This window comes from Physella acuta, unplaced genomic scaffold (assembly GCF_028476545.2).
Source record: "Physella acuta isolate Inbredline_101_S28 unplaced genomic scaffold, ASM2847654v3 ptg000150l, whole genome shotgun sequence".
In the NCBI taxonomy this organism is placed as follows: Eukaryota; Metazoa; Mollusca; class Gastropoda; family Physidae; genus Physella; species Physella acuta.
This window is the reverse complement of record NW_026731669.1, coordinates 1,632,583-1,704,671: the sequence shown is the minus strand read 5'-3', so window position 1 is coordinate 1,704,671 and position 72,089 is coordinate 1,632,583. Positions and strand designations below refer to the sequence as shown.

The 72,089-nt window shown below is 33.3% G+C and overlaps 4 protein-coding genes and 1 long non-coding RNA gene across 6 annotated transcripts; 4 read left to right on the top strand and 1 right to left on the bottom strand.

The window, feature by feature from the left end:
- The first annotated feature begins 2,149 nt into the window (after positions 1 to 2,149).
- On the top strand, positions 2,150 to 5,562 carry LOC131935589 (gastrula zinc finger protein XlCGF17.1). Of its 2 annotated transcripts, XM_059292074.1 has the most exons (4): positions 2,150 to 2,210; positions 2,334 to 2,393; positions 3,860 to 3,932; positions 4,438 to 5,562. In XM_059292074.1, the coding sequence occupies exons 3-4, from the start codon at positions 3,860 to 3,862 to the stop codon at positions 5,469 to 5,471; spliced, it is 1,107 nt and encodes a 368-aa protein (XP_059148057.1). In that variant the 5' UTR covers positions 2,150 to 2,210; positions 2,334 to 2,393; the 3' UTR covers positions 5,472 to 5,562. The 2 variants fall into 2 exon arrangements, with proteins under 2 accessions (XP_059148057.1, XP_059148058.1); XM_059292075.1 differs by lacking the exon at positions 2,334 to 2,393.
- Positions 5,563 to 10,898: 5,336 nt separating this feature from the next.
- On the top strand, positions 10,899 to 14,935 carry LOC131935613 (uncharacterized). The gene is made up of 5 exons (XR_009385961.1): positions 10,899 to 11,025; positions 11,117 to 11,196; positions 11,812 to 11,892; positions 13,402 to 13,436; positions 14,895 to 14,935. It is a non-coding gene; the product is annotated as an uncharacterized LOC131935613 (long non-coding RNA).
- Positions 14,936 to 35,545: 20,610 nt separating this feature from the next.
- LOC131935632 (fucolectin-like) lies at positions 35,546 to 36,774 on the top strand. The gene is made up of 3 exons (XM_059292135.1): positions 35,546 to 35,828; positions 36,158 to 36,352; positions 36,462 to 36,774. Exons 1-3 carry the CDS (start codon positions 35,548 to 35,550, stop codon positions 36,772 to 36,774), a joined length of 789 nt encoding a protein of 262 aa, XP_059148118.1. The 5' UTR covers positions 35,546 to 35,547.
- Positions 36,775 to 48,869: 12,095 nt separating this feature from the next.
- On the top strand, positions 48,870 to 50,944 carry LOC131935639 (uncharacterized). The gene is made up of 4 exons (XM_059292146.1): positions 48,870 to 48,947; positions 49,311 to 49,393; positions 49,633 to 49,695; positions 49,973 to 50,944. Exons 3-4 carry the CDS (start codon positions 49,644 to 49,646, stop codon positions 50,881 to 50,883), a joined length of 963 nt encoding a protein of 320 aa, XP_059148129.1. The 5' UTR covers positions 48,870 to 48,947; positions 49,311 to 49,393; positions 49,633 to 49,643; the 3' UTR covers positions 50,884 to 50,944.
- Positions 50,945 to 52,951: 2,007 nt separating this feature from the next.
- Positions 52,952 to 59,738, bottom strand: LOC131935631 (sodium-coupled neutral amino acid transporter 7-like). The gene is made up of 8 exons (XM_059292134.1): positions 59,720 to 59,738; positions 58,209 to 58,330; positions 56,411 to 56,597; positions 55,280 to 55,409; positions 55,060 to 55,117; positions 54,287 to 54,411; positions 53,236 to 53,435; positions 52,952 to 53,148 (listed from the first exon to the last, which is right to left on the bottom strand). Exons 1-8 carry the CDS (start codon positions 59,736 to 59,738, stop codon positions 52,952 to 52,954), a joined length of 1,038 nt encoding a protein of 345 aa, XP_059148117.1.
- Positions 59,739 to 72,089: the final 12,351 nt, after the last annotated feature.

Sequence of the window (72,089 nt, the reverse complement as noted above, 5' to 3'; positions counted from 1 at the left end):
AACGTTTTAATGATCAAAGGGAAATAACAATGAAAATAATTCGCTTACAAACAATGTCATTGTTGTCTTTCTTTTTAGTACATTCAGAGCCGTACATTTTGTTGCAAACGTTATAGAATACTTGAATAAAAACAATTCCAAAAGAGATGCTACCGTATCAGCACCATTGTACGCGTCAAACCTTACAGAAAGAGTTTTTAAGTTGCTTTTAATACAATAGTGCCAAGCTGGGTAACAATGTCTTTTCTTAAAAAATTACGTTCAGCTACTAAAAACTAATAAATCGGGAGTGATCTCCCCTAAAGTTTCTCGAATATTCTTTTATAAAAAAAACAGGGGATGGGAACTCGGGATATAGACATGAATTTTAATCCATTTTAAATACTTAAGCTTAAAATAGAATAAAATCTCGTAGAAAAAAGAATTGCACACCTGTGAACGCCAAATAAAATGTGCATCATAGTGCGGATTATTATTAGTAGCCTACTTTATAAATTCACATGCGTTTTTCTTTTTTTTTTGTAAAATCTGGAACAGCGTAAATTACTACTTCCGGTCAACGGAAATTACTTAAAATTTGACAGAAGGCAGAGAATTTTATCGTTTACTTACATGCGGAATTTATTTATTTATCTGAAATAGTTCTCAAGTTATAATCATTTGAAAAATTGAAAGTTGAAAAAGTTCCACTTCTGGTTATCGAAAATCGCTCAAAAGTTGATACGGATCTACGATTTTGATACAATACTTATATATGAAATTTCATCAACCTAGCTGTAACGGTACTCAAGCAGAGTTTCTTCATGGCATCTCTTCGAAAAAAAATTAACCACCCGCCCCCCCCCCCCCCCCCCCCGAACGAAATTAAATTTATATAATTTATATAGAAATATATACTTTGGGGTATAATAGAACTGCGATATGATATATATATCAAACAACATATATCATCATCTTGCTTTTAGTAACGATTGGGGAGAGGGATTTCATCTGGAAAAGTATGACATCATTTATGGCCGATCCATTTAAGCCTAGTTGTTCATTTTGTCTGGGGTTTTTTGTGTGTGCTTTGTTTGCTTCCTACATAGCATTCATTTCAATTGAAATTAAAGATAAGAAGACGGCCATCTGTCCTAATTATATTAAACAAGACAGCTATGTGTATTAAGGGAATATGCGCGGAAAAAAATCACAAAATTTCTTGTTTTTAGTCATGATCGGTTTCTTACACTTTTGGATACTTTGTCCATTTTTGTATAAAGAAAATAATAAATTTAAAGAGAAAAAAATATTTTATGTGTTTGAATTACGATTTTTATGACCCTATTAATTAAAAAATAATTAATTTTTCCCAATCTTAAAAGCTCTCTATGAAAAGTTTTATATCCGTCATTAAATTGTATTTGACATCATTGGAAAGCTGGATTTCTTAAGTATCTAATAAAATTAATTTCCTACATCTCGGAAACACCCAAAACTTACAATAGGCTTTGCAGTTTACACAGATATGGTACTTTCCTGACCTAGTTTTCGTTACTTTTGGCTGTTTTTCTCAGTTCGCATGTTTTTAACACTAAAAAGCCGACTACTTTTTTATTTATTAAACAATGCCAACCATATTTTCAGTAATTGTTCTTCATGCAAAAATACAACTTTTGTCACGAGGGAATTGTGATTGCTTTAATAGAAAAAAAGTATTTGGTAATTAATATGCAAATTTTGAAACTTTTGAATACTAAAAAGGGTACAATATTTTAGACCTTGAAAATTTCTTACTAGATCTAGTAATTATTTCAAAAAGTTGTCGTGACAAAAGTTTTAATATATACTGAAATATAAGCAGTTTAAATTTGATTGCTATAGGTGCATAAATAAAAAAGCCTTAGTATTTTTAAGAGTACCGAAACATTCAAAATGGCGGAGGTTTTTTGGGTTTCCATGACAACCAAAATTGTTTTTGACCCTTTTTTTTGCTGTTTAATACTTACTTTTATATGCCAAATATGATAAAAGTACTCAAAAGGCTTTAGATCTTAAACTGTAGAAAATAGAAAAATACATAGCATATCCCCTTAAACGACAAAGTCAGCACAATATAGATCTAAGAATAGACATTTTTATCAAGGGAAACTACTCCAAATTTTAATTAGCAAGATGGCCGCTGTTTGGATCTACTAACATTTATCTCAAACTCAAACACCTTGTTTTAAGTTAGTTTATGATATTTTAAATTGTTTTGGTCACTGATTGTTATTTTAAATCGATTATCTGTTATATTTTGTACAATTTAACTTAAATATACAGCTACTTATTTAAACAAATATATTCATCAGTTACCTCTCCCGTGCATTTTTTCTGCAGCCGAATGGACACCAGCGAGAAAAGTCTCAAAGGTAGATTCTATTTGATTTGAGAGGTCCATAAATTAATTTTAAAATCATGCACGGCGTAGTTACAATTAATATGGTTATAAAATCCTGCCTGGATTTTATAACCATAAAAAAAAAGCAAAAACAATTTGGTTTTCTTCATGTGTTATGGCAACATACATAAACATTAAACAATGGCATCCTGTTATTCGGCCGCCATAAATTTTATTCTACACATTGTAGGCTAAAAATAGAAAAACTAGGTCATGGTGTTTAAATTTGCATTGTTATTTAAAAACTTGATCTGCAAAGTTTTGTAAACAAAAAAACTATAAAGTGGGGCTGTCGGAAATCGATCACTGAGTTCCTGTACAGCCAATCAATGTTTGTCTTACGAAAGTAAAACATCGGGTTATAACTTAAGCTTGATGAAAATAAATAGAAATGTAGCCTCAAACTCAACAAATTATTTTCAAGTTCTCTGGATCTGCAACTTGTATATAGCATTGATTCTAAAAATATTAAATTTCTGAATTAATTTTAGGCTTATGTTTTTAATAAAATTTTATCTTTTATTATTTTTACGGTCCTAAATCTAAAAAAGCACATTTTTATTCCATGTCAACAACATTACGGAAGGATCTTTGTCAACTCACTGGTGTCCATTGATTACTTAAAATTTAAAATCTAGACTCTAGATCTAGATTCTAGAAATCTAGACTAGATCTAGACTAATAATATCTTAGCAGTAAACTGCTTGAGTCTATTTATATATCATATATATATATATATATTATTTATTTTATATATAATATGACCTAGGGCCTACATGACTGCACTATTATCAAAATCTTGCCTTAAAGTTGTATTTTTTTTAAGTCAAAATTCTACCTGTAGACAACACAGTCCAGACTAGTAAAGTACTTGACCAATGGTTACTTATATAATGACTACCATTATGACTGATTATGAACTTAAATTCTCACAGATGCCCCTGTGTTCATCCAGTTTCAAAGTTTTGCAATTACATGCATTAACAGATAAAGACAGCTGAGTGTCTATAATTCTGCAAGTGTCATGGCTCATTGTTTAATTGATTATAACTTATTAGAGGACACTTTTACATGCTTATATAACCAATAGGATTCAGCATCTGTTTTTGCTTTAAGCTGTTTATGAGTCCTGAGTTGCCATCCCTCTTAATTTTATATTAGAATATTCGAGAAAGTTTAGGGGAGATCACTCCTGGTTTATTCTTCCTGTTTTGCCACTTATAAGCATTCAAGTGTTTATGACACAATGTGGTATATTATGTTTCCAGAGGTTTATTAGCTTTTAGACTTGTGTCTATAGTTGCAATTTAAAAAAATTGACCATTCATGTATAATAAAATACAGTGATTTGGTTAGCAGTGCCACACCACACCATCTGTTATAATGAATGTTTTTGTTACAGTTAACTAGTATAGTTTAGTATTCTGAAATTTTCAGATGTACCATGGTGACAACTATAACAGAGACCTGGGTATTCAGGTACAGAGGATTGGTGTTGTGAATGACTGCGGTAAATAAATTTTACTCATTTATTTTTATTGACTTTTTTTTCAGTACATACATGTCTGATATCTAACAATACTAATATCTTTAAAAATCTATTCTACCTCATGACAATAACTTTAACAATTCATGCTAGACTTATTCAGTCAATACAAAATAATAGTGAAGCAAATGTCTAATAAATATCATTCTCTGCCTGTATACTGTTAATTAGCTCTGCTTGATACAGTTTTTAAACATTAAATTTAAAAAGTAAACCTTTTTGAGCTGGCGATCCATGGGGCAGATGAAGTTGAGTTTACCTGTTTGTGCAAAAAAAAATAAAGTGGTCAGTGGTCAGCAATATGCCCATTCACTTTTACTTTCCTTACTGTCAGTTAGGTACCCATCCGAGCTGGACATCCTACCGACCCCACTTTACACTTTGGTTAGCAGTCATACACTCTATAATTTGGCCACACCATGTCTATTCCCCTAAAATTTGTCATATATAATTATGAAAATATTTTCAGATATCTATCAATGTCAGCACTGCAAATTGGATTTTTCAACACTCTTTCATTATAATTTGCATTTGAAATACAAACATGAAGGGGAAAACCTTGACAATAAGAATCTAGATTTCACAGTTGACACTAGTGAACATTCTAATCAGTTATCTAATTTTCATCAGCACCATGGAATTCATAAATGGAAAAAGCATTGTAAGTGTGACAATTGTGGTAAATATTTTACAAGTCTCCAATATTTAGAAGTACACCTTTTAATTCATATAGGAGAAAAGCCTTACAAATGTGGCATATGTTGGAAATGTTTTAGAACTCGTACTCAAATGTATAGGCACTTAAAAATTCATACAGGAGAAAAGCTTTACAAGTGTGACCAATGTGGTAAATGTTTTCGAAATCTTTATCAAATACAAATGCACATTATAATTCATACAGAAGAGAAGCCTTACACATGTAGCATATGTTGTAAAGGTTTTACCCGTTTGAGTAACTTAAAGATTCACCAAAGAGTTGACTCAGGAGAGAAGCCGCACAAGTGTGACCTATGTGGTAAATGTTTTAACCATTTGTGTAGCTTAAAGCAACACCATTCAATTCATACAGGAGAGAAGCAGTATAAGTGTGACCAATGTGGTAAATGTTTTGCCCATCCGTATGGCTTAAAGCAACACCATTTAATTCATACAGGAGAGAAGCCGTACCAGTGCGACCAATGTAGTAAATGTTTTACTCATTTGTGTACCTTAAAGCAACACCATTTAATTCATACAGGAGAGAAGCCGTACCAGTGTGACCAATGTGGTAAATGTTTTACCCAATCCCGTAGCTTAAAGCGACACCATATAATTCATACACGAGAGAAGCCGTACAAGTGTGACCAATGTGGCAAATGTTTTACCTATGCGTTTAGCTTAAAGCAACACCATTTAATTCATACAGGAGAGAAGCTGTATAAGTGTGACCAATGTGGTAAATGTTTTACATATTTTGGTAATGTGAATACACATCTTAGAATTCATCAGGGAGAGAAGCCTTAAAATTTTTATGTTATGCAGTAAATGTATTACAGATTCCTCACATTTCATTGAACATAATTTAAAAACCTCTACTGAAATAAATCCAGAATGACCAGACACTTATCTTTTTACTTTCTTGTTTACAGAGTTTAGAGCAGTGGTGGGTGTGGTGTGTTTGGGTCTGTGGTGTGGTGGGTGGTGTGGTGTGTGTGGTGTGTTTCAGTAAACACAATAACTTGAGTACCATTTCATTTATGTTGACAAAACTTCATAATGTTTGCAGTTTTCTGTCAACATTTGAGAGACATCAGGTAAGTGGTATGTACTGTACTTCTGGTCTCTTTAAAGCCTATAACTTAAGTACAATTTTTAAAAAGTTAGGTAGATTAATTTTTTCACATACAAGTTTTAGATTGTATGCGCAGGTTTTAGCCAACTTTTAAACAATTTCTGGTTATTGGAAGTGTTATTTTGTTTCTGTGGAAATACAATTACTTGAGAACGGTTCAGTTATGTAAACGGAATTTCATGTTTTAGACCATATATGTATCATAAAAAAGTTCAGGAGATCACTTCAGGATGTACGCGTCAAGAGTGGAGCTGATGTTGCTTCAGACCATTACCTACTTGTAGCTAAAGTAAAACTCAAACTGAAGAAAAACATGTTGGAAAACAAGGAAATACAGATACAATACAGGCCTGCTAAAGGACCCCTCTAAACTCAATGAATTTAAACTTCATATGTCCAATAGGTTTCAGGTACTACAAGAACTAATAGAAGAAGAGACGATAGAGGAAACATGGAAAAAACTAAAAGCATATAAAGGCACTGCACCATGGTAATATTAGGGACGTGTACAATACAATTAAGAAGATATCTGGTAAGTACAGTAAGCCAGAGACGCCAGTGAAAACCAAAGATGGAAAGACAATACCTGATGCGGAAGGACAGATGAAGAGATGGGTAGAACATTTTGAAGATTACTAAATAGACCAACACCATAGTGCACTGAAAGTGATCTCCTTATAGACTGCAACCCACCTTCAAAAGAAGAGATACATAAAGCTATAAAGCAGCAGAAAAATTGGAAGGCTCCTGGAATAGATGGTATACTGGCAGAAGCACTGACAGCAGATATAGAAACTAGCACCACACACTCTTCAAGAAAATCTGGGAAGATGAACAAATACCAGAGGAGTGGAAGTAGGCGATCTTTGTGCATGCTCTAACTATAGAGGGATAACACTTTTGTCCAACCAGGCAAAGTCTTCAACAGAATATTATTAAACAGAATGAGGGAAGCGATAGATCCCCAGCTCGTGATCAACAGGCGGGCTTTTGGAAGGAAAGGTCATGCATAGACCAAATTGCTACCCTGCGCATCATCATTGAACAGACCCAAGAGTGGAACTCATCTCTCTATATTAATTTCATAGACTATGAGAAAGGCCTTTGATAGCCTGGATAGGCAGTCAATGTGGAAATTGTTGAAACACTACGGGGTGCCACAGTTGGAGAGACTAGCCCTGGACGGGTCCGAAGAGCCTGGTACGTCGGACTCCCAAGTCCCCCACATTATAGCGTGGGGGAGGAGAGGTGCAAGACTAGGCTCAAAAAATGGACGAACGCCCCCCACGATCAAGCTGGGTACCAGGCGGTAGGACGACGTCCCGCGTCTGGTGGGTGGGGAAGGAAAGCCCGGTGAGAGCCAACGGAAGTAGCGACCAAGGTGTGGGAAACTCTTTAAAGGTCGGAGTTTGCTACACTGAGGCCTGCCTGGCTAATGGAAGTAAACCTTCTGAGCCGGTTTCCGTATAAGGAAGGAAGCCCTGGACAGAGACGTCTGGAAAGCTCTTGTCAGCGGACTATGTCCCCGTAGGGACGACAGGCAAACATGTCATGAACATGACATGATCTCCTCTAAACTTTCTCGAATATTCTTTTATGAAACAACAGGGGATGGCAACTCGGGATATAGACATGATTTTTAATCCATTTTAAATACTTACAATTTTTAAAATAGAATAAAATGTCGTAGAAAAAAGAATTGCACACCATCTGAACGCCAAATAAAATGTGCAAATTAGTGCGGTATATTTTTAGTACTTTATAAATTCACATGCGTTTTTCGAGAAATCAGGAATCGCAAAAATTACTACTTCTGGTCAACAGAAATTTCTCAAAATTTGATAGACGGCAGACAATTATTTCTTTTACTTACGTGTGAAATTTCATTTGTCTATTCTGAAATAGTACTCAAGTTATAGGCTTTTGAAAAATTGAAAGTAGAAAAAGTTCCACTTCTGGTTATCGCAAATCGCTCAAAAGTTGATACGGATCTACGATTTTAATATAATACTTATAATATGTTATATATGAAATTTCATCAATTTAGCTGTAACGGTACTTAAGTTATCATGTTTACACACACAGACACACACACAGACATACGGACAAGATTGCAAAACTATGTTTTTCTGACTCAGGGAGCCAGTGTTTCTTCCAGACTTTTTTCTCCGGGGGGGCACTTGAAATTTTCGGGGGGGGCGGTAGACTTTCTTCGGGGGGGGGGGGGCGGACACTGTTAAAAGTATATATTTTCTATATAAATTATATAAATTTCGTTGGGGGGGGGGGGCGGTAAAAAATTTTCGGGGGTCTTCGCCCCCCCCCCCCCCCCCCCCTGAAGAGATGCCTGGAAAAACTCTGCAGGGAGCTGTAAAACATCGAGATTTGAACAAAATCTAGAATTTTTTTTTTGCACGATTTCAAGACTTTCTCTGTACTTCGTATATAGGAGAAAGTACAAATATAATCATCGTCGTGGTTTGACACATTCGGAGACATGTGTGACGGAAGGTGAAAGGGAAGGGGGGTGTTAATTACATTATGAATGTTGAGTAAGGCTAACGAAATAATAAGCCTGCAGGGATGTGACTTTACACAATAATTTATAGCGTAATTCGAATTTTCATTCCGAACTTTTCCGCTGATATTTTACACTGTAATTTACTGTGACAATTTTTTTTATTTGGAAAAGACGTATCTGAAAGAGTTTCAGCTCTTCAAACGAAATGTACGTCTCCTGAATCCAATTTTTTTTAAAAATTAATATTAAATACATAGTAGTCTAGGTATAATTTACATACCGGTATTTTTAATTCACCAACCCCTCATAGCCCGTTTTTAAAACTACCCCACTACCATTGCGGCCTTCTTTTAATTTAATTTGGAAAACTCAAATAAATTGTGAAATCTTTGCTAAACGTCTTTTATTTTTAAGGACTAGATTAATCCGCCACTCCTTGTAGCAACGAACGCTGATTTTTGAGGTCAGCTTAACCCCATAATTGGTTTTTAGTAATTAGACTACTAAAGTAAGTCTATGTAATATAGGTTGATGACGAAATCATAAGAAAAGCCAATTTATGCTAGCAAGTAGTGTATACATTCATTATAAAAAAAAATTAAGTCTTGAAATTTCACGAAAAAAAAAACTTGTTCTTTTACGGAGTATAACAAAAACTAACAAAGGTATTCAAATAAAACTTAGCACCATTTTTTTAATCGCTTAATAATATAATACACTAAAAAATTTAAGTTGGCATATCAAACTTTATTTATTTATTTATTTTTTTACATTTTTGATAACAGGGCTTAAAATTAATAAATGTTGGGTCGAAGAAAAAATTGTTGTAATAAAATCTATAATAGATACAGCTATTACTTTAGCATACTTTGTTCTACGAACATACAGTAAAGTTTGTGCGGAATTTAGTATAAGTATATTGAAAATTGTAGGAGTAATGTACTCATGAATTATTTTTCAATGTCGTTTTCTCCAAAATTAATGACTAACTTTTTTAAATTGAAGTACACAATATGTAAAAGCAAAACGTGTGTTTCCTGTAAAATTTTACCACCCTACTTGATTTAAAATAAGTAAAGTAAGTCTTATTTTTAAAAAGTCAAATTATGGGGTTTAAGCTGTCCTTAAGCTGATATGACCAATTGTTCGGATGTTACATAAGCTATCTAGGTCTACTGAGTTCTAAAGTGATCTCGCCTTGACCGAATATTCTCCCATAGAAGTCAGGAAAAAGTCTGGAATTTTACTTACAAATAAACCGGGAATAACTTCCCCTAAACTTTCTCGATTATTCTTGTAAAACACTAGGGGAGATGGCACATTGCTATTTAGATATGATTTTAATGCATTTTTAATTACTTAAACTGTCTTAAACCATTAAAACATTTCATAAAATGTTTTTAGTGCATTATTACAAAAAGATTGTTATTAAAACGTTTTTTTTATGAAATTATTTTTAGTACTTTACATGTTTTTATTTACATTAGAGTTACATGACTAAAAACCATTGTGCGCCTATTGAACGTGATGACGCGCTTTTGTCATGACGACGCGTGTGGATATTTAATGTCATGTTGCGTTGTCTTCATGTCTTGACCCACGTGCATCCTACGAACCGTATATGTCAGGTAGAAGTGCCTGCAATTTCACTCGGCCGTTTCGATCTAGACAGACAGAGGAAGTGAGTTAAATAAAAGCTTGTAAACATTTTTCATAAAAAACGTTTTAAAAACAAGCTTTTATGTAATAATTCACTAAAAAGGAGAAAATAAATTATACACACATGAGCATCAGACGGCGCCCCGGCGGTCATATTACTCGCTCCAGGTTTCCCAATGTGCAATATGTCGTCTATATTCGTTTTAACGAGCGCCATTCACTAGGGATACGGGAGGGGGGCGGGGGGGGGGGGGGCTACTGAAATCGATTCTGTATACGAAACTACCTATTCAAATTACTTGTACCATTTGCAGATAGTTAACACGCCTACGGGAAATGCAGGCGTTTGGCCTACCTATATTCTAACTTAAACACATGCCAGTACATGTATTTTGTAATATATGAACACGGCTAGCATAGATGTAAACTCAATGTATGCTACGACCATCTACACTCATTGTATGCTACGGTTCACGTACATTCAATTTATGCTATCATGACCTACACTCATGTTACGCGTACGTGATATATATATTTCTTATACGCTACCTCCGCCACGTATCTGCTACCATCAAATTATTTCCCAATCTACACTATAACCTAGACTTCTTTCATCCTATTATTACTAACACTCTAATTGTGAGTTTCGTCCCATTATAGTACTTAACATATACAACAAGCTTACGTGTGGTCTCTGTATCATAGGTAAGTGTACATCACCAGCAATACATAAAGTCCAATATAAAACAGGTATAAGTAAATTTAATCTAAACTACTGGTAGGTCATTATCACTCGTGACTGATTGCTGAAATTACCATCGTCAACATTCACAGACAAGTACCATTTTCTCATTATCTTGAGCTTGATTTACAACAGAGGATTATACGGTACGTTTTGAATTCAACAAATTGAAATTGATCCTATCAACCAATGTGGGTTAATTTAAAACTGTCTAAGGTATAATAAGTGGTCGTTGATCCAGCCATACTTCGTATAGCACATTGCAAGTAATCGACTTGAAATAGACCTCTTCTCCATACGCCAAGTAAGCAATATAATTTTATTATGAACAATTCTATTCGTCTTATTACAACGTACATAAATGTATTCTTTATTTTTTTTTAAATTGGTTACAGTTGACGAAAATGATAAAAATGAAAATAGCAGTTTTACTTCTTATGATGAGTCTTGCCAATACTGTTGTATTATCAGACAGGTAGGTGATTTTATTTAAAAGATGAAAGCTACACGAAAGCTTTCAAAGACGTTGACATGTCTGCAAGATATCAGTGTTATTTTAAGCTTATAAAATTAAAAAAAAAGTATATTAGCATTAAGTTTTCTCAAACAAAATGTATATAAACTTGACTTAATTATGTCATTCGGTGTAAGAAAGTCTTAAATGTCATTCAACTATTATTTTTTGGCAAAGCTTTGAATATAAATTACGATCAAGAGAGGTTCTCAAATGATCGATCATGGTGTTACTAAACAACCAATAAAAGTTTGTCTTGATAAAAGAAAACAATTTAGGCTTAATGAAATTAAATTAAAATGTATCTCTAAACGCAAAACAAAATATCTTCTTTTGCAGCTTTTATAATATTTATTGAATTTATTGTTTTACAAAAATTAATTTAAACACAATATTTATCTTTTTCATTCTTACAACAAAAGTAAATTGAAAGCTATTTTTGATCAAGCAGAATACAATTACGGCCGGTTTTTCTTGAATTGCATGTTGCGACATAAAATGAGAATTTAATACTAGACGATCATATCTGGTAACTGAAATATCTGATGCAAATTGTTTGCTTTTTTCTACAAACAGTAACTGTACAAAGGAAGGTAGTTGTGACCCTAAAACTGGCAATTACTGTTGTCATGACTACTATTGTCAGCATAGGATAGGGTAAAACACTTTTATTTTGTATTCATTAAGGAATAAATATTGGTTCCATTCTGAACTTTAAACATAAACTTTAATTAATTTTAATGATGGGGCAGGTGAGTTCACATGTTTCAGGTGACATCGGTATATGAGTCGATAGTGAGGTGTGCACTATGCTAAACTGGCTTTATTTTCCCTAATGTGAAATACCTCAAAGACGTCCTACGGACTTGAACTCATATTCGAATTCTGGATCTTCGGGTTAGCATTCGATAGTGAGGTGTGCACTATGCTAAACTGACTTTATTTTCCCTAATGTGAAATACCTCAAAGACGTCCTACGGACTTGAACTCAAATTCGAATTCTGGATCTTCGGGTTAGCATTCGATAGTGAGGTGTGCACTATGCTAAACTGACTTTATTTTCCCTAATGTGAAATACCTCAAAGACGTCCTACGGACTTGAACTCATATTCGAATTCTGGATCTTCTGGTTAGCATTCGAACGCCCGTCTCTTCGGCCATACTGGCCCATATAATTTAGATTAACTACTTACACGAGAGATGAAGTTGGGAACTATTTACAAAGTGACAAATAAAATGCTTATTTTATAAATAATTTTATTTAGAGTAAAAAACAAAACGCTAAAATCAGTAATATCAACTCTCATGTTTTGGGAATTATTCTCGCAAATGTCGTTTTAATGATGATCATAACACGAAGTTGGCATTAGCATATTAAATGTCATTTTTATATATGGCCAAAAATCATGTCATGATGAAGTGAAAATGTAAATGGTTAAGGAATGAGCAGGAAGAAGTAATAAAGATACGATAACAAACAGCTACATAGCTGTTGGCTAATTACATATACATATATATGTATATATAGGTGTATACATATATATATATATATATATATATATATATATATATATATATATATATATATATATATATATATATATATATATATATATATATATATATAAAATTCTCTACTTTGGGACCATGCGGGACACCACCACCACCACGTAAACGCGTCTATCAGCCCCTCCCTTCCTATCTAGTCATATCGCTACCACCCTCCCCACCAGTGTGATGTGCTGTGGTTCACGCTAAATGTTTACCATCTTAGAGCCGGGTTGAACTAGTAAAAGTTATTAGGGGCAGATAATTTTGTTTTTAAAACGATTTGAAACTTAGTGGAGGTAACCAAGAGGAAGCTGCTTTCACGGGGGGGGGGGGGGGGGGGGTTAAAGGTAAGAGGAAGGGAAGGTGGGGGTTATCGTCCTTTACTGGCTACTGATAGTGTTTCTAAGCAAATATTTTCTGTCGCAGCATTGGTAGTGTCGAATTCACAAAATATGAATTACTGGAAAGAAGAAATATAACAATTAGGTAACGGCGTATGCTACGCTGTGGGTGGGCTCGTATGTAATAAAACGACTAAACAGTATAAATAAAATCATAGGTATTTTTTATAACATCATATCAAGTATAGTTTCTTTTGATTTCTTCCTTTTTTAGATTTCCAGATGAAGGAGATTGTCACTTTAAGTTCCGTATGTTATAGCATTTTCTAATATTTGTGACGGTTAAAACATGAATATTTCAATCTAAAAATAATCAATTACGATTTATTACTTTGCTCGACAAAGTATTCATTCTTTTACTTAAGTATCTTGTAAATTATATATATATATATATATATATATATATATATATATATATATATATATATATATATATATATATATATATATATATATATATATATGTATATATATATAAAATTCTCTACGTGGGGACCATGCGGGTCACCAACACCACGTACGCACGCCGACCAGCCCCCTCCCTCGCTCTCCAGGCATGCGGAACAGACTATATTGCTATCACCCCCACCCCCACTAGTCTGGTGAGCTGTGGTTCACGTTAAATGTTTACAATCGTAGAGCCCAGTAGAAATAGTGACGGTTATTAGGGGCAAATAACGTGGATTTTATAGGATTTGAATTTAAGGGGAGGTAACAAGTTCTGCTTGATCTATTCATTGTCGTCTGTGAACTGTCGTTACGGACGGTTGCTTCGCAGGGGCGGAGTACGGAAGGTGAGGATTATCGTCCTTTACGAGTTACTGATAGTGTTTCAAAGCAAAATATTTCAGTCGCAACATTAGTAGTGTCCACAAATTATTAAGTACTGAAAAGTAGAAAATAAAACAACTAAATAGCTTCGTATGCTACGCCAAGGACAGCTCGTTATCTATATTTGTCAATACGTTTTTCTTTTTATACATGATTGTATTTTCTCTTATTTCCCTCTAAAATGTTACTTGATACTAAAATAATTAATCGTTTTTAGTATTAGACTGTCTTCGAGTATATACTTTATGTTAATGACGAAGGCAGTTAATGTTATTTTTATAGAAAAGAAAAATTACATCAAACTAAATTAAAAACAACAAACATAAGAAAGCAAATATATGTATAACACGTTGTTGTGAACACACTGCTACGCCGTTACGAGTAATCATATAAGACAAACACCCACAGACGGCTTACAAAAACACCGGAATAAATAAGACAAGCGCCGTTAGCATTAAAAAAAAAGTTTAATACTATATATACTATCTACGCAAGCACAGTCTATTCTAAATACTAACAAACTAGTACAAGAAAGTGAGATATAGTGGCTATAGAATTACTGTATCAAACTTGACTGACGTTGTAGCCGTAACTAACTGAACTGAGGCAAGCAATTCATGTACTAACACCGTACACATACGTACACAAAGGGTTACAAACCTAAATATTATTTAGTTACTGACACAACTCACCGCACAAGGATTGAACAGGGGAGAACGGGACATAGCACAGCACAAACAACATTCACCCCCATTCATCCCCATTCCCATGTTCATTATTCACGTAAATAGCTATGGATAAGTAATTAGCTTTAAATTTAGATGAATTTCTTATAAAATAATATAAAATGAGACCACTGAATTTTTTTTTTTACAGTGTAAAGCTGAACAATGAAATAAAATTGGTTTCCAAGAAAATATGGTTTTCTTTTCTTTGTACTATATTTATTTCAGGGGCGTAGCGAGGGGGGGGGCGGGGGGGTGCGGATCGCACCGGGTGACACCATTTAGGGGGGTGACACCAAGGCAAAAAAAGAGCAAAATATATAGAGAAAAACTCGAGGGGGGGTTCAAATCGAAAGTTTGAGGGGGGGGGTGCAAATCGAAAGTTTGAGGGGGGGGGGGTGCAAATCGAAAATTTGAAAGTTTGTCCCTGGGAAGGGTCTCTATGCCTCTGGGGGGGTGACACCATTAAGTGCCGCACCGGGTGACACCCGACCTCGCTACGCCAGTGATTTATTTAATTCTTAATTTTATAAAAGCGAGGTAGTTCTAATTTTCAGAGCTAAGTTTACAAGTATGTTCATGTTTTAGAAATAGGACCAAGGTTCACACGTCTGTTGTGTTAACAATTGCTGTGCAAATATGAAATTATCAAATCAGCCTGTCAACTACTTAACAAAAAAAAAAAAAAAAACTAAACATCGGTTGTGTAAGCATTTAAACTTGCATCAAAGTTCAAGGAAGTAAAACTTTATTTCCCAATTAAATACTTTTATATGGAATATAAAACTTTAATTTTTCTTATTGTAAATATTCCAAAGTGCTGTTAAATCTATTTTGCAAGATGGCTACAAACCACAAAAAAACTTAAATCTACTTAACATGTTTCGGGGTGTATAATAAATGGTTATTAGTGTATAAACTACACACCAAATACGTTTAAGTTCATCACAAGCTTATATGTGGATGAGTCTTTTGACTAATAAAATACGTGTTGATTTATGTTGTAAGTGATATCACGTCCGTGTAGTCAGGGTCAAGTAACACGTTTCCTTACAGGGCCTAAATCAATACTTATCAGCTATCACATCTGGTATTAACATCCAATGTTAGTAAAGTCTACACGGAGCAAATGGCGTAGGCCTTCTCATTAACACATGTGTCGTCTACCGTCCGATGTAAAGTCTAATGAACCCGTTAAAGCCTATCAGAAATGATTAACTGGATTATAAACGTGGCCATTGATTGACTAGCGAGCAGGGGATGGACATTGGTACATTCTTCCATATGAGAGAAATCTTTATGAAACGTAGAAACGGTGTTTAATAGTAGTAGAATTTAAGGTTCTTAACAGTTTCCAATGCTAAACGTATATGCGCGTCTTTTTTTTTTCTTTACAATTAAAGGTCTTCAGCCTTTAGATTACTTATATCAAGTGTGGCACATGAAAGTAACTGATACACAATAAAAGGGGGTTCGAAAAAACTACTTCGGTTGTCATAGAACCCCGAAAAAACGTCCGCCATTTAAAAGTTTTCAGCACTACTAAAACACTACGGCTTCTTTTATGTATGCTCTTATAGCAATCAAATTAGGCTGCTCATGTTTCAGTATATATTTAAACTTTTGTTCCGACATTTTTTTTTATGAAGTTACTGTTCAGAAAAATTGCACTCTTGATAGTATACGAAAGTTTTTAAATTTGTATATTTTTATCATAATGTTTTTTTCTGTAAAAGTAATTACACTTGTCTCGTGAATTTTTTTATATTATTACACGAAAAACAAATAATAAAAATACGGTGGGATCATTAATAAAATAAATGTAGTAAGCTTTTGAGTGCTATAACTGCTAAATGAGAAAAACAGTAATCGGTAGCAAAAACCTGGTCAAGAAAATACCGTTTTTTGAGTAATTTGTAAATCTCACTGTAAGCTTTGGATGTTTCTCAAATGAAGGAAAAACAAAAATCAAATACATGAACATCCAGTTTTCCAATAATGACAAATATAACATGATGATGGATATTGAAGTTTTGTAGAGATCGTGTAAGATTTGGGAAAAGTGATTTTTTTTAAATTAACGCTGTCTTACCAATTTGGTATTAGACTCCTTAATTTTTTTTTCTTCTTAAAGATGTTTTTTTTTTTGTTTAGGGGTCGTCCATAAATGACGTCACACTCGTAGGGGAGAGGGGTGGTTCGTAATTTTGTGACGATGTGTGATGAGGGGAAGGAGGGGGTTCAGATGGTGCGACGTTACACTTTTGCATTATAAAAAAGCAACGTTAGAAAACCAATTTTAGACGTTATTTCGCGTTTTAGAAGACTGTTTTAATAAATTGTAATAGGAATTGATTAAAATACTCTATTTCGACAGAGTTCAAACAAGATTTTAGAAAAATATCGATGTTTTAAAAAAAATTCAACTGCAATTTTCAGGGGGGAGGGGTTGTATGCTGAGGTGTGACGTCATTTTAGGGGGGTCTGGCTTTTTGTGACGACGTGTGACGGAGGGGAGGAGGGAGGAGGTAAAAATCGTCAAAAAAGCGTGACTTCATTTATGGATGACCCCTAATACAAAAAAAGAAAAGGTTCCAAAAGTGCAAGAACCCCAGTATGAAAAAATAAATAAAGATTGTGTTTATTACTTTTTTTCTGCGCATATTCCCTTAACACAAATTTGGTTCTATAGTTTCAAAACAAAACGTTAAAAAGTATATGCAAATAAAGAAGAAAAAAAAACGAAGACGGGCGATAACTTTGTTTATGTAGTTACAAGATGGCTACATAGCCCACCTGGTTCAGGTGTAATGCATGACTAGGCAATGCGCAGGTTCAGGTGTAATGCATGACTAGGCAATGCGCAGGTTCAGGTGTAATGCATGACTAGGCAATGCGCAGGTTCAGGTGTAATGCATGACTAGGCAATGCGCAGGTTCAGGTGTAATGCATGACTAGGCAATGCGCTGAACTACTGAGCTCATAATTGTAATGTGTTTCTCTTAGGAATTTCTCAACGACGTACTCAAATCGGGCACTTGTATGCATGATTTTGCATTAATTTAAACTATTTTCACGTCACCCATTGAATATTGTCGGATCTTACAGCTCAGATTATACTACAATAATTGTCCTTTTCTCCAGGGTCTAAAATAATCTGCACGTTTTCGTTTAATAAATGGGTCAATCACTTGGGTAAAAAAATGGCAAGTGACTTACTAAATTATGAAAAATAACAAAACATACACTTTTTTTAGCACTAACATTGGCCTGTCCTTATGGTTTGTTCACTATAAAACTAAACTTCGTCAACCTCCAATAGACTAGTTGCCTTCAAAACAAACATAATACCTTTTAAAAATAAATAACAAAACTAGTTTGGAAATAGTATTAACTAAAACGTTTAATTCCTTCAACAGATGGTATTTGAATGCTATTAAATTGACAGCCAGACTCAAACTCAATCTCCTCACAAATTGAAATCAATATGTATTTTGCTGTTTTTCACAAGGCCACCTGTTCAAAATTCGTGTAGAATATACAAGACGCTAAAATAATTTCATTACGCTCAGGTTAATTTATTTTATAATAAATAAACACGTGTACCATTAATGTAAAAAAATAATCAACACTCACAATATAAAAATGTATGATATCAGTTGAGAAATAGATAAAGGATGGTGGTGTCGACCTTTTTATTATATTACTTACCATCATGCAACCATCATCTAAACTCACGTAATCTACTATCACCTACAACCGTGTAAGCTATCAATACGTAATTTTATGTATGCTACTATCACTTTCACTCAATATATGTTATTAATACCAACAAGGCAACATATGCTACCATCAGCTTAAATTAATGTACACTAAAACCAACTACACTTAATGTATGCTACCATTAGCAACACTCCCAATAACACTTAATCACCTACGATGCCTACCTGCTACCATTATCAGCTACACTCAATGTATGCAACCATAACAAGCACTGACGTTACTCTTCCACAACATACACTTTCCATATGCTACCGCCAACACTTATCTACTACCATCACATACTTTTTATTTTCTACTCTATCTTCTAGACTTCTTTTATCCTACCATAGCTATCGATCTTTAATAATGAGTTTCATCTGGCATGGCCTACATCCATTTAAACTATCATCACGTAAACTTATGTATGCTATTATCACCGTTACTCAATATATGCTACCATCACCTTTACTCATTATATGCTATGCACAATGTATGCTACAATCACCTACACAACGTGTATGCTACAATCACCTACACAACGTGTATTCTACCAAGACCTACACTCAATAAATAAGTCCTTATTGCTAAAAATACTTAAGTCAAAAAAACAACTTCTTGAGATAAATGAGTTCAAAGGTTAAAATTTACTATAAAACATTACGTTGTTATATTATTTCTTTGAGTGGAGGAGCAACTTAAATAAATTCTTCAGTATTACTATTTGTTTGATTTTCATAAAAATGTGACTTAAGTACTTTTAGCACTAGGCTCTTATCACTTAACATACCAACCTGCTACAATCACCTATACAATCAAGGTTTTTTAAACATTGCAATGCATCGTAATGGTTAATTTTAGAATGGCAAACTGATGCAGCTGCTAATACGTGTTGTAAACGTAGACACTACTAGACTAGTACAATAATGCTGAATTGCTGCATGAAAAAAATCTTGTGTTAACATAGATGTGCCGACCAAAAATATTTTTTAACAAATATCATTGTTTAAAACTTTGAGTTTAAAAAGTTTCCAAAAAGGCACCACTTTGCCGTTCCCCCTTCCCCCCCCCCCCTGCGTACGCTACTAGCTGCACCTAATATCTACATTTATAGACAAATATCTTTTTCTCATTATCTTGAGATTGATTTACGACAAAGGATTTTAAGGTACGTATTAAAATCGACAAATGTGTTTTTTTTAATAAATTATGGTAGATTCAGCCAGACTTCGTATTTCACATTGCAAGTAATCAACTTTATATAGACCAGTGTTTCTTCCAGACTTTTTTCTCCGGGAAGCCACTTGAAATTTTCGTGGGGGGGGGGGGGGGGCACTGTTAAAAGTATATATTTTCTATATAAATTATATTAATTTAATTTCGAAGATGATGCCTGGAAGATACTCTGATATAGACCTATTTTCTATATGTCAAGTAAAGATCATAATTTGATTATAAATTATTTTATTTCTATTTTTACAAGCTACAGAAATGAATTCGTTTGTTTTTAAATTGTCTCTTATCAGACAGGTAGGAGTTATGTGTTCTACTTGCAGTGGCGTAGCGAGGTCGGGTGTCACCCGGTGCGGCACTTAATGGTGTCACCCCCCCCAGGGACAAACTTTCAAATTTTCGATTTGCACCCCCCCTCAAACTTTCGATTTGCACCCCCCCCCTCAAGTTTTCGATTTGCACCCCCCTCAAACTTTCGATTTGCACCCCCCACCCCCTCGAGTTTTTCTCTATATATTTTGCTATTTTTTGCCTTGGTGTCACCCCCCTAAATGGTGTCACCCGGTGCGGTCCGCACCCCCCGTCCCCCCCCCCCTCGCTACGCCCCTGTCTACTTGAAAGTTCACATAGAAGTATACATGTTTTCAAACTAGCAGTGTAATTAAAATATTTATTTCTTAAAACTACCTTAGCTTTTATAATTGTGAAATTTTATATAGAAAACTTTGGTTTGTACATATTATAAATTAGTGCTGCAATGAATACTTTGTGATTCATCAGGTGTGGCTCAGGCTATAAGGTAACTAAAATAGAATTATATAGTTATATAATAATGTAACACTATTACAAACATTATTTCTCTAATGAAATCAAATGCGTAACCATAGTTGTTGCTGAGTGAAAAAAATTAGTAATATTCCCTTTCAATCCTGACGGTACAAAAATTAAGTTAAGCAGGCTATATATATATATCTATCTATCTATATATATATATATATATATATATATATATATATATATATATATATATATATATATATATATATATATATATATATATATATATATATATATATATATATATATATATATATATATATATATATATATATATATATATATATATATATATATATATATATATATCTATATCTATATATATATATATATATATATATATATATATATATATATATATATATATATATATATACATATTATATCTATTGTAACGGACACCTATCTACCAGCCAGATAGATGGTGAACGCCCCCCGGATTCTTTTTTCTACATGCAAATGACTTAAAGCCTAAATGAATGAACACTAACTCAACAACACACTAGGGCTCGATTTCGATGTCTAGGGAAAACTAGTGATACTATTGAAGTTAACAACTCATTCAATCTGCATACAACCTTTAATAAGCGAACACAGTTGTGGCAGAACACTAGGTTAAACAAGATAAAATATTTAATTTAGAAAATAGCAAAACCCAACTTACAAAGCGTAAGAAAAAATACTATCACAGATTCTAACACTTTATAAAAATAGCCACAGGTCACACAACACTGCTATAGCATCAAGAATCACTTGGCGACAAGTAATATAATACTAGAATACTAAAACAACTTAAGAATGCATAGCACACTCAGGACTTAAGTTCTCTCACGTTCAAATGGTCAGAATGAATTGCCGGACAAAATGGACGGCCGGGTCAAGATGGACTGCCTCGTGCTGCCTGTGTGCGATCTAGTTAAAGACTTAGGCAACAAGGGGAGATTATCCTCAACTCATGTAGCCATTGGTTGGGGTGGTCATCTGATCTGAATCAATCAATCAGATCTTGATGGAAAATTTCTTAGTCTTAGACACTCTTAATAAGACAGTGGAAAAAACCCGGTTGTTGCACCATCAATCCATATATGGTATTATAACACTGTCAAACCAAAAATAAAACATGACCAGACCTAAGTAGGTCACATCCCCTCCCTTTTTGGAAGTGACAGATAGGTTCCACAAAGACATACATAAGGAACCAATCTGGCAATGAAATAAAAAAAAATGTTTTACAAATGTAGGCAATCAAAATCTTAATACCAGATGAAAAACATCCATGGAAACCAAAGGGAAGTAACTCAAACTTTTACAAATTGTGAAAGGGGAGTAACCCTTCAAAAAATAATTATACATCAACATCCCTCAGAATAGGGGTATTACAATATTTCCATATCAACTGAGTCATATGAGACATTTTATCATAAAAGATTACATATAATCAAAAACCACCTTTAATTAAGGTTCACCTGAAAATAAACAAAATATTCAACATGATTGAAATTTTGATAAATTCAAAACTCATACCACTCACATTCATGTGAGTGTCACCTAAACAAAACTTGTGTATGGTCCTAATGAACCACAAAACATGTCACATGATCAATGGGTGTAATAAGATTTTACATCCTTGACAAACAATCAGCCACAACATTATCACTACCCTTAATGTGTGAAATTTCCAGATTGAAATTTTGGAAATATAAACACCATCTCAATATTCTTTGATTCTTCTGTCCTAACTTAGAGGTAAATTTCAGGGGATCATGGTCAGAAAACACTCTGACTGGATTGGTTGAAGAAGAGACATAGACTTCAAAATGTTGTAAGGACAAAACCAAAGCTAAAGCTTCTTTTTCAATAGTAGAGTAATTCTTTTGGTTCTCATTTAACTTTCTGGAAAAAAAAGCAATTGGATGGTCAATTCCCATGTTGTCTTCTTGAAATAGGACTGAGCCAATGGCTAAGTTGCTAGCATCAATGGCAAGTTTAAAGGGCTTGCTGAAATCTGGTGCAGCCATAACAGGAGCATTAGATAAAAATGACTTAATGGTTAAAAAAGCTTCATGACATTTATTTGACCATTCAAACTCAACACCCTTTTTCAATAATGCAGTAAGAGGTTCAGCAACAGCTGAAAAGTTTTGACAGAACCGCCTATAGTAACCAGCCATCCCAAGGAACTTTTTGATTTCTTTACAATTTTTGGGAGGAGGCAACTTTACAATAGCATCTACTTTAGCTTCAATGGGCCGAACTTGGTTCGTTCCCACTTGATAACCCAAATAGGTAATTGAACCTTTACAGAAATCACTTTTATGCAGGTTTACAGTAAAATTAACTTCAGACAATTTTCTAAAAAGGTTAGTCAACTGAACAATATGTTCTTCAAAAGTATTAGAAAATACAACTATATCATCTATGTAGGCCTCACATTGGTCTATGTCAGCAATGACAGAGTTAATGACCCGCTGGAAAGTTTGACCAGCATTTCGCATACCAAAGGGCATACGTTTGTATCTATAAAAACCATTAGGGGTTACAAAAGCAGATATTTCTTTTGCACGGTCAGATAATGGGATTTGCCAGTATCCTGAAAGTAAATCAATTTTGGAAATTATCTTAGCTTGACCAACTTTATCAATAACGTCTTCTATTCGAGGTAAAGGATAGGAATCAGCTTTGGTGAGCGCATTTACCTTCCTAAAGTCGGTCACAAACCTGAAAGATCCACCGTCTTTCGGGACTAGAAGACATGGGGAACTCCAGTTGCTGAAACTGGGCTCAATGATATCATTCTTGAGCATATAATCAATTTCATCTTTTATCAAAGCAGCTTTTTCCGGGTTAACTCTATAGGGGTGTTGTTTGATGGGTTTTGCGTCACCTACGTCTACATCATGAGGTGGAACCTTCGCTTCTTTGGGGACATCCCCAAAAATAGAGGGAAATGTCTCAAATAATTGAGACAATTTATGGCTTTCCTCTGTGGACAAATGCATAAGGTGGTCATCTAGATGATCTAAAAAGGAAGAATTTACCAATTTTGGGGGTTTCAATTTATCATGTATCACATCATCAGAAACATTTGAACATACAGGTAAAGTAATTTTAGCTGTGGAATGAAAATTGTTACAATTATCATAATACTTTTTCAGTGAGTTAACATGATACATTGTCTGTTTCTTTCTTCTGTCAGGCGTATTGACAACATAGTTCAAATCACTTAATTTTGAATGCACAGTAAAGGGTCCACAATATGTTAAGGATAACGCATTGTTCAGATTAGGCACTAGCACAAGAACCTTCTCGCCTGGATTGAATGTTCGTTTACGAGAACTCTTATCATACAGTCCTTTCATTCTCACTTGGGCCTTTCTTAAGTTCTTGTGAGCCATTTCGCACACGGCTTTCAGTCGAACGTGAAAATCGTCAAAGTTTTCCACTGGATGATCACTGGTACCTGTCCAACGTTCGTGGATCAGCTTCAGGGGACCACGGACAGAATGTCCAAACACAAGTTGAAAAGGAGAGTAACCTAAAGCTTCCTGGACACAGTCCCTCGCGGCGAAAATAATCCATGGAACAGTCTCATCCCATTGGGTGTTACTTTTAGCGAATGTTCTTAGCATGGATTTTAGGGTCTGGTGGAACCTCTCAAGTACGCCTTGAGACTGAGGGTGGTAGGCTGAGCTGGTGATGTGGGTAACGCCTAGCTTGGCTAGCGCTTCCTGAAAATGGTGACTGGTGAAGTTGCTGCCTTGATCTGTTTGAACGATTCTAGGTAATCCAAAGGTAGTGAAGAACCGGGTCATGGCTCTGACTACAGTCTTTGCCTTAATGTTCCGTAAGGGGAACGCCTCGGGAAAACGGGTACTTGAACACATAAAGGTAAGTAGGTACTCGTTGCCCGCCTTGGTTTTAGGCAAGGGACCTACACAGTCCATAATGATTTTAGAAAAGGGTTCTTCTAATACAGGAATCGGACTCAAAGGGGCCTTAGGAATTTTCTGGTTTGGCTTTCCGGCCAACTGACAGTTCGTGCAACTTTTGCAGTAACGCGACACATCATTTCTCATTTTGGGCCAAAAGAACAGTTCTTTGATCTTCGCCACTGTTTTAGTGACTCCTGGGTGCGCTGACATTGGATGGTCATGTGCCAGTTTCAGTATTTCATGCCGATAAGGTGGAGGGACCCACAGCTGGTTTTTACCCAACCATGGTTCGGCTGGTGAGGCATCCACTGGTACAGAGCGACGAAAGAAGAGGCCGTTCTCGGAGAAATATTCCCCATCGTCAGATGAGAGAGATTTTTCGACCATTGCTTTGAGTTCCGCGTCGACTTGTTGAGCTTTAATGATGTCTTCCTGAGATATCCTCAGGGGTAAGCCCAGGCTTGTGTTTTCTGGAAGCATAGACTCCAGTTCGGGAGATGGATTTCCCGACGATGATGGTAGGTGTGGTTCAGACGTTGTGTTAGCCAATTGTTTGGTCTGGCTTCTTGTCACCACACATGCAGGATACAGTTCATGATCATTATCTGGAACTGTTGACAAAGGGTTTGGAACCGTACAGGGGTATACTTTGCTTCCCGCAAGGTCATTCCCTAGAAGTAGGTGTACTCCTGGGACAGGAATACTATCTATCACACCTAAAATGACCTCACCTTCGACGAGATGATGTTTCAGGGAAAACTTGTGTAGAGGGACTACAGTAGATTTTGTCCCCACTCCCTGGATAATGGAAACATTTCCGGTGTTCGTCTCCGGTGTAATGTCCATTGAACTTTTCAAAAGAAGTGACTGTGACGCTCCGGTGTCTCTTAGGACGGTGATATTCCGCTGAGACAACGGATCACCTGGTTTGCTAATGGTAGCTTCTGTAATGAAAGATGAAAAGTCAACCTTTCTCGATCCCTCGAGATCGGTAGACTCGGAAGAAACTGGATGGTGGCGTGAACAATCAAAATGTGACTGCACATAATGTGTGGAGACTTGACTGCCTTCTTGCGGACACTTAGGGTTAGCGTCCCTTAGAATTCTAGAGTTCATATTTGAACTGGCTGCTTGAGGGGATAGAGCATAGTGCGCAGAAGTACGCACCGCCTCTCTGTTAAATTGAAGACGCTTGTAGCAGTCCTTGACATGGTGACCAGGTCTTTTGCAGAACTGGCATACTGCTCGACGATTGAGAGTTGATCTTGTTTTCTCTCTGGACTGTGATGCCTTCACGTGTTGGCCAACAGGAGGATTGCTGCCAAAAAGGGGAAGCACGGGGTTGAGGCGGTTTCCTGACACTGGTGGTTTCTTATGCACCAACATATATGTGTCAGCCGACTCAGCAGCCTTCTGGATGTCAATTATCTTGTTATCCAGTATGTGCAGTCGTATGTCTTCAGGCAGGGACTTTAGGAATTCTTCCCTTAGGATAAGTGACCTGAGCTTCTCAAACTCAGAAACTTCCTCAGAGTGTAGCCACCTTGAGAAAATTTTCTCTTTTTCAAAGAGAAATTCCACATATGATTGAGTGGGTAACTTGCGGAGTGCTCGGAATTTCATCCGATAGGCCTCGGGCGTCAGTTCGTAGGCCTTCAAAATGGCAGTCTTGACCAAACTATAGTTATTTTGAACGTCGTGAGAGAGTGCCTGGTATGTTTTTGCAGCTTTCCCTGTAAGGACCGTGCTCAATAAAGCAGTAATGGAAGTTTCGGGCCATTCACATGTCTTCGCTAAACTCTCAAATGAGTTAAAGAAAACGACCAAATCTGTTTCATCAAATTTAGGAACTAATTTCCCAAATTTGGCAATCACTTGCCCCACCGACAACTTTTTGGATCTACCAGAGAAGTGACTTCATTAACTTTACCAAATTCTAATTCCAACCTCCTCTTATCTAAAGCAATTTTAGCCTCTAATTCCTGTTCTTTTAAAGCCTTCTCTAAAGCAACTTTCTCCTTCTCTAAAGCAATTCTAGCTTCTAATTCTACCTTCTCTAGAGGTTTCTCCTCACGGAATAACACACCAGCCAACAAACTTTCATCAAATACCCCTTCATTAATAAAATGAACAACAATTTTATCTCTCAACACCTCTGATTTCTGCGTAACAGAATAATCCAATATCAATTCCTTAACAACACTAATCAAAACTTTTCTACTCAACTTCTCTACCTCCTCAACAGTGGGATTAGCCAAAAAAGATTCCATTTCACTAACTTCAAAATCACAACAAGCCTATATTCTCTAAATTAACACGGAGCGTTGGGCCGTGTACTTGACCTTCAATCTAGGACGTGACACGTCTGACTTTTGACCTAGATAACTCTATGCTTGCGCGCGTTTTAATAACACGGCTTCACTGGATAGAAAAACAACTAAATCAAACTAAACTTAGTGTTTAACTGATATAACCAACAACTGGAACGACAGATTAAATCTCGGCGAGACCCCACTTTGTAACGGACACCTATCTACCAGCCAGATAGATGGTGAACGCCCCCGGATTCTTTTTTCTACATGCAAATGACTTAAAGCCTAAATGAATGAACACTAACTCAACAACACACTAGGGCTCGATTTCGATGTCTAGGGAAAACTAGTGATACTATTGAAGTTAACAACTCATTCAATCTGCATACAACCTTTAATAAGCGAACACAGTTGTGGCAGAACACTAGGTTAAACAAGATAAAATATTTAATTTAGAAAATAGCAAAACCCAACTTACAAAGCGTAAGAAAAAATACTATCACAGATTCTAACACTTTATAAAAATAGCCACAGGTCACACAACACTGCTATAGCATCAAGAATCACTTGGCGACAAGTAATATAATACTAGAATACTAAAACAACTTAAGAATGCATAGCACACTCAGGACTTAAGTTCTCTCACGTTCAAATGGTCAGAATGAATTGCCGGACAAAATGGACGGCCGGGTCAAGATGGACTGCCTCGTGCTGCCTGTGTGCGATCTAGTTAAAGACTTAGGCAACAAGGGGAGATTATCCTCAACTCATGTAGCCATTGGTTGGGGTGGTCATCTGATCTGAATCAATCAATCAGATCTTGATGGAAAATTTCTTAGTCTTAGACACTCTTAATAAGACAGTGGAAAAAAAACCGGTTGTTGCACCATCAATCCATATATGGTATTATAACACTGTCAAACCAAAAATAAAACATGACCAGACCTAAGTAGGTCACACTATATACTTATTATATCTATATACATATATATATATATATATATATATACATATATATACATATATATACATATATATACATATATACATATATATATATATATATATATATATATATATATATATATATATATATATATATATATATATATATATATATATATATATATGTGTAACACTGCCTCAGTGGTGGTGTGGTATGATGTCAATCACTGAGTTGGAGTGTTTTAGGGCAGAACCAAAGAGGAAACACACAAACGAGATGACGCTTTTTGTGATAGATCCTGTCTTTATTTTATATACAGCAAATCCGTATACAGCGATTTTATGTAAAGTATTTGTATAGTAATATAGTTTCGGTAGAGTCTTGGTACAGTCTTTGTACAGTACATAGCTCTCAAATAAATGTAAACACTACGTTACATTTATGAATACAAATACCCCACAACGTGTAGGCTATAAAATAAATACACGGGTGTAATAAAATAGAAGGGTACGGTCAGTATACAATATTGCCAAAAAAAATTATAATTATAAATACTTCACCTAACTAGTCCGCAACATGCAGAACTAGTACGAATAATACAAAATAAGTAATATAAATAATATACTTCACATACCTAGCCTGCAACATGCAGCACTAGTATGATAATCAAACAAATAATATAACATATAATTTACAATAACATCATTAGGTCCACATTACTTAGTTAACCTAAGCTACTGCACTGTCCATGTTATTAGCAGTCTGGGATTTTAATGCCTCGGACCAACTACCCAGAGTCCCAGAGGTTACATGCCATGGGAACACGGGGAACATGGCTCACAGATGCCATGGGAACACGGGGAACATGGCTCACAGATGCCATGGGAACACGGGGAACATGGCTCACAGATGCCATGGGAACACGGGGAACATGGCTCACAGATGCCATGGGAACACGGGGAACATGGCTCACAGATGCCATGGGAACACGGGGAACATGGCTCACAGATGCCATGGGAACACGGGGAACATGGCTCACAGATGCCATGGGGACACGGGAACATGGCTCACAGATGCCATGGGAACACGGGGAACATGGCTCATGGATGCCATGGGAACACGGGGAACATGGCTCACAGATGAGCATAAAAAATACATCAACAGTTGTGGTCTCACAGGGGCCGCAACCAAATAAATTACACTTTATCCCCCCTGGCTGGTAACCATGGTATGTGTTATTATTTGTTTTGTACTTCAAGAAATAAGTACCAATATTAATTAGTCCTATTCCTCAAGTAATTTCTCAATCATACTTCATTTGGGATCTTTAATTTTATGTATTACAGTATTTTTAAACTGGTCAATAGCAAATCATATCAGCCCTAAATAAATATAAATTTAATATTCACTTATAATTTGCATTGTACTTAGGGTAAGAATAAAGTTTATTTTCTCTCCAATAGTATTGAATAGATGTAACATTTTGTTTACAGCAGTGGCGTAGACAGGGGGAGGTTAAGGTTGTATAACCCCCCTATTTACCCCTCCGTAAAAAAATTACTATCATAATAACACTACTACTTATTTAATTTAATTATGAATCAGTATATATGTATCATTGTATATGTTTGTTTACAACATTCATCTAAAAACTGACGCTATTTTCATTCTGAGTTGGTTATCCACCAACCCACCTCACCACCACAATTGTGTAGAGAGACATTAATGTCACACCTAGGTATACTCTAGGTCGGATAATTGACCTAAAGTGACTGGACAATGGTGAATGAAGTTTAAACCTCTCCTCCTCCAACTCACCCCGAACTGATCTGTTAAGTACAAATGGAAAAACACGTAATGATGTTCCAAACTACTATGCCGCCAGAATCATAGCTTTTGAAACGTTAAACTCTGTGAATACTGTTTTTGCAATTACCAGGAAAAGGCGTGAGAGCAATACAGTGATCTAACCCATACCTTCTCATTATCTTTAAAAATATCTTTAAAGAACATAAAAAAAGCAGTGGCTAATTAAAAAAATATATGATATGAACTGCAAGACCGATTTTTAGTATTATGTAGACTATTATTCCGAAAGTTTTATCTTTCTTATTGAAAAGCGTGTTTTTATATCAACTGATTTTTAATACTACTTTCATTATGTTGTAATATTTTAGCATTTGTAATGGCAATATATTTAATTTTGATTGTAGACAACATATTTTCATATAAACGAATTTGTCCTATTTCGCACTAATATACATGCGTCATCACGTTCATTAGGTGCGCATTGGTTTTTAGTCATTCAACTCTATTTTAAATTTAAAAAAATTAAAGTACTGAAAAAAATTCATTTAAAAACGTTTTAATACCAAGCTTTTATGTAATTATGCACTAAAAAGTAGAAATAAAATTCATTGCTGGTAAGTGGCAACACTATAAAAATAATATAATATAAATTTTAAAAAAATAAATCCATCATCATTTTACTCTTTGAAACCGGATCCTCCAATAAACAGAGCGAATAATAGAACATTTGTTGAGGAGCGGGGCAGATGTGTGCGTATTTCTGGGTAGGCAGTTGTTATTTTCATAGTCATTTCCGTGGGTCGCTAATGTTTTGGAAGTTACCCACGCATTTCTTTATAATTATTTAAATAGTAGTGTATTTAATATTTAAAGAACATCTTTTATAATCTACTTTTTAGTGCATTATTACATAAAAGCTGGTTACTAAAACGTTTTTTATGCTTTTTTAACTGTTGAAGTTGAGAGATCTTGTTATTAACATAAGAGAAAAAGAGTAACATTAAAAGCTAACTTCTTAGAGACGTAATCGATAAAACTCTTAAGTGCGTGTATTGTTTTGTTAGTATTCTCGAATTTTCGAAACGTCCGTCTTACGTCCCTACTCCCGTCTATCTACCTACATATAACCTACGTTGACTCCACAACCACATGATAATATCTATGTTCCACACAAAACATGATATCTCTAAAGACAGAAGTCTATTAAGATACGCATCAAATATAGAACTCTTTAGAATTGATAAAACCCATTTAAAACAAACACTCTCAGCAAAACCAGACATGAATAAAACAACACAATGAAATAATCTAAAGCAACATTACAGCTAAAACAAAAGTGTCACACGCCTTTTGTGTGACTGGGTTCACGATATAAACTTGTCACAGGCCTTTCTCCTACCTTTTATATTACACATGTAAAATCAAAAGACAAGCCTTCTTTGCAGTTTTTCATATTTATTTTGTTCTCACAGAGGCAGCGTGTTCAGCCAAGCTACGCCATCTTCTTGCGTCCTTTTTTTCCTTGTTCCTTTCGCGCATGCGCACAGCCACCGTCTCCCTGATTCAATCTCACACACACACTCCCAAGATACGATCCACCAATATTTCACTGTTATACGCCCTTTTTCCCGTTAAAAAAATTAATTTATTATTTTTTTTTGTTATATAGATCACATTCACTATAAAATCTTCATAACATAACAGTGAAATGAAAATCATGTGGAAAAAGAAACTTGTTAATAAACATCCCAAGTTATTTTATATGTACACTTAATTAAAACAATGATATTCATAAAATACATGGCAAAGTGTAAAGCGTCACTTATTTTATAAGTATCACCATTAAGAAAAATTGTAACTTAGGTAAACCTTCTTAGTTTAGTAAGAACAAATGACTCTAACTAAGGAACATCTCCTCTTAGTGTAACAAACAAAAATCATTAAACCTCACTAAGGAATATTGCCTCTTAGTGTATTTCAAATAAATCTAACTGAGGAAAACTCTATTTTAGTAGAACAAAATTATAGCTATGCAATAGCTTCCATGGGCAAATCATCTCCTTGATTGCCCTACTTCACTGGCTGAGGTAAACTCCTCATCATAATATATGTAAATTACCACATCTTATTACATATAATTACCACATCTGTCAGGTCATACTGCCATAATCATGGTCATTACTTAACCAGATATACAGTTTACATACAAATCATAAAAATACAACAAAATGTATGTTCATTTTCATTACTAAATTAAAATAGTGGTAAAACATCTTTATACAAGTCATTTTATGACTTATTCCTATCTTGCTCACATTTTTAAAATGTTAATGTTCTCTGGAAGTACACATCACATACTACATTATTCAAATTTTCCTTATAAGAATTGGCTGATATGTCTCAGGTCATTATTTTCTTTAGTCAGTTCCATGTTTGTTTTTTCATCTTCAATCTGTCTTGATAAAAAATCAGCTAGTGTATTGTGCAGTCCCTTTACAGGTTAGCTTTTCTTGACATAATGTTCTTAGACAAATCCATTTTCCTAATGAAAGCAATATTTACCAAGTCAAAATTCCAAACACATAGTTAAGCTCTGTTAATTGAATACAACTTGAAACAACAATAGAATCCATCAGCATTACCATATAAAGTGTAAAAGAAATACCCAACTGTTATGTTCATAAACATCAGTTAACAAAATACAAGGCCCAATAACAAACTAAACATTTGTTAACAAATTATGATAACAAACTGCATGCTTTAATTTAAATGGTTTTCTAACTTACAAATTCCCGCAAAGTCAATAACATGTAAAATAATGTATGTTAGTAGTCCTCAGTGTTGGTAGCTATACCGTATATCACTGATGCTTAAGTACCAATGCACACAACATAAAGAGTAACAGATTTTGTTAGCCAAAAAGGAATGTGCAAAGCCAATCAATGAAATTTTTTTTTTTTAAACTGTTGAGGTTGGTGATACAACTAAAGTGGTTAAAAATTATATTGTTACATCCACTAAACCAGGTTCTATATGTATGATAACTGATGTTATATATTAAAGCTTGAAAGTAAAATCTTAAAGGAGTAGTAAGTTCAGCATATTTATCCACAAAATATTATAAAAATTGCATAGTCCAAACAATGATTTCACTTCTTTCCTTGTACTAGTAGTTTTGATATTTAATATTTTGTCCCTGTTTCCTTCAGTAGGTCTAATTTCTTTATTTCCAACCTTGAATCCTAAGAATTCTACTGTATGTACTCCCACATGCAGTTTCTGTCCTTATTCTTTCTAGGAGTTCTTTTAGTGTCTCTATTTGTTCTTGTCTCAACCGCTGCTCCAATTTGACTTTCCCATCTATCTCTGTCTTCCTCATTTCTTTCTTTCACCTCCTTTACATTCTCAATAATCATATCTGCTATTGGTTCTTCCATGACTGCCACTTTATATTTACCTTTCAGCCAAGCAGAATCTATATCAACTACTGCCATTTTACACTCATCCTTAAATTTCTTGTTGGCATATGTCATCTTCATTATGCCAGGAATGTATTGTTCTGGTCTTACAAGACTTTTCTTAACAATAATGCATGTGCAACCTGAATCTCTCAGGCACATTATTCTGACATTGTTTACTTTAGCTGGGAACATCTTCAGTGTTGTATTGCTTTGACTAACAGATGCCACCATCTCTGACCCTTCTACCCCTGCTGATATCTCTTGATGATTATTTCTACTAATTCTATTTTCTCCCCTGTTGTCAAAAATGATCTGGTTTATGTCACCAGTGTTGTTGATTCTAGCATCTCTTATAGTCTTTCTGTAATAGTCTTCTGTCTTTCCAAAATGTTTCATCAATCTTTCTTTTACTAGGTCATAGTCTTCTTTTTCAGCCTCAGACATACTTGCTATTATGGCAATAGTCTCTCCTGTCAAATTAGTCAATAAAGCCTGTGCCTTCCCAGCAGATGAATAATTAAAACTCTTACATCTTTGCTCAAAGTGTATTAAGTAAGTTTCCACACTTTCTTCCTGCGGTCTAAATGCTCTGAATTTAGGCTTCCAATAGTCCGATTTGTTAACAGTGCTGTCTTGAGATCGATTAATTTTATTTTTTTCTAATTCTAACTCATATTGTCTCTGTTTTTCTCTATCTTCGAATTGTCTCTGTTTTTCTCTATCTTCTAATTGTCTCTGTTTTTCTCTATCTTCGGCTTCTATTTTAACTTTTTCATTCTCAGCCTCTATTTTAGCTTTAGCTACTTCCCTCTCGGAAGCTCTTTCTTCCCTTTGAGCTGCATCCGACATTTTTTTTTCTGCTATTTTATCTTCAACCCATTTGGCCTTTTCTGCCCCAGTGTATCCAAAAGAGTCAGCCAACTCCATGTATTTAGCATAGAGATCGAACTCCATCGTAATGATGCAAGCACAGTTATTCAGTTACAATACTAAATCTGGATTTAATTCTTTCCTTCACGGTGTTGACCACCGACCACTTCTGACACCAAAATGTCACACGCCTTTTGTGTGACTGGGTTCACGATATAAACTTGTCACAGGCCTTTCTCCTACCTTTTATATTACATATGTAAAATCAAAAGACAAGCCTTCTTTGCAGTTTTTCATATTTATTTTGTTCTCACACAGGCAGCGTGTTCAACCAAGCTACGCCATCTTCTTGCGTCCTTTTTTTCCTTGTTCCTTTCGCGCATGCGCACAGCCACCGTCTCCCTGATGCAATCTCACACACACACTCCCAAGATACGATCCACCAATATTTCACTGTTATAAAAAGTTATAGGTTAAATTTTGAAAACAAACAAAAGTTCATACAATTAAATAGTAAACAATAATCCAGCTGAAATATATACGTTTTTGTTTTTAAACTCACAGTACATAAAGTAGCTTCATTAAAAATGTACGTGTAACTTTTGCAGGCCTACTTTATTGTGGAACAATACAAAATATACATTTTTTGCAAACAAACATGTGGATATTTTTTCTGATTATAGACCCAAGTATTCTTTATTCGGACTAATAAAGGTAAATGTAATAAGCCATATGCCTCCCCGAGTAATATAAAATGACAATAAACACCACCATCTTTAACATTAAAAAATACTATATTTTTTTTAGAACTATATGTACATTTTTGCCCTTTCCACTAATATTCTTAACCTTAATGTCACTGAAAATTCTAACTTAAAAGATAATTAAGACTACCAAATTATTCTCCACATTATACGCTAATGAAATATATTTCCCAGTTTTTAACTTATTGAAATCCCAGTTCATCATCGCTTTTCTAAACATGTTATAATCAAATGTATTGCAATAAGAAAGTTGCGAGAGTGGTGTTGAGAAAGTAGGTTTTTTATAATTAGTAATTTCTACACTAGTACAAAAATATTTCAATGCTCACTTTTGGCATGAACATTACTGTAAGAAAAGATTCAGCAGCTAAACTATACGCACATATATTTTGCTGTATTTGTTTCACTGGTTGATTTGAATAAACTATTTCTATACAAAACATAATCAATAAATGTAATTGAAAACTCTATTTTAAAATATGTCTGCCGTATAAACAAAAGCTCGTTGTTTTCTATTACAACACTAAAATTGTAACAATTGCGTCAACTGGCCATTGTGTGTCGTAATCATTTTTATAATCTCGCTTAGCTTGAAACTATTCAATATCGCTGTATAATAATACAATAAATGTGTTCTACTTGGTTGAATTCTTAAATGAAACGAACTTGGTCTTTTGATGCCATCTTAATGTAACGTGATGTTACGTTTAACTTTATTATCGACAGTCAAATAATCAATTAATATTAAATTTTACATAAAACTATTTAACAAACACATTACTGACTTTAATACATCGTTATGTTGTGTCTTTTATTCAGTGTTTTAACAAGTGTACATTTTTAGCACTTCTAGCTGTAGGAAAACTATACATGTTAACATCATGCACGCCATACATTTGTTTGCGATTCTTATCATTTTACATACCAAGTGTGACATACTGTCTTCCTTAGCAGACGATACTCTATTTAATGCAGCACTTTACAAACCAGCTTTTCAATCGTCGGTGTTTCAAGGCAATTCTGCTGAAAGAGGAAATGATGGTAGGATGCGAGGCGAGATGAACAGTGGAAATTGTATGCACACATTGTGTCAGAACAACAGTTGGTGGATGGTGGATCTCATGGACGATTATGTCATTCATGGAATTTTTCTCACCAACAGGTAATCCAATTTTATATACATGTATTCAAATGTTTTAGTTCTTATTTTATTTATTTTTATTTTAAAAACCACTTACAAGATAATTATATAAAGCGATTAAATTTCATACATTTTAAAGATATAAAAGAAATTGTTGGTGGTATTTAAAACATTATAAAATTTTCATATTTGATATCTCTGTCTGATAACTAAAAGACAAAATAAATATGTTTATGTTTATTCTAAAATGTATTATACACATCCACACATCCACACTCGATACACACAACCACACGTATACACACTCAGTATTATACTTCTCCTCAATCTGTATTATGTTATAACCCCAGGGGTGACTGGTATGCAACAGCCATCAAGCTGAACAATTTCCAGATTGACGTGTTTAAAACAGACCCCAGACTAGCACCGCCCTTCCCTTTAGACTCTGGAGACATTTGTTACAACCAGACAGCACCTGTTGGTACAGGCAACTACACCTGGAACTGTGCCAGACCTACTGTTGGTCGTTACCTGCGCCTCATTAAGTCAGTCGTTTTGTGGTTCTGTCTACAAACAATTTTTTTAATGAAAATTTGAATTAAAATGTCTATAGTTTTTCAACTGCCAATATAAAATGTTACTATTCACACACAGATCCAATGATGAATGTCTCCATATGTGTGAGATGCAAGTGATGGCCTCAATTTTAAAATCACGAGTCAGAAATTTTAAACTTTACCAAAACAAGAAACTAAACATGACGTCACTACTTAACCTTACCGTGTCCAAACCTTTGTTGTGTGGCTCTCAATGTTTACAGAAACACTTCACGGGCGGTTGTACTGCTTTCAACTGGTTCCCTGCTACACGACTGTGTCTATTGTTTTATCTTGATCCTAGAATAACATCACTTGTATCTCAACTTGTGTCAGTGTCTGGTGCCCAGTTCTATATTATGACTTACTAGACGACAATGAAAAAATTACCTTGTAACAAATTTGCTAAAACTTAGTAGGGGACATAGTTTAAATTAAACACTGTAGTGTCAATTTTTGACTTGTTTAAGAGTTTCGTGTCTCGAGAGTTTGTGTAGCCTTTTTTCCCGTATTTTGTGATTTTATTCAGTTTAAATAAATTGGAAAAACCCTAACAGCAACAAATATTTGTGTATAAAATGTCTCCGCAACACATACCCTTCTTCTTTACTATTCTCCGCTCTTCCATGAAAAGGTAGACCAACACTTGTAAATTGTTTGATTTTTTTCAATTTATCCACGTCACTCAAAATCAAGTGAAATGATTGATGTATTATATTTTAGTACTACAATAAAAATTCTAAACAAAATCTCTCAAAAAGGTTTCGAAGGGTCCACGAAATATTTTTAAAAAATCATATGCCGTGCTATAAAAATAAAAACTGTTATAAAATTTGATGTTTTTTTTTTTGGACTTAACAAATAATTTTCATAATTGACGTTTTAGTACATTAGTAGCTAAATAGAATTTTTAAAAGGCAACATCGGTAAATCGTTTTTTTTCATAAATGTGTTTAACACGTATAATTTTATTCAAGATATTTTTATCTTTAAAGTTTTGATAACACATAATAAAACTTGAGCGTTTCAAAAATACGACTATGGAGTTTTTTTATATAGCATATCAATTTCGTTTAGCTTTTAGTGATTGTTCTGACTAACATTAAGGATTGGATATCATTCGTAGAAATGAAGCTTTCAGTGCAAATGAAAAAGACCCTGTGATGTAAATGGATTTTCAAATTTTTAATGTTATAACACCTAGATATTTATTTGAGTTTTGTGTTATTCGCTCTATACATGTAAACTCTGTAAGTTTTATTTATATTGTAGTTATAAACAATCAATAGCTAAGTGCAAGCTCAATAGCAATTGTAATATATGTCAAACATTTGCAAATGGCTGTGGCGATAGATAGGATAAATAGAATGGTGGCGCTACAAACGCTCACTGAATTACATCAGGCGTGCGATTTCACTGCAAATAAAAATTTCAGTTACGGCCCCCAAAGGCTCACATAGGCCGCTGAGGGCCATGTAATACGTTTTGGTTTTAATAATCAGAAAAATTAACCAAGATTAGATTATTAACTGGGATGTTTCATTTTCTCCGTAAAAAAATCTAAACAGTTTTGTCACTTTGCGAATGATGCAATTAGCATCTATTTTTAGACGATCTAATCAGAAATTAAAATTGATATTCTAAAAGTACATTAGTATTGCAACACATTGCATAAGTCACACTGATGTTTATAACACGTCAAATATTTTTTTTCTACGTGTTAAAGAAAAAGTCCTGTTGATTTGCGTAACTTTAGCGAATGTTGCAATCTGTATCATTGTTTCAGGATGCTATGTGGCGCTCTGGGTTATCCTGTGAGTATTATGGCGCCTATGTTAGTTTTAAGGAGCCATGGGCCGTACGCGGCGTCTCTGCGGTAGTGTAATCGGGGGCTCCAGAGAGCGCCCCTATACGTCACTGACATATGGGCGGTCAGCGAAGTCTGTTCTACTTCATTTTTTCTGTTAGTGATTAACGTACACTCAAAATTTTCATGCGGTAGTGTAGGAAAAACGTGTATATAAATATAAATATATATATATATATATATATATATATATATATATATATATATATATATATATATATATATATATATATATATATATATATATATATATATATATATATATATATATATAAACATATGTATATATATATATATTTATATATATATATATATGTATACATATATATGTCTATATATATATTGAAAAGGAAAAAATAAGTTATTTCCATTACACTTAATCAACTGGTCTGAAATAAAATCGATTTAAGGCGTTCAAGCTTAAGCTTTTTGTTTCTCCGAGTAATGCATTGATTGCACTCATGCATCACGAAACAACGTTAAATAGAAGAATAAAATTAGTGTTTCGATGGTTAAATTTTCTTTACAACTATTAATTGATTCGGGGAATTCTTTTTTTTACGAGGCTCTGAAATGCTGACGTATGCGAAGGTAGTTAAGCGGGTAAAAAAATCATTGTTTATTGCCTTCACCGACACCAAAGCGGTATCAATGTTTATAGAAATCAGTACGTATTTGGCATAAAACACACAGCACTAAATGTTATATCGCTGGTTATAAAAAACGAAGCAGTGTGTTTAATTCTCATTTTATAGTTATAATTATTTGTTACACGGTGTATCGTTTTGATTGTATTTTAATATCTACCTTTGCTTACTGATGTTGTCAAACATTAGTTTTGCGCTATTTTAGATAACTATTTAAAAAAAAAAACACATTATAAGTAAGAATGAATCTAAAAGCTGTAAATACGTTTAGGCCTGTTGATTCACTATTTCCCTCCCTCCCTATACTCCACCATGTTTTTTGTTATCAACAGGAATCCCGTTCAAAACAATTAATTTAGTTCGAAAACTTTTATTTCCCCCTGGCTAACAAGACTTGAATTAACGAGAGAGAGAACGAGAACTTATAAGTTCTTTTGTCTCAAGAGTTAAAATGAGCCATACCCACAGCATTTATAAACATAGGGTAAAAGCTGAATGATTAATTCAATAACAGCTATAAAATCATAATATTTTTATCCAATTGAGTAAAACAAACATTATTTAAAAAAATAAAACAATAACATTTACAGAAAAAGGCCAGAAATAGTCAAATCTGAGTCTGATATACAAATATCATATTAATTAAGCATTTAATAATGTATACGTGTTGCTAGTACATTTATCTAAAATCTAGTGTTTATAAAATATCTCTTCCATACCCTAATTATTTGAATTACATTATTTGTCTTTAATCTGGTATTTGTCCTTATACTAACAACCAATAGAGACCTACGTGAGAGAAAATATTTTAAATATTTTAATATCTTTCTTTGACGGTCAAATTAAGACTTTTGTATACACGCACAATCCATGAAGGCTTATAATTGGTTTTATAATATGGACGAATATTTTCGTATAGTATAATTTACTCAACGTAACATTATAACCGTAATGACAAACCGACATACTTGTATACCATATGTAATTGAATTTAATTATTTACCCTCTTCGATATAGTCAACTAATATCTATATAATTAATAGGCGATTGAAATCTGAATCAGAATATGAACATTTTAGGCGAATGTAGTTCATGACCACAGACTGAACAAATATTACAAGCCATGTATAAGCCTACTGATAGTATGGTCAGATCTAAAAATAATGCCTTCAGATAATGTCAAAATAAGCTAATTACTTAAAGGCAGGTTGTCGATAAAAATAGGTCAGTATTAAATAAGATTGATTCTTTTAGCATGAAATACTTTCGACACAAATATATATATATATATATATATATATATATATATATATATATATATATATATATATATATATATATATATATATATATATATATATAAATCAGAATACAATAACTCTTACTTAATAACTCTTATCTTATTAATAACTAAGATCACATGTATTATTATTATTATCATTTTAATGTCAGATTCGAACCTTGATAGTTCGAGCCAACAATGTTATATTACACAATTACAAAGAGTAGTCAAATTGTCCAAATACTAAATAGAAATATACATTGATATGTCTGGCTATTATCTTAAAGTTAGGCACAATCAATATACTTAGAGAAAAGTACATGTAGAGCTCGTAAACGGCATAAGAAATGTTAAATACTCTATGAGTCAGAGAACACTAAACTCAATCCCTAGCGTTTGTACATTGTTTTGTTTGTGGAAGAGTTTTCTGTGTGGTAAGGTGCACTTGGCACATTCTAGGGGATGGGAAAGGGGGATCTGTGGTCGGAATTCTATATTTTCTAAAAACGTTATAATATTTTACGATCACGTCCAGAAGACGGTAGACGTGCTTAGGGCGGGGTAGATGTTGTTTGATTTATAGGCCTACTATTACACAGTAATTGTTAACATCGTTACTGCTTTCGTTTTATTTTGTTAACGTACAAACAATGTCTAAATGGTTCGGTAACCAACAATAGAATGTCGCTGGAGAAAGTTTATGTTTTATGATATAATTTAGTGACATTTCAGTGAGCGATACAGCTGGTTAATCCAGTATAACCCAGTTAGGGACTAATGATCATGTTAATTCGACTAATTATCTAAAAGTATTTTCTGTTAGTGTTTGTAGCTGTTTACAAAAACACTCACATAAATTACAATTGCTGTCCTTTTAATATAGTATTTAGCATGTCTCTATTAATCACAGACCTCAGTTTTTTTAACTATAATTTAATATTACTAACAATCGCAGTTATATTTTAGCATAGATCTTCATTGAAGTAACCTTCCTTGGAAATTATGAATACTATACGGTTTCATACATTGTGTTTGTCAGTTTTGTTTTATGCATGTATCTGCAAATTACATAAACATCTATCATGTGTATAACATAGTGATGTAGTTGATGTGTAGAAGTTTAAATTTTAAAGTATAGGTTTGTTGAGTACATACATTCCAAACCTCTCGCAATTAGTAGACAGATGTCATAAAAATGTAATGTATACAATGTCAGTGCGGATTTGGCAAAAGCAGCACGTACCACGACTAGCTCTAAGAGAAACAAAAAGCGACATCCACATTTGATATGTCAAGAAAAGATTATATAGGTAATACTATACCCATTTCTCTTTAAAAAAATAAAAAAATAAAAATAAAAAAAGAAACAGATCGACTTCAAACTATAGTGTGAGGATGCATTAGCATGTAACTAGACAAGTTAGAGCTTTTAATGTTCGGTTCCCATTCAAAAAAAAAATTCTATAAACTATTATGATCCGATGCGACTCGTCGAACTCAGTTGGGTCCATTGACGAACCTGAAAATCTCGCTAAGAATAATGTCCTGCTTGATTAAATGACACTATCGATCTTTTGCTTGCTTAGACAATCCAATGTATCGAAATATAAAAATCAATTAAAACACTGTGATGTAAATTGATTCTAAAACTTTTAATGTTATAATAGCTATCTATTCGAGTTTTCATGTTATTCGTGCTACACACATAAACTCTGGAGGTTTTATTTATGGTTTAAACACAAAACAATCATTAACTAAGTTCAAGCTCAAGCTCAATAGCAATAGTATTGTGTGTCGAATATTTGCAAATGGCTGTGTTGTTAGGACACATGATGCATGTTTGCTTGAACAACTTATACAACGCAGCTCTTTACAATCCAGCTTTCCAATCGTCGACTACTGGGGCTGGACCTCGATGAAAGGAAATGACGACGGTTCCAGAGTGGCAGCAACTGGTGCACAATAGAATAATTTATCTCGTCTTTACGTTCAAATATATACGTATGCATATCTTAATCTAAATCCTTATTCATATTGACATCCTCTCACAAATCAACACCATAATCAACATACACATCCACAATAACGTGCATATGCACACGTATATACACTTACAATAGTGCTCGCACATCCACATCCACGTCCACAATCCATATCTACAATCCACACCCATACCCACACCCACACCCACACCCACACCCAACACCCACATAACACTACTCCCAAACCCACAAGCACACCCAAAAGCACACCCACACCCACACCTACAACTATATATATATGTATTTTGTATATATATATATATATATATATATATATATGATTTATGTGTATATATACATAACGTATTTTTCAGGTATTTATCTCCGCCTTCTCAATAGGAAAACGATTAATTTACTTTTACTTTGTATATACACACACCCTTTACACTATCGATTGTAAATGCAAACGAAAAGGAAAGAATAAGTTATTTCTATTACACAAACTCAACTTGTCTGAAATAAAATCGATTTCAGACGCTCTAGCTTAACCTTCCTGTTTCTCTGAGTAAAACACTCATAGCACTCATGCATCGCTAAACATCGCTAAAATACGTGTTATGGATGGTTAAATTTTCTTGACAATGATTAATTCATTTTGGAATTATTTATTTATTTATTTATTTTTTTGGCTACACGAATAACGAGGCTCTGAAATGCTATTTCATGTATAGACTGCTGACGTAGGCGGAGGTTGTTAAGAGGATTAAAATGAAATTATTGTTTATTGCCTTCACCGATCACAAAGCGGTATCATTGTTTATAGAAATCAGTAAGTATTTAGCATAAAACACACTGCGCTAAATGGTATATAGCTGGTTAAAATAAACTGAACAGTGTGTTTATTTCTTATTTTATGGTTATAATTATTATAAACGGTGTGTCGTTTTGAATACAAAATTGCATTTTAATTTCTACTTTTGCTTACTGATATTGTCGAACATTAGTTTGACGCTGTTTTTGATAACTATTTTAAAGAACCAACACACACACACAGTAACAATGAATCTAAAAGTGTTAAAGCTGTCCACACGTTTAGGCCTGTTGATTCACTTCTTCATGGCGTCTTTGGGACAAGATGCATTATTCAACGTAGCTATTTTCAAACCAGCTTTTCAGTCGTCGGTGTACCTTGATTGGTATGCGGAAAAAGGAAATGATGGTAAAGATATAAACTATGTGAACTGTATGCATACTATCAATGAAAATATCAGTTGGTGGATGCAGGGGCGGAACTACAGTGCCGCCAGACCCCGCAATGCGTGGGGGCCCACGCCATTTAGGGGCCCAGAGCCGACCATAATAAATTTTTTTATAGTTAAAAAAAAAGTAAATTTTCTTTCATTTTTGACTTGATAGTTGTTTTGTAAAAAATTACCGTAGCTGCGGTTGGATTATCTTTATTCTATAGACACCACCCCACACTCTTGTATCTTCTTTTTCCCTTTGTTTTTAAACAACTTTGAAAGCCGAGTCTTTCATCTACAATTAAACGTATCAAAGATAAGCAAATGTTCAAACCATGACTTATTTCCCTTTTTAAAAAATAGTCAAATAGGGGTGATCATAAGCACGTTTTAATAGATTTGTACTAAACAAATTAAAAAGCAATTACTTCTCTTAATTATTATTTTTTTTTTAATAAGTAATTACTAAAGAATGATAATGTATAAAAAGGAAATGTATTGAGATGTATTAAATCAATAATATTTAGAAAATTAATAATATAACTACAAAAAAAAAACCAAAAATAAACATAACACGAGACACCATTACTTATACAAAGCTTTCATGTTTTATATTATTTTGACCGACGAGTTTATACGAGGACTTCTATTAAAAATTAATTAACACTGGTTTTTCACAAAACACGCTAATGCACTTACACACATGACATGATGTTGAACATTTTTATAATTGATGTTTTTTTCAAATTTCGAACAGGACAGCAACGAGTATCCTATGTTCGTATTATGTTATTGTATATATATATATACAATTTTTTAGGCCCCCCATATATATATATATATATATATATATATATATGGGGGGCCTAAAAAAATTTTTTTGCGGGGTGGCCCTTTTTTTCTAGTTCCGCCACTGGGTGGATGGTGGACTTGCTGGACGCTTACGTCATCAGCTCAATAGTTCTGACCAATTTGTAAGTTGATGATATGATTATAATTTTACTGTTATTATTTAAATATATATTAGGCCACGTTTCAGACCACGTTTAATCTTATTTTAAAATCATTGAATGCACTGATTTGCTTAATAAATTTTACCTAACTCTAGGAGTTTAAATAATTTAAAAAAATAGAAACTATTTTGATAAAATTTAGTTTTGAAATAACATTGTTGAAGTAAGAAAAATTAATAAAATAATAAAACAAAAATATGTTTATAACAGAGGGAATGCATGCTGTATATTTCTATATGCAAGATAGAAATAATTAATACCGTGAGAGTATAAATAAAGCCGTATTAGTAATACAGTAATATGTCTACGTTATTCAGAGACAACGGGGCTGGTATAAAGTAAGATAAACTACTGGTCCATATAAAAATTATGCATCTATAAAACTATCTACCTGGCATTTGACATGTATTTTGTTATGATTTCAGAAACGCCAATAACGTAACTGCTGCCAGATTAAACCATTTCCAGATTGATGTGTTTAAAAAAGATCCTAGACTGGTCTCAACCTTTCCTTTAGAGTCTGGAGACATTTGTTACAACCAGACAGTTCCGCTTACAATTGGAACCTTTACATGGAACTGTAGCAAGCCACTGGTTGGTCGTTACGTGCGGTTAGTCAGGTTAGTTTTGTTAAGTCAGTTATATCAGAAATTACCTTAAATCATGTAACTCTTGTATTTTATAAAACGGATACAATATTCAACTTCTAAATGTGTATCTTAAGTTTAAAAAGGTCACGTTCAAATGACCCTTCAGATTTTAAAATGGAACTTTATTTTTTTATGAAAGTATAAGCTATTGAAACACGCGTAACAATAAGCCCTATGATATAAACGCATGTGACAAAAAAACCACTCTGATCAATTGGGCAAAGGCGTTTTAATTAATAAGCGTTTTTCTATTCATGTGGGCTATCTAAGTTAGGGTACTTAAGGGAAAATATTTGCATGCATCAGGGACTCTTCTTAACATATGGTTGCCATGGAAACGGTGGCCATCTAAAAAAAAGAGTCTATGTATTTATGTCGCCACTTCCTGATTCGTGTCAAAACGCGCCTTTTTTGAAGTTTAAAATTACACAGCAACATGATGTATCTATCTATATTCATCAGATACACCAAAGACGAGCTCAATTTTTGTGAGCTGCAAGTGATGGCCGCCTTAACAACACTACAATCCTGCGATTATAAAGTTTACGAAAACAAGAAACTAACCATGACGTCCATAATAAACATGACAATGCCCAGCCCCTTGTTATGTGGCTCCCAATGTCTTGAGAAACGTTACACAGACGGCTGTACTGCTTTCAACTGGTTCCCTTCTACACGTCTGTGTCAACTGTTGAATGTTGACCCAAGAGATACCACTGTTGTAACTAAACTTGTCTCAGTCTCTGATGGCCAGTTCTATATTATAAAATACTAAACATGATGCAGCAAGTCTATTTATGAAGATAATATATTAAAACTACAATGAGCGGACGTTGGTGCAGACCAAACTCGAGTTTAAAAAAAAACCAGTTAGTTCTTAAAGATCTGGTTCGCTTAACAATAAATCTTCAAGTATTGAGCATGTAGTTTTTATATTCATATTTTCGTTGTTTTTTTTTTGTTTAGTGTCTGTAACTGTTTGCTTTCAAAACCGTAAGAAATCCTTAAATTTGACGGCCTTGTCGTATGGTAGAGATTGTTACTTCTAAACCAGAAGTACCGATTTAGGCTCAAGGCTCAGAGTCTGTTCAACGTCCCTGAGTCCACCCTCATGAGATGGATCCTGACACATGTTAAGGGAAAATAAGGCAGCAGAGCAAAGCGTTGACCACAACTTCTTTCATATACTGAGGTTCTGAAGCACATCCCACCACTCACCCACTCTTCCACCCATGCACTCGACCACCCATCCATATATGCATATCTATAAAACTATGTATTGTAATAAAAATAATGAATCATGCTAGTTAGTATATGTTGATGTATAGATTGATTGATTAGGTTAAATGTAGTGTGAAAGACCACCGTGAGGGGTAAGCCACCACCATGCGACACTTAGCACTAGACACACAACTATGTGGTACACAACGACCCTAATGAAGTATTAGGAATGATTTTGATTTTAGGAAAAAGGGTGCTTGAAAGCTTTTTTTTTTCCTGCTGTGATTCTTTTTCTTCTTCTGCGTTCTTGGTGTTGGACGAGATTCCCGGAAGAAATTCATTCCAACAGAACTTAGTATATGTGTCAACTTGTTATGCGCCATATAGGCCGTGGACGCCACTTTCCCCCTGCTTTCATTTTTTTTGGATTTGCTTCTATATCCTTTGTCCAACCAAGAACAAACTACAAGGGTTCGAACTCGAGACTTTTCGGTTTAGCAAGCACGAGCTTTACCGACTCGACCACGCCGACCACTCTCTGCTGTCATAAAAACAAAAGACATTTTTGCACAGTTTGCTACCTTATCTCACTTATCGCTGAAGAAGCAAGGATTCAGTAAAACTTTATATGCATTCGTTAACTACTGCATTCAATTAAGGTGCGACTTGTGCTTAGTTTCAACAAAGACGCTCCATGGGTATTTATAGCACAAGAAATCAATAAGCCTACTGATTCATATAAGACGAAAAATGTAAGCATTTTAATTGCTGGTGAAAACAGACAGCTGTTTGTTAGTAGGAATTAATATCAATATGCAAATATATACATCTCCGTTTTATGAACGTTTAAACAGTTTTACGTTCATTTTCTTTGTTAAATGTATTGATTTTAAAACGAAAACGTAACATTTTCCGACAGGTGCTAATTAAGAAAATATTTTATGGCAATGTACATTGGCGTCTTGTGGGGGGGGGGGGTGTAGGCTGGCATGTGGTAGTAGGCTGGTCAGGTGATTAACGCACAATAACTGGTAATGTCGTCCGCACATGTGTATCAGGGCCGTCCGCACATAAGTATCAGGTTACTGTTGCTATCGATGTACTCATCCTACAAAAGAAAAAGACGGTGAGTGTGGTGCCTGTTGTAGCAACACTGTCTACTTGATGTAAGCTCAAGGGTCGGTGTGGCTAATCTTGCTGTTATATGGTGTTTCTTTTCAGGAGGAATGCTGGTGATGAAGGGGAGGGGGTAAGGGCGGACGCACATAATTGTACTAAATCTGAGTCTGATATTAATTAAACCTTTAATAATGTAAACTTATTACAAATACATTTAACTGAAATCTAGCAGTGTTTATAAAATATCCCTTTCATACCCTAATTACTTGAATTAAATTATTTGACGCTAATCTGGTATTCGCCATTATTCTAACAACCCAATAGAGACCCACGTGAGAGAAAATATTTTAAATATTTTAATATCATTCTTTGACAGTCAAATTAAGAGTTTTGTATATATGCACAACTCATGAAAGCTTATAATTGGTTTTAAAATATAGGCGTATATTTTCATATAATATAATTTACCCAACGTAACACTATAGGCTAACTGTAATGACAAACCGACAAACCTTTATCCTATATATAATTGATTCTTATTATTTACCCCCCTCGACATAGGCAACTAATATTTACATAACTAATAGGCAAGTGAAATATAGCTTAGAATACGAATGTTTTTTTTATCGATCTTAGATCATGACCACAGACTGAAAATATGTTACACGCCACATATCAGCCTATTGCTAGTATGGTCAGATCTAAAAATAATGCTTTCAGGCAATGACAAATTGAAAAACATTTTCGCCGTAATCAAATCTTATTTTGATGTTCCTATATCCTACGTAATATTTGTATTATATATATATATATATATATATATATATATATATATATATATATATATATATATATATATATGGAATTCCCGATTAATAAAATAATAGCTATTTTGTACTACCTTTATCAGATAATGTCCAAATTAGCTGAATACTTAAAGCAAGTTGTCGATAAAAATAGGTCAGTGTTGAACGGTATTGATTCCCATTAGCATGGAATATTTTCGACACCAATATATATATATATATATATATATATATATATATATATATATATATATATATATATATATATATATATATATATATATATGTATTTATATATGTATTTATATATGTATTTATATATATATATATATATATATATATATATATATATATATATATATATATATATATATATATATATATATATATATATATATGCAATGGCATGTAGTTTTTACTAGTAAAATTAGGCAATATTTATTTAATATTTATGTAACGTATCATCATCGAGAACAGATATACAACTGATGTCTTTTGGATTCATAACTGTGTGCTCCACTATGCAGTCCAGCGACCTAATTAAATGAATTGTATTTGTCGCAGTATTAGCGTGCTACAGGTAACGTACTAGGCACACTTTAAAAGACTATTTAAGTGCTGACCTCATGATAACCTGTAGGCAGGCTGATAATCCATTGTGGCTTCGTTCAGGGTAAGCACACAATAACACTGAAACCATATTAACATCACAGGTAATTCTCAGTTTATTGATTTTTTTATCGAAGCAATTTAAATTATTTAACATTACCTCAGTTTTGTTATATTGTGTATGTATAGACCTACAACGTAATCAATCCTAGTTTTTTAAAAATCACCACATAGTCAAGTGTTTTATCTATTTGTTGTATCGTTTGCAATATTGGGAGCAATATATTATCTTTCTAAATCGTGTGCAATAGATAATTGTCTTTACATCAGGTTCATAATTCAATCGATTGTTAATGGTTATTATACAGAAAGATTAGAATATATTTACATATATTTACAATTTTTATGTTAACTTTAAAAAAAAATGTATTCCTGAACAGAAGCTGAATTTCAATGTATAATTTCAGAGGTCGAAGTCTAGTTCTAACAACAGTTTTCGTTCCTATGACTTTCACTCTAAAGGAAAATAAAGTGTAAGAATTCTCTCATGGTACGTTTTTAAATTATTGAATCAGTATGTTCAACATGTACTCTTTAAATTAAAAGAACATTTTTTAAGCCTTAAATTGCTCTCAACCATACGACTATTATATTTTTTTTATTAAATAAGCTTGATTATAAAGTTTTCTAATTTTCTTCATTTATTTAGCTGAATTTTAACATTGAAACAGTTATGTTTGTATCAATACTTTTTCGACTTCACAATGAAAAGTCTTAAAATGTCTACAGTAACACGGGCCATGTCAAACTCAAACAAAATGCCAAACAGTAAACTGGAGACATCAAATAGAAGTAATATATTACTTTTTTTAATCAAGCAAAATACTTATTTTATTATTATTAAACATACATTCTAAGCAAATGGTTAAAGATATGTGGTAGTATCAAAACTATAATCTATATATTTATAAATTTTTTATGAGACAATTCTTATAGATGCAATTATAAATAATAAATTCTAGTTACATTATTATAGTCTATACAATGAAAATAAAAATAGTACGTTAACATTAAAATTGTTCTCATTTAAATTTCTAAAATAAAAATGTATGTTTCTTTTTGACTGTAGGAAATCATGAAGCTGAGATGTGCTATGAAGGAGAAGCTGATCTACACAAACATGTAGCAGAATGTCAGAAGAATCCAGGTCACAAAGGTTTTATACCGCTTAAATATTTCAACAGAAATTGTCTTCCTGCGCGTTACCGTGACGACGGCCTTATGTCTGGGACAATCAAAACATTGGCAGCCCTAACTGTCCAGGTAAAGACTAAATACACCAGTCTAGATAGACCAGAGTTTTACCCAGGCACTCAAGAGCCGTATCCGTTTTATAGTGACAGTGGAAGTCACGTGATGAGGTTAGCGACGGGGAGGGTGAGGCGAGTAGACAAGTACACAGAAGGTGCTGTGACTTGTCGTTGTGCCAAGTGTCAAGTCTCTGCCACACCCAGCAAAGTGTGGGGGAAGGTTTCTGTGGTGACAGCCACACACGTGGTGTTTAATGACAAAGAGGCGAGACAGACCAGGTGTGTTTTAGGTTATAATGACAATAAAAGTCCAGTGGTCAGTCTTGATGGCTGGGAGGTGGTTTCGGCAGATATTGATGGTGACTTGTGTGAGTTGAGATATGTGACATGCGACTTAAATTTGGTTGACGAACTCGAAATGATGTGTCAGCTTTTTGACAGGTTTTGTACTGAGGTTAGAAAGAAATACAGTAGATTTGTTGATGTGGACAAGTTGACCGTTATTGTGTCCCATCCTCATGGCTGTCCTAAACAGGTCTCTGTAGGACAATGGACACACAAACGTGAGAGGGATGACTACAGGACCAGGTACGTGTACACAACATGTACATGTCCAGGCTCCAGTGGAGCGACTGTCTACAGTTTGGAATATATCCGCTCGTGGGACTATCAACATCTCCACAGTGGATCAAACGATGAAGGCAATTATAGTGGGGAGTGGTTTTTCTGATGGAAATGTTTTAACTTCGAGTTGAATCATTGAAGGTATAAAGTTGCTGTTAAAACAAACATCTGGCCAACAAACAAACTGTATAATCCAGTACAATGGGTTCAACTTGAATACATCGTTGGAATTGTCTGATGACTTGTGATAAATTTGATAAATATTTGTTTCAAACAATAATCTTCTACTTATTCTTGTCACAACTCACCACAATTGGCCGACTCCCTCCCTTACATCTTAGTAGTGTCGTGACACTGCTAATAAGTTACAGTCATTTTGAAATTTTAAAAATACCATGTAGATCGACAATACAATAGTTTTATCATTGCAAGTGTAACTGTTTAAACCTAAGATTACTGTACTAGCTTTGATCTCAATACTAATTCTATCTTAATTTGTGTACAGAGGCGTCGTGAGGCGGGGGATAGGCTGCATACCGCAACGGGTGACACCATTTAGGAGGGCGGTGACACCAAAGCGAAAAGTTGCAAAATATGTAGTAGATACGTTTTTGCCATTTTAATCAGAGGCGTAACGAGGGCGGGAGGTGCGGACACCATTTTGGGATGGTCACACCAAGGCAAAAAAGCATATACACATACATGTTCGCGTATGCGGCATATATTTAAATTGTATGCCTATGTAAGAAGATATATATATATATATATATATATATATATATATATATATATATATATATATATATATATATATATATATATATATATATATTAATATATGACTATTTAGACATCATAAATACATTTTATTTTGTTGCAGGTTGGGGGGGGGGGGGCGCACCGGGTGACACCCAACCTAGCGACAAAAGTACTTTTAAACAACCCTAAAATATGTATTTAAACGATACACTACCTATTTTTTGCATCAACCACAATTTAGCTTAACTATAAGCCTTACTTAATGCTAAGCAATTGTATTTTTTAAACATACATATAAAGTAGAAATATAAATGTCATTTCCGATTTTTAGCTCAATGAAAGAAAAAGCAGACAACAAAGGTTGTTTGTGTAAACGTTACAATTTTAATATTTTAATATTCTGTGATATAAAACTTGCAAATGAAGAGAACCTGAATACATTTTTGTGTGTGTTTATTTCGTAAAAAAGTCGATGGCTTTACAAAAACTCAGTCATTGACCTTCTGAAAACACCACTTTCTAATAATTTGAACAAAAATCGTTGTGGAAGTTTTTCAATATAACGTTTTTAACACTATATGGCATATAAAGCCATGTCTTTGTAAATTTTCATTGATAAAATGTAAACAAATAAATTGTTTTTTTTGGCTTTTTACATTTTTTTGTTTTTGTTACCAAAAATACGAAAAATATCAAACACATATGACCATTAGTAAAGTTCAACAAAATTCAAACAGTCAGATTTTTGGAACTATACTTTATTTTATTTAAATTGCACATGATATATTAAATATTTAATAAGACTTTCGAATAATTTTGAGAATGTTCTTGGTTGGGTCCACATATATACTGTTGATTAGCAGATGTTTGATGAAAGCAATATAAAAGTTCAATGTTTATTATTATAACACCATAACGTCAGTACCGTTGTATGTTTCAGTACAAAATGTTTAAAACATAGCTTTTATATCTTGAGTTAGGCGATGTGATCAAAAGGTAGAGCGTTCGACTGCTTACTCGAAAGTCTCGAGTTCGTATCCCTTTGTCTTCAGTAGTGTTTTCGCTGTTTTGCGTTTTTGTTTTTGTGTTTACATGTAAGCTGCGTCGTACTGTAAATCATTGCTTTGTCATATTGTTGCATTTTGTATTTGTTGTGTTGTGTTTTCACAATTTTTGTCGTTTATATTTCATTATATTTTGTTTTAATTTGGTTATTTTTATTTTTTAACTTTGTCTACAATTAGATTGTATGTTTGTTGCGTAGTTTTGTGCATTTAAAAATATGCATTCCTTACGTTTTATTTAACAAGAATAACATTTTAGCACAAGCTCATACTGTAGTTTATAAATTCTGATACAAAAGTATATTCTCGTATGCTTTAAAAACTGTCAATAAAAAAGAACTGTGTTTATGCTTAGCTGCACGTGAACTTGGACGAATCTGGCTTGACACCCTTAATGTCCTTCATAATGGTCTTGGAGCGGGTAAGCCCAAATATAAATACACCAACAGCAATAGAAACTATAGCGACCCCTCTTAAAACGTGAACTAGTATAGCCTGTTTCTCGCCTGATTCTAGTCTCTCCTGCACCGTCTTTAACAAACACAGACCTGGGAAAATAATAAAACAAATCTTATCTTAAAACAAATCTTAAACAAATTCTTATCTTAGAATGTATCATAATACGAATCATTTACCTGGAAATATAAAAATAAACGCTCCTGCAAAAGCTCCGAGGATCTCTATGACCACGCCTATATTCGGAATAAAAACTGAAAGTATCAAGGTCAAGGTGAACCACACCAATGTCGTTATGACGCGTCTCATCTTTTCTTTATACAAAATTTCTTCTGGGCTCATTTTCCACACCATGCTCCACACTGTGTAAATAGCGGCCCTGTGTACATATTTAGATAACGTTGGACTGTACAGTTAAACTATACATCTCATATTACCTGGATATCTATTACTACAAGATAATGCGTTGTGAGACTTTAAATTTATATTTAAAATAACGAACCAGATTTTAAACATATGTCGACTGATATATAGAAAACTATGACAGTGTACTGTAATGTGAAGTATTGATTAAATATAATTTTAAAGTGTACACTTTACTTATCACTGAATCAGTATAGTAATTCATACCATTGCAATTATTTCCAGGGAATTTAGTTGTTTTAATGCTGCTGTTCCTGGTTGGCGTTTTAATTGTTTGTACATATAGTCTAAGCAACGTTACATATACCAACTAAGAGCCTGAAATAAATTTAAAAAGTCTTTTTGACCTGCCTTATTTGACAAATTACAGCATTAAATTGACGTAACCACTGCTAAATATACTTTTACAATAACATAGTTTTCAATTGAAAGTTTTGTTTCACTTAGTTTTAAAAATTCATTTATTTACGTGACGGCGTTTGTCAAACAAAAGAGTCTGCAATCCCGAAGGTCTCGAGTTCGGATATCTGTGTCGGACTTGTCAATGTTAATGTTCCTGTGTGGATACAGCTCTGAAAGTTTCGCCACATACGTTGGGGAAAGTAACTGCTGGGAATATGCTAATCATACCATAACTTTATATGCCGAGGTAAAAAAAAAATATGAACGGTACTTAATCTAACGAGAAATCGTATGCATTTAATTTAATCATCTGCAATAATATAGAGATCATTTTAAAAAATTCTGATATTTCATATAATTTGCATAACTCGATAATATATTGATCCCAAATCGTGTGTGACTTACTTTCCACAGAAGCAATGTATGGGGTAGGTGGTATATGTTTTGACCGCAAAAAGAACTACAGCCACCATCACATCAGCCGTTGGGTTAAATGATAGCAATATGTCATTTGTTACATTATCACCAAACTGAAAAAAAAATTAATTTTTTGTTTTAACTTTCTGTGTATTTGAAACTAAGTTAAGTATATCATAAGTAAAGTTAGAACCTAATTAAGAATTCAAGAGCCTTAAAAAACGCATTTTAAACTTCATTTGAAACAAACAACAAACTTCATATGTTGAACGTTAAACAAAAACACAAACACTTTTCATTTTATATTACAAAACCTGAAGATATCCCAGAACTGCAGTGACCGTGTATGTTACGACAAACAATATCATGGCGAGTGTTACTGTTTTAGAGAACTCTCTCATGTTACGCTTAGCCATACATGAATAGATAGGGACTAAGCCGATGTGACACTGAAATTAGTAACATAAGGACACAATTTTATTTTAATAGTGTATCGTAGAGAGCTCAGAAAACAAGTATAAATATTTAATTACAATTAAGACTACAAATAGGAGAGAAATAATACACATATAGCAAAATAATTTACTTCATCCTACCAATTTGTATTTTATTTTTTGTTATTAATATGTAAACACACTTAAAACGTGTCCAAATTAGTGTCATTGTTTATTTATTTTTTTATGTGGCATATTTATCTTTAAGCTAGATCTAGATTTAGAAATGTAAATATATATTGGCTTCAATCTAGAAACTAGACTCACCTGATATGCAAAGCAAAAATCTGGGACAACAAGTATAACATCGATCCAGGAATGTGGACTGAAAGTAAAAACATCAGGACCTAGCATGGATACTTGGATATATATATATATATATATATATATATATATATATATATATATATATAGTTTTCTACGTCGCCCAACCATACGGTTCTATTTAAGTAATTAACACATATAGCAATAAAAATTTCTATCCTACCGGGTAGCAATCTTTCCTTGGTTATCGTGAGCTTGGACATATTTGACAGCAACAAGTACAACAATGTAAAATACACCAACAATACCGACGATACTAGATTGGAAGAAAAAGGTTGGTTGACATCTAATTCCTTTAAATTTCAATAAGTTTACTTATTAATTTACAAGGGTAATGTTGCGCTGTGTTATTTTAAACATCAATTTATTAAGCTTTGCAAATATTTCACACTGACCACTTTATTGACATAAGGATTGACTTTTGTTCGTTTGTTATCAGCTAATACCTAACACCGTTGATATCATGTACAAAATTGCAGGGTTTTATGTCAACAAAATAAGATATAACTTACTTGCATCCCACATTAGTCAAATAAGCCTACGTTCAATTATTTTATACACTGATTTTGAATTAAAAACAGTCAAGTTAAAAAGATTGTCAAATAAATATAAACTAAAATTTTACCGGGCAAAGAAATTTGAAAGCTAAACTTTACCTACCTTGTATATCTTAAAAAATCGATTTTTTTTAGGAAAACACATTGGCAGTATAAAGACTATAGACGTGACTGATATCATAAAGGTTCTGGTTATGTAAAATGGATTTGTAGTACAGTAAGTGTCATGGGCTATATTTAGAAAAACTGAAAACAAAAATTGTAAAAAATTAATTATAATCGATAAAAATGTAAGTTGTTATATTTTAAAGAATATTATTCTGTATTGTTATACCAAGCATATTTTGTGTGCATAAAAAAGGGTAATTAATTATTCACACCGGTAACTGTTTTAAAAAAATGCTTATCTTTAAATTTGCCATTGACTTAGCTTGCACTAAATATTCTGATAAATGAAAATAGATAGAAATTTCTTTTTTCCTTGTTTTTTCTTTATTACTTTTATTTTCACTTAAAACAAATTACAACATGTGATGTCTGTGAATACATTATTCTGGAGTAACATCTTAAAAATTTACACCAATTTAAGTTTCATAAGCATAAACTATTAGCTTTGTTACTTCAACCAGTATTAAGCTACAGATGAAACTCAAGTCTTGTAAATATTTGTTTTATGATTTAATTTATTGTGTTCAAGTCAAGCTTGTCAGATTCTAGAAAAAGGAAAAAAAACTCACCAAGCTCCCATATGTCACCGATTATAACCAGAAACCATATACAAGTACAAAAGACTGTCATTAGTACACAAATGGCACAAGCCAGTTGGGCTTTAGGGCCACATATAGCCAGGACCACGTCTTGGTAGGTGTTGCTTCCCTTTATATCAGAAAGGTAGATGAGGGTGTACACAGAGGGCAGGATAACCTAGAGTAAAATCTGTCATTACAATGATAAGCAATGTTTTGTTCAGACTACTTTCTGCGGGGGGCACTTGAAATGTTGTGGCTTATATTCTATATACTTATAAATAATTATAGTTCTTGATAATTATAGATGTTCCTAAAACAATGATAAGATAGAAATGTTTCTAATGTGTCTCTTATCCAGTGAAAGTAAGCGAAAGTACAAAATAATTTGTGATACTTAATATACAATATTTACTTAACTCAGGAGTATCTTCACTTCAACAGTGTTTTGTTTTTCACTTTTTACATCAACAATGGCGGCTTCAAACGAATATTTTGTTGTCTTTATTAAGATGTATAAAGCATTATAAGCTAATTTTCTGTCGGCTTTAGCTTTAATCATACATCCGTTTGCTGTTTTTATTACATTCCAACACGTATATCAATTTTCATCTGTCCTTTTCTTTTAAGTATACAATAAATTTCTCTAGACATCTAGATCTAGAATCTAAATATCAGCTGTCAAAGAAAGTTATTTATAGAACTAGATCTAGAATCTAGGTCAAACCAACATAAATTAGTTAAAAATACAATCCATTTTAAAATCAGAATACATTTCTGAGTTTCTTGATTAAACTATCATAATCCTTAAATACTTGATATAAATCTTCGCATCTTAGCCTCAAGAATACAAGACGTGATTTATCTATCTAGGGTCTATATTTAACAAGAGTTACGATAAAAACTAGAATTAATCAAACCAGTCGTAGAATCTAGATAATGAGTTTCTATACTAAGCTATTTGAGACCTTCATTATTTTATATAAATCTCTATTTGTTTAGCAAATTTAAGATAACATTTAATTTGAAAGATACTAGATCTTAATCTAGGGCCTATGGCGTAAATCGTTTCATAAGGAGACTAAAAGAATATAGCACAAAAAAAACGTCAATGACGTCACGAATCTAAATCGCTAAGTTGTTAGTGTAATAGGCTTCAATGCGGGTGGCACCGGTTCCAGACACATCATGTCAATGTCAATTTTTTTGTCATAATTTTACGTCTTTTTGAATGTGGGGTCTGGTTATTTTGTGATGATAAATGACAGACGTGATGTCATTTATGGATGACCCGCGAAACCCACAGTTATCTAACTAGATAACGGGTAGTCTAGTTACTATTAAAATAGTCATCAGTATTATCATCGCCATTATTATCAGTTATTCTATCTCTTAATCTTATTCCAAATCTTTTCCCTAACTCTAACTTGAATGTTCAAGTTAATACCTAACTGTATCAATATCTCAAAAACTTATCCCTAAACATACCCTAACCATTTTCCTATACCTATATCTAATCATATAACTAGGTAGCTTGGAGCTATATCTATTGCATCATATACATATCGAAATTATGGAACGATATCTGCGGGTAGTATGCTGCAGTATTTTTTTCGCTATGATAATAAACTTTGAGTAAATTACAAGTGGAATTGCTCCGTGTGCAATTACTAAAAGGATGGCACCGATGGGGGAATATTTGATGTCGGGGTTTTTAATGTCCGGATGCCAAGCCAACACAACTTATGTCAGCCTACGGAATGTAAATTTAGACCTAGTATCAACTCACGAGTTGTAAAAATATTCCAATGACCACCCCGCCAGCATGATGGTAGGAGATGGGGAGGTTTAAAAGTGCACCTCCTACTGTACCGTTGAACAGCAGAAATGCCAAGACGAACCATCCTGAACCTGGTAGCAAAATATAATGTGTTTTTTGTTCTTATTAGTTTTGCTTTCTAATAACGTGTCCTAAAAGTTCAAAATCCATTAGTGCGACGGTTCGTACAGAAGGTTGTTTTGTTTTTTTTATAATAGAAACTTATAATTAGACTAAAATGCATTTTAAAAAATTAAAACATTAATTTTAGGGTTCACTAAAAAGAGCTCATTCGGCTAATATTAAAATTTTCAATGTCTTTTAGAATAAAATTATAAATAAACCAGAAAGTAGTCGCATAGTTTTTAAAAAATAAAATCCAAAATTTTGGACATCACATTAAAAAAACTAAAATAAAGCGGGAGTGATCCCCCCTAAACTATTCTTATACAACACTACGTAGCATGATAACTCGGGATATAGACATACTTTTTAATCAATTTTTTATTATTTAAAGTTTTTAAAATATAGTAGAATCTCGTAAAAAGTGGACAGCAAAGAATGCGTGTATAATATTGCGCAACATTAGTACTATATAAATACGTATGGGTTTTTTGAGAAATCGGAAATAGCGTACAGTACTACTTCCGTTCACCAGAAATTACTCAAAATTTAATAAAAAAATAATGATTAGATCTTTTACTTATTTTGAAATTTTGCCTTTCAGAAACAGTACTCAAGTTATCGAATTTTGAAAAACAGAAAGTAGAATAAGTTCCATTTACGGTTGCATACTTATGTACGCAAATGTATCAACCTAGCTGTAACGGTTCTCATGTTATCGTGTTCACAGACACAAGCACATACAAACATGTACACACACGCACACACACACACACACACAAACACACACACACATACAGACAAAATTGCAAAATTATGTTTTTCCTACTCAGGGTGTTCTAAACCGCTCAAATATGTGAAAATAACGTTTTCATTTTTTGCACGATTATGAGGAAGTAAAAAAAAAACATCACCTAAATTGTCATTTTTTCTTTCATTACATCAACTGAGCTTTCCCATTTACCATTGTTTACTTGAACGCCCATAGTTTACCTGCAATAAGTAAAACTAAAATAGTAATACTACCATTAAACTTGGATTTTCAAAAGCGTAAACGATATATGTCTATTTGAATTAACAAGACTACGTTGGCGTAGTCGAGCCGGTAGCGTTTATATTTGCCTAATTGAAAAATCCCGAATTTAAACCCCAGTAGGGGTCGGCGTGGTCGAGTCGGTAAAGCTCATGGGTTTGAGAATAACCCATCAAATATTACAATTCAGTTTGAAGAAAATAATGCCTGATGTGATGATTGATAACAATAGTGTATTTTCATATAGTTAACTACGTATTTACTGTACGTTTTCTTTATAAATTTTAGTGGAACACACATGAAATCATTTACCAGACCGAATTACCTTCTGTTTTCACCTGCATTTAGCTAGGCTAGTACATTTCACTGGCCGTATTAAACTATGTAAGTAAAACAAACCTGCTATTGTAGCCGTATAATGAACAAAACACTACAACATAAATAGCTTAACAAAGCCACGGTATAACCACACCGGCTACGTCCAAGTAATTCACCAAGATAAATATTACAATACAGAAACAATAACTCTAATTTGATGCAGTTTTCTTCTTATATCGCGTCAAATACAACCTCCACGAGATTAACTAATATTTCTTACACTACGTTGACCTAACTGGACACAATACCAACAGCTAAACTACGTTGACCTAACTGAACACATTACTAACAGCTGTACTTCGCCCTGCTGATATACTTACACCTGGCACCACCCGGCTACTGTTCAATGTGAAATTCTCTCTTTCAACTCAGCCGGCCTTGTCATCTTATGTATCGAACAAAAAGGCTTAATAGCTCGCATAATTATGTAAAATAATAATAGCTAATGATTAATTAATTCGATTATTTTACGGCAGGACATTCGAGTGAAAAAAAGTGGATGTACAGGTAAAGTAGTGAAAATTCCAATATAAAACTAGAGAATTGTTCAATATACAAATATCAAAACGACAACAAATCTGTAAAGTTCTTTAGTTAGCAAGTATATGCTCTACAGCTCAAACACATCAATATAACTGGACCAAAACATTTTTCACTCGCTTTTCAGTTAGATGAGCGAAATTGTATACACATTAACAACGTCTTTTTTTTTAATTCTTTCAAATTTAGAGTGACTCATAGTTAATTTTAGTTTTCCTAATATCTCAAAATATATCATTTCTCCCTGAATGATTTGTTTAAACTTAAATCAGGACACCAATAGCAAATTTTAAGTAAGACGCAGCATTTGCTGTGACGCTAATAATGTTTATTGTTTTGATTGCATTTAGTACAATGGCTCAATACGTGATTGCCATTTTGTAATTTGTTGTAGCATAGAGGAAGTATTTAAATCGTGCAAAAAAAATCGAAATCGAGATTTTTACACATCATAGTTTTGCAATGGTGTCTGTACGACTGTGTGTGTGTATCTGTGTGTGTATGTCTATGAACATGATTACTTGATTACTGTTTGAGCAAGGTTGATCAAATTTCATATAGAAGTATTATATTAAATTTGTAATTCTGTATCAACTATTCAACTATTACCGGTAACCGGAAGTGTAACTTATTCTATTTTTGGGTTTTCAAGGGCCTATAATTTGAGTATTGTTTTTAATTCTTTGCCTTCTTTTAAGATTATAGTTATTTCCGTTGATTTGAAGTAGTACTTTACGCTATTTCAGATTTCTAAAAAACAAACGCATAAGAATTTATAGAGCACTTATATTCCGCACCACTGTACACACATTGCTTGCTGTATACTTGGTGCGCATTTCTTTATTTTACGTGATTCTATTCCACTTTAAAAAGTTTAAGTAATCAAAAATGGATTAAAAATCATGCTTGTTATATGAGTAAATTAGAGAAAGTTTAGTGGAGATTACTCTTTTTTTTTTTCTAAACTGCACTGACGGTATAGTGTCTGATGTATTGAGGGTAAAATTGGGTTAGTGGGTTCTATTTTGTATGGCTTGGAATAACATAGGGGGAGCATTGCCGTTACATGCAAGGTAAGGAAGAAGCTATTTATAGAATAGATAAACAATGTCTTTATTGAACTACATATTATGATTTTAACCAAATCTTGTTACAGATTTATTTGCATTATATATATATATATATATATATATATATATATATATATATATATATATATATATATATATATATATAATATAATATATAATTAACTTTAATTTTTTTTTAAATAATTAAAATTAGTCAACAGAAAAAAATATTCATAGTTTTCTTATTTTAATTTTTATTAATTAAAAGTATAATATCATTCAAAGAAATTATAACTATGTAAATACCTTTTGTTTGAAACATTTTTAGTGCTACTTCCCCTGCCTGTACAACTTTTTTACCTCACTATCTTCTCGATGTATGCATAACGATTACCACTGTTTCTACTATTATATGTTAACGGTAGTTAGGTTATTGTATACAGTATCAATAACATTAAGATTGTTTTGTTCTATATGGAGTGAGGGATGGGGTAATTCTCAGCTAGAACTACTTTTATAGAAATATAATCAAATATGTGTTCACTCTACTATCACTTACCCTAAGCCACAGGCAGTATACTTTTGTGAAGTAATAATAAAGCTAACAACAGCAAGGAATAATACGTAATAATTAAAGTATATATTGGTGTTTATGAAGAGAGTTTTTTTATGTTATAGGTTACGGTGATTCTGTTAATGTGTTGGCCTACCTAGTGAGTTTCAAATACAATTTGTATTGCCTTGCCTGATGAGTTTATTGGTGCTTTTTTAATTATGAAGGTAAAAACTCTATTTTTTTCGCCGCCTCGACAACCACCTCCGATTTTGTACACCGTCCATTGCTAATGCTTTTTGTTTTAGTCCATTGGCCTGTGGTCATCCTACATAGCGGTCACTTGCACTGTCCCACAAGTAATACCGATTGTCCACGTGATTCAAACTGAACAGTTGAAATTATGGGAAGAAAACCTAAAGCTTTTCTTTTATCTTACTCTTAATTTAACAACTTTGATTCATTTACACATTTACTTCGCTATTTTAACTTACGTAGTTTAAGCATCCTTTAATATTATAACATGTTTTCAGTGTTCTTGTAGATGACATACAAACAAACATGTTTGGCTCCATTTCAAAGCAAAGAAAAATTAGACATTCGTTTTTGTTATCGACAAATAACATTATCTGTTATCATTATAACTAGCTACCTTTCCCGTGCGTTGCTTCTGTTTAAGAAGAAAAGCAGACACTTTTTAATATGATTCCATCAATGCGTCACCAATCCTCCATTTTCAGACGCGCGACCTTGTTATGTAAAACTGAATATGAAAAAATAAACTAAACATAATAATTGTCTTTTTTTTTCTCATACTAGTATCTTGCGTTTGTGATGATATTAAAATCAAAAACATCCCAAACACATAGAGATGTATACAATCGTACGTCATGATCAAGTGACCGACGGAGTAGACAGAGAAAAACGAATATTTATATTTAACTGCCAAGTTAAATACCAACTTGACTATTAAGAGCTGATCCTGGCCGTTACTTTAGCAGTTTCTAGGTGTTTGATTGTTATGGTTATTAGATCATTACAACACCCTCAGAAATAATGTTTTTTTCGAACTTTAAAGAAATTATTATTAGTTTAAAGATATTCTCGAAAGCAATTCGGAATGTAATATAAACTTTTATGTTTTCAGAGTAAAGGAAAGTTTATAGTTCCCAGCTAAATAAAATTGTTTAACGAGCTACATCAAAAAATGAAAATTAACTTCACCGTTGTCAATTTTAATGTAAAACATAACAGATGCTGTAAAATCAAGAATAAACTAACAACATACAACAGAACATTAAATTTTATTGTCCGGAATTTCCTAAGAAAATTCAACGTTTTATCAGCATTACAACCATCCATAGTACAGATAGTAAAAAGATTAATAAACCTCCAATATTTCGGAACTCACGCGTTGTTTTTCTTTAAATAGCAGGACTAATTGAGAACATCTAACATAAATGTAACAAATAGTGTATATTACTCATTCTTGCTAAAAACTAGAATACCTGACTTGTTTTTGAGAGCATTTCTTAGGGTAAAAGATTTAAAATGATTTTCATTTACATTTAAAATATAAACTTACAGTACCTATAGACCTAAAGGCGTTTCAAGGAAAATTTCATTTGGAGAAAAATCATATTTTAATCACCAAAAATCATCACTTTAAAAATTTAATTACCTACGTTATTCTATTTTTAGTGTTGGGCATATATTCAGATATATAACCAAGAAGGGTAAATTCGGCGACTGAAACCTATTTGGGTAACCAGTCTTTGAAAAAAACTATGAATAGCTGGATGACAGGCGTATGTATTGCAAGGTGACCGATGCATCTTTTAGTTCGATGGTAAACCTATAACTGACAACACATATATGGCTATATCTTTAGCAGGCAAAAATTAATCTATATATTTAAAAATATCTTCTACTGCTGCCAAAAAAAAGATAATAACTTAGAACTCATTTTCCAGTTCAGTGTATCCTATAACTGTTTGCTATTCCCCACTTCCATATAACCGGAAATGAAATTACCGTGGAGTGCTTATTACACAAATAAAAGTTCACTACTTGACCTTTTTACAGAATTCGACCCGGAGTATCCGCTGTCGGTAAATGTTTTTAACTACGTTAGTCTAATTCTACTAGTTTTTTTGAGTGTCATTGGAATTATGGGAAATGGTTTGACAATAACGGAAATGGCCATTCGAGAAATCAGAGAATCGACAGACGTTATTATAACATCGCTATCGGGTACACATATGTTGTTCTCTGTGACTGGAGTTTTAAATGTACTCTTAGTGATATGTCCCCAGCACTTTGCTATTCTCTGATGTACAGCACACGAGTTGGGTATCTGAACTTTGTCATTTTTCTAAATCGTTGTGCGATTCTCGCAAGTTTTCATCAGGTGGCTTTGATAGAAGTTCAGAGATTTGTTGTTGTTTGCTTGCCGTCACGTTTTTCAAGATTTTTCTCTGCTACACGACTAAAGATTATGGTCGCTTTAATTTTCATATATGTGATAGCTGCATGTTTATTTGAAAATAAATTCACTGAATATTATTTAAATAAATATATATTTAATTTTGACAATCCTGAAGTTCTGAAACATTTGATGCGAGTCTCAAGTTATTTTAATTTTGATCGATTTGTTCTTTAGTCAGCAATACCTTTTATTATTATCATTGTGTGTACTTTTCTGACTTTACTTAAGCAATTCATGATAAGCAAACAATCGAAAAAAACCTCAGAAATTTCTCTAGTGTCTCGGAAAATTAGAGACTTAAAAATGAACAGGCTGTTGGTCACCGTATGCGTGGTGTTTGTTGTTCTTTTTATTCCCTCACAACTTCTCAAGGCATTTTATTTTGCGCCTAACACCTTAAACCAGTTCGACGTCATCATATGTATCGTGACGTCAATACTCTACCATCTTAGCGCAGCTGTTGATTTTGCTATTTATGTCACAATGAAATCTAATCTTTTGGAGCATTTTAATATCGGCTATTAACAACAAAATATGTTGTAAAGTATTCACTACTGTGAAATAAAAGTGTTATAGGCGTTTTTTTTTAATATTTAAACATTCAAAAAATTCCATATTTTTGTATCGAAATAAATGCTTTTCCACTATTCAGTTTATATTTTTTGTATGTCACAATATGTAAATTTATATTTGTGGAAAAAAAGTATTCGAATATTTCATAATAAATCGATAACGAAAAACTAATTATTTTTAAATCTTAAATTATTTACTGCTGTGTTCCGTCTATTTATTCATCAAAATGTAATTTTTCTTGCAAATATCAGGAAGAAAATAAAAATTAAATTTATTTAAATCTTCAAAAGTGTATTCATATTACATAGTTTAACTTTCAGACATTGGGTGGACTGTTTGACACCAATCGCGCAGAGAAATAAACTAAAGCGATCTCCTTCCTTGCTGAAATATTTATTGTGTATTTGTTTAACCCAATTTGAAAAACAGTGTTTGCAATGACAATATTTACCATAGAAATCGCAATATATAGAAAAAAAAAGAATGACAAATATGAAGGGTTAATAAATTTATTTGCAAATTTTAATAATCGAAATCATCGCACTAATAGCCTAATAACAGCATCGATTTTGGGAGCCCACTGGAATTTTTTCAGTACTCCAACTCGTCCATTCATGATTGTATGCAATAAACGAGTTGAATTTAAATTTAAAACCAATTCTAAGGAATACGATTTTCTAATAGCGTTTATGTCGTTCAAATTCTTAATTTTCATGGAGTATGTTGTTATTTAAAAAGTTCTTTTCACGAAGTATTATTATAATACATAAAGTAAAGAAATAATTATTTAAGTTTATTTATGTATGTTTTATGATTACAGAATACGACCATGGAAAATTAGGAAGAATTCTACCCTGCATGCTATTGTAAACAATGACTGAATTTATGGAAAGCAATGGAAGTTATGAAAATATAGTATCCGGAAATGTAACTACCACAATCAAACCAATTCCAGTGTACATAGAACTTGATGACGAGCGTGCACTATCAGTTTTGTACCATATGGGGTTGGTGTTCTATTATTTTCTCGTTGGTTTCGGATTTTTTGGTAATGTCGCCACCATTTTGGTTCTTGCCAGGAAAGGGTTAAGCTCAACAACCAACATTTTTCTTCGCTCGCTCTCCGTCTTAGATTTACTATTTACTGGGAGCTACCTAATGGAACACTGTTTTTTTCTTAACTAATAGTGAGTTTAGCCTGATACGGTTACACTCAGAAAAAACCGAGTTTTTGGAAGTTTTGACTCCATGCAATTGGTTGTTTATAACCTTAAACTACCACCTTGTTGCTTTGATATCTGTAGAAAGATTATTAGCCGTCTCTTTACCCCTGTGTTTGCATAAACTCAACACACCTTTTCGAATGAAGTTTATTATTTTACTTATTACTATTTATGTTGCAATTATCAACGCGTTTCCCAATAGATACACGGCTTTTTATTTAAATAAATTTATTTCCAACAACGATTTTTCAATGATCGGTTTAGCCAGTGCTGTGACGTTTCAAGTAGTTTTTCAATTCTATAGTCTGTGTCTTGTGTCCACCATCCCACTGACCGTTGTCCTGATGTGTACGTCACTGACAATTTTAAAACTGTTTGTGTCTTCAAAGAAATTTAAGTGCATGTCCACTGGTATTAAAAAAAACACGGTCAAGGGAATGAAAGTTGTCAGACTGTTGTTGACCGTCTGTGTGGTGTTTGTAGTGCTGGTGGTTCCTGTGACATTGTTACACACGTACAGTTACCTTACTTTCCAGTTCAACCAATATGTTCAGTTAGCCTGTGACATCCTACACCAAATGATGGCCTCTGTGAACTTCATCATTTACGTCAAGATGAACGCCAAGTTTGCTAAGACTTTTTATAGCGTGTGTAAAAATGTGGAGAACTAAAGATTGTTTTTAAACTAATTATTCGTTCATCGTGGAAGTAAGATCAAAACCATTTTTTCATTACTTCCCCGTTAATGAATTTTTAGAAGTAATCGTTTTTTTACGGCCAATTTATTAGCAAACTGAAAAAGTAATTAATATTTTTTTATAATATTACGGTCCATACATACGAACGATTAAACGTGTTATTTTTTTTTTAAAGTTGACGATTAATTGAAAGTGTAACAGACGTATAGTACATTTAAAAACTAAGATGCTTGCATATACATTTGTAATAACTAGCTGTAAAGAATACTCACATTTTGAACGTAAACAAGGCATTATTATCTCGTACATTAGCAATTAATCTAATGGCACCAAAATGACATACATTTAGCACATTACCTTCGGAAGTTCAAGAAAAATTGCAATTTACTCTTTCAAACCAAATCAGATAGATTCAGCGTCAAAATTTATCAGGATTGCTTGCAAAATATATAATTCTAATCACTTTATATTTTTAGATTTTAATAACGACTTATTTATTTTTACAATGTTGTATGTTGTAACCAAGTAAGTATTTTTAGAACAAATATTGAATTTTTACCTAGAGCAATGAACAATACAAAGGGGACATTGCTACCTTTTCCTAAAATATTGCAGTAAACTTAAATTACAAATCTTGATATCATAACCCGTAATGCATTTGGGAAAACTGCAATCCTGTATGTCAACGAATTTCAGAACTTTAACATTTCAAATAATATGAACGAAATTAGTTTTCGCTAGTGTTCTAACAACCAATAAACCGTGAACGATCTAACCTAAACTTTCTTGAACATTCTTATATAAAAAAACAACTCGGGATATAGACATGAATTTTAATCCATTTTAAATACTTAAACTTTTAAAAATAGAATAAAATCTCGTAGAAAAAAAATTACACACCAGTGAACGCCAAATAAAATTCATTTATCTCGACATTAAAAACCCCAATCGAAATAATGTTGTATAATAACTAACCTACAAACGAGACCGAAGCTTTGATGGAAATAAAATGGGGGATTTTTTAAATTTACTTTAATGTAATAGGTCAACTGTATCAATTAATCTTTCATTATTGTACGTATGCTCCCACATAAGGTAATCTATTCACTTTAAAGATTTTAGATGTTTATACCGGCTATTTTTAGAGAAAGGAAAGGTCATTACACCAACTTGTACACTTTCCTTTTACTGACAGTTGTGTATATATAGAAGTTGGTGTCTAGCGGCCAATAAAGAGTTAGTAATTGCTCAACATTAGCCGCTGTCTGTGTAATAGTGTGAAAATTTCATGTTGTCGAAAACTTTAAAGCGCTAATATTTTTTTGTCTGAAATACGTTTCCTTACATATTTTTGTTCAGGGATTATTTATCATTTTGCCATAGAAAATAGATGTTGCGTGTCTTCTACTTTTTAATTTGTTTGTGCGTAATTTCGTACATATATTTGTTTACTAGGAGTGGGTATTGTCTCTATATTTCCTTTAAATGTTTTAAATATGTGTATAGTGTAAAACGTGAAAGTAAAAAATGTGTGTTTTTTAACCATTTATTCTTATTTGATGCCACACATAAAAGTAATTAAACAAAATGTGCAACGTTTTTTGTCATACAAATGGCAATCTCAAGAAACAGAACATTAAATATATTTTCGACCACACCGTGTCCTATTTTGTGAATTGTGTTCCCCAATGTCAAAAATTGTAATAGGTATAAGTGCAAGGTGTTTATTTTTCATTTAAATATATTGCGCAATTTTAAGTTTCAGCTTTGTCGTACTCTAGATGAAGTAAAAGCATACTTAGCCATTACTTGGCGTGTATATCGTGTTTAGTCATTGTCGAATTTTAAACCTACATTGTCTCTCAATGTCATTTGTATTCATTCTCTTTAAAAAAAATGCCATTACGCCCATTTATAATCTTCCCCTAAGTGGTATATACATGTGAATTCTATTTCGTATTGTGTTCAATTTACTAATCCCCTTATTGGAATTATCAACAAGGCTTCATAAAATCTAAATATTCGATAATGTCATAGAGTACCTACGTGTTTTCTTCTGAAAACCAAATGTCAAACGTTATTATTAGAGGTTCTTATCTTTTCCTTACACCATGGAATTTCACCAGTTAATTTTTTTTCTTTCTTATATGATGTGGTGAATGAGTAAAAGGTGATGAATGGGGGTGAATGTTGTTTGTACTTGGTACCCTATACCGTGCGTCATTGTTCAGTTCTCGTACTGTGAGTTGTAATAGTCCGATTTGTACCAGTTTATGAAATGGTATGTAAGGTGTATGCGAACGTGTGTGATGGCCTCAGTTCTGTCCAGATATTATTAAATTTTTTTTAGTTTCAACGAGCCTTTGTTTCATTCAGTCTTGTTTTGTAACCCGTTTGTGGTTGTCTTATATGTTCCGCTACGAATCTGGCCACCTGAAAAGCGTGTCCGCGTGTTCACCACAAATAAACATCTTAACATTTTGTCGACAATATTTTTTTTGTAAAATATCGATTTATCGAACTTTCATTTGTAAAACATTTTCCAAACACAACTCAAAAACAAAGCAAATAGGAGCTCACGCGTGGAAAAGATCGATTTGTACAATTGTTACAAATATTCTAAAGTCAATGGAACTACAATGCTGACATTAAGAGTTGACATTTTTATTTTGGAATTGTTTAGTTATACGATAATGTCAACACAATACTAAGGTTTGAATGCTAGCCTTTAATGTAAGAAGAGTATATTTCGTTAAATGACTTCTCGATTAGTTCGATATTTCTTGTGTTTTATGTTGACACGAGAAAGGCGCCGATAGAAATCAATAATTACTTTTTAATATTAAAAACACTATGATATTTAACTCGTTGATGGAAACACGCAAAGATGCAGGTAATTTCATAAAAAATTATGCCTTATTACTTTCACGCATACAGAGTATAGAGGAAGTTTTCTAATCGCGCTAAATAAGTACCGAATATTTTCACAGTTTTCAGTTTTATACATTTCATGTATTATCGGATAAGGAATATAAAGGATGTATTGTAAGCTTTAAAGTTGTTTCATTTGTAAGTATTATATCGCATTGTCGTTCTATATCAACGTTTGAGAGATTTTTAGTAATCGGAAGTGCTACATGAATATTCTACGTCTAGTTTCTCAAATGCCAATAACTTGAGTACAAACAAGTATATGACATTTTACTCATGAGTATTAAATTGTATGCGAATTTTTATTTCAAATGTTGAACAATGTTTGGAAACCGGAAGTGGTACTTTAGTCTTGTTTCCGTGTGAGTACCATTACATAAGTACTGTTTCGGGTAGGTAGACAAAAGTTCATATTATTATAGAACTATAAGATCTTATATTTCGATTACGTTCAATTATTGAATGAAACTGTACGCTTTTTTTTGGTTTTTAAAATACTGATAACTTAAATACCCTTTAAGTTAGGCAGGAAAAAAAAAAATAGGTAAAAGGTGGCCTGTCGCTTGAACTTTTTTTTACTGTCGTCATGGTAATGATGGCTGCCGAAAACGACGATACCGTTATTCCGTTTTTTAACAGTGTTTCATGGTCATTTCAGAAATATATACTTAAAATCGTTATTTTTCCATATTATTCAACGATACCGTTCTAGTTTTGACAATAGACGAGTACTATTAATGCAAACTTGCCATTTGTACTTACATTTTTTGTCTAATTGCTTAGAAATTGAGTAGAACACAATAAAAGTAAGTCAAACGTGAATTACTTTATTTAATATTGTTTTAAACATATTAAAAATATATTCTATTCTAAACTATAGAAAATAACAACTTGCTTTCGACTAATTTAATGTCATTAATGATTTTAAAATTATGCGGGCTGAAAACAAAATCTATAAAAATAACTTGATCGAGGCAACAGCTAACTAAGCCCGCCCTTTTCGCCAACCGTGTATTTAAATGGGGAGAAATCTAGAAGACGACACATTTCTGCTGAACGGCAGTGAACGATCAATCGCGTCACAACAAAATCTCTTTAAATACTTTCCCAATAATCAGTCAGATCATCGTAGAAATTCAAAAGCAAATGCTTTTTTTTACAAATCATTTTCTAGACTACCGATTAAATTTGATAAATCAATTTGATAGCTAATTAAAGGTAAATAAATTTTGTTTTTAATAATTGGTTTAAGTCTTCTTGAACAATAATGAAGTTTAAAATCTAAGGCGACACCCTATTATGAGGTCTTTTTTTCTTGGTTACCTCACATTTTGTACGATTTTGGAGAACGCAAGTATTAATTTACGCTATTTCGTATTTTTTTAAAAAATATTTCTTCTGCAGGACCGAATTCTTCAAAACCTTTTCACGTAGGTCTAAAATCGATAACAATGCATTATGACTTAAAGTCTGTCTAACTTAATTGTTTAATAACTTAAAAAAAATGAATAGATGTTTTCCTTGGTAAAGCACTAACTTTGTGCTGTGTTCTAAATAAATTGTTTATGTTTGTTTCGTTCGTAATTCTTTATTATACGGTTTTTTATATTTAAGGGGAGATTATTCCCGCTTTACTTTATATTTGCTTCTTTTATCATTTCTAGATATGCCTTGCTAAATCTTAACTTGAAACAACGAAAAACATTTTTACAGCCACATTTACAGCCATCTACATTGTTTTAGACCTCAACACAGAAAAATAAGTGTAAAATTATGAAGATCTTACCATTGTGGCTGTTGATGCAATACCTCATGTCTGCTTCGGGATCTGATACATTTTACAACGTAGCTCTTTTTAAGCCAGCTTTTCAGTCATCGGTGTACAAAGATTGGACTCCGATAAAGGGAAATGACGGTGGCACGAAATTTGCAGACCTTGGTGGACAGTGTGTACATACCTCGCTACTCAACAACAGTTGGTGGATGGTCGACCTTTTAGACAGTTACGTCATCAAGTCCGTTGTTCTAGCCAACAGGTGGGTTCACACTACTTTTTATGAAACTATAGTCTACATATTTCTAAAATTCAAGTTGTTTACAAGTTTGTATATTTCTTTTTTTTTGTTTGCCTGTTCGGCTACATGAGAGCATCTGCACTCTGTGTAGAATTGTAAAATACGTATTTATGTAGAAAATAGTGTGCTTTTTTAACAAACCGTTAATCGCAAATTCATTTACAGC

What these genes read in the sequence shown, in the direction of transcription:
- LOC131935589 (XM_059292075.1), top strand. Translation starts at nt 3,860, where the DNA reads ATGTACCATGGTGACAACTATAACAGAGACCTGGGTATTCAGGTACAG. An exon ending in TGGTGTTGTGAATGACTGCG is followed by an intron (nt 3,933 to 4,437) that starts GTAAATAAATTT and finishes AAATATTTTCAG; the next exon opens with ATATCTATCAATGTCAGCAC.
- LOC131935632 (XM_059292135.1), top strand. Translation starts at nt 35,548, where the DNA reads ATGCACGCCATACATTTGTTTGCGATTCTTATCATTTTACATACCAAG. An exon ending in GGAATTTTTCTCACCAACAG is followed by an intron (nt 35,829 to 36,157) that starts GTAATCCAATTT and finishes TTATAACCCCAG; the next exon opens with GGGTGACTGGTATGCAACAG. An exon ending in CGTTACCTGCGCCTCATTAA is followed by an intron (nt 36,353 to 36,461) that starts GTCAGTCGTTTT and finishes ATTCACACACAG; the next exon opens with ATCCAATGATGAATGTCTCC.
- LOC131935639 (XM_059292146.1), top strand. Translation starts at nt 49,644, where the DNA reads ATGTCAAACTCAAACAAAATGCCAAACAGTAAACTGGAGACATCAAAT. An exon ending in ACTGGAGACATCAAATAGAA is followed by an intron (nt 49,696 to 49,972) that starts GTAATATATTAC and finishes TTTTGACTGTAG; the next exon opens with GAAATCATGAAGCTGAGATG.
- LOC131935631 (XM_059292134.1), bottom strand. An exon ending in CAAGGAAAGATTGCTACCCG is followed by an intron (nt 55,118 to 55,279) that starts GTAGGATAGAAA and finishes TTTTACTTTCAG; the next exon opens with TCCACATTCCTGGATCGATG. An exon ending in GTTTATTTTTATATTTCCAG is followed by an intron (nt 53,149 to 53,235) that starts GTAAATGATTCG and finishes TTATTTTCCCAG; the next exon opens with GTCTGTGTTTGTTAAAGACG.